Source organism: Solea senegalensis, unplaced genomic scaffold (assembly GCF_019176455.1).
Source record: "Solea senegalensis isolate Sse05_10M unplaced genomic scaffold, IFAPA_SoseM_1 scf7180000014402, whole genome shotgun sequence".
NCBI lineage: Eukaryota > Metazoa > Chordata > Actinopteri > Pleuronectiformes > Soleidae > Solea > Solea senegalensis.
The window spans coordinates 1-53,310 of NW_025321040.1; the positions used below are offsets into that span (position 1 = coordinate 1).

At 41.3% G+C, this 53,310-nt stretch overlaps 4 protein-coding genes across 5 annotated transcripts; 1 reads left to right on the plus strand and 3 right to left on the minus strand.

Annotated features, from left to right (window-relative positions):
* Positions 1–16,786: 16,786 nt before the first annotated feature.
* On the minus strand, positions 16,787–22,764 carry LOC122761176 (oxysterol-binding protein-related protein 5-like). The gene is made up of 11 exons (XM_044016349.1): positions 21,220–22,764; positions 20,923–21,107; positions 20,737–20,818; positions 20,248–20,346; positions 20,039–20,135; positions 19,852–19,950; positions 18,570–18,667; positions 18,380–18,469; positions 18,129–18,265; positions 17,312–17,491; positions 16,787–17,209 (listed from the first exon to the last, which is right to left on the minus strand). Exons 1-11 carry the CDS (start codon positions 21,370–21,372, stop codon positions 17,086–17,088), a joined length of 1,344 nt encoding a protein of 447 aa, XP_043872284.1. The 5' UTR covers positions 21,373–22,764; the 3' UTR covers positions 16,787–17,085.
* A 219-nt stretch (positions 22,765–22,983) lies between these two features.
* On the minus strand, positions 22,984–37,900 carry LOC122761174 (oxysterol-binding protein-related protein 5-like). Of its 2 annotated transcripts, XM_044016347.1 has the most exons (21): positions 37,749–37,900; positions 37,418–37,491; positions 34,740–34,820; positions 34,303–34,404; positions 33,929–34,132; positions 33,458–33,542; positions 33,210–33,372; positions 29,777–29,990; positions 29,393–29,577; positions 29,180–29,261; positions 28,770–28,868; positions 28,386–28,482; positions 28,187–28,285; positions 27,552–27,649; positions 27,353–27,442; positions 27,024–27,160; positions 26,452–26,631; positions 26,225–26,354; positions 25,865–25,979; positions 25,672–25,774; positions 22,984–24,849 (listed from the first exon to the last, which is right to left on the minus strand). In XM_044016347.1, exons 1-21 carry the CDS (start codon positions 37,882–37,884, stop codon positions 24,714–24,716), a joined length of 2,610 nt encoding a protein of 869 aa, XP_043872282.1. In that variant the 5' UTR covers positions 37,885–37,900; the 3' UTR covers positions 22,984–24,713. The 2 variants fall into 2 exon arrangements, with proteins under 2 accessions (XP_043872282.1, XP_043872283.1); XM_044016348.1 differs by lacking the exon at positions 37,418–37,491 and having other exon boundaries at positions 37,749–37,808.
* A 3,430-nt stretch (positions 37,901–41,330) lies between these two features.
* Positions 41,331–44,619, plus strand: LOC122761173 (coiled-coil domain-containing protein 96-like). The gene is made up of 3 exons (XM_044016346.1): positions 41,331–42,342; positions 43,287–43,634; positions 43,726–44,619. The coding sequence occupies exons 1-3, from the start codon at positions 41,383–41,385 to the stop codon at positions 44,050–44,052; spliced, it is 1,635 nt and encodes a 544-aa protein (XP_043872281.1). The 5' UTR covers positions 41,331–41,382; the 3' UTR covers positions 44,053–44,619.
* A 3,831-nt stretch (positions 44,620–48,450) lies between these two features.
* Positions 48,451–49,457, minus strand: LOC122761177 (C-C motif chemokine 4 homolog). The gene is made up of 3 exons (XM_044016350.1): positions 49,282–49,457; positions 49,070–49,181; positions 48,451–48,779 (listed from the first exon to the last, which is right to left on the minus strand). The coding sequence occupies exons 1-3, from the start codon at positions 49,349–49,351 to the stop codon at positions 48,686–48,688; spliced, it is 276 nt and encodes a 91-aa protein (XP_043872285.1). The 5' UTR covers positions 49,352–49,457; the 3' UTR covers positions 48,451–48,685.
* Between the last annotated feature and the right edge of the window lie 3,853 nt (positions 49,458–53,310).

Below are 53,310 nucleotides of genomic sequence, written 5' to 3' on the forward strand. Positions count from 1 at the left end.
TTTCCTGTCAAAGAAACCACTGGCAATTATGTGTTTTTGCTATGGTTCCTAAAAGCATTTGATAGAAATTAGAGCACAAAGCCGCAGATATGAGAGCAAAGGACAATGAGGAGAAACATGGCAAAAAGCTTTCACAACAACCCTAGCCTCAAGTTTCTGCTAATGCACTGATTAAAAGCGTTATTCTCCATGTCTTCCTGTTTTCTAATAAGCTCTCTCTCCCATCATGTAACTCTCTCTCGCTCTCTCTCTCTCTCTGGTATTTTAAGTATGGCAGACTGCTATGCCTCTTGCCTTGGCCCAGAGCACCTTCAAGCTGCTTAAATTTTTCTTATCATTCCACCAAACTGAATTGACTTTAAAGAAAGTCGACTGACCCACATATGTGACACACTTAGTTGCTCAAGTGGAAATGGAACAGCAAGAGGAAGAGGGGAGTTTGAGTGAGATCCAGTGACGGACAACAGGGTGACTGCTTGGCAGAAAACTTGAAAACTGAATTCACTTCAACACTATATTTATCAGTGAAAAACATTGAGGTCACATCTGCCAGATACTCAAAACACTGTGATATTGGATTAAAAGCCTGGGTAAAGCATTTACTGAGCCTAATCAAGTCTGTCAGAGGGTTGTGGTTTGAAAAGCTCTCTGCTAAGAGAAATGTTCCTTCTTGCACTTAATCTTTGGCTAAGATTTCTTAGATTTTTTTTTCCTCAACAACTTTCACTCACTCTGTGTATGTAGAGATGTTAATAACCTGCAATAAAGACCAAAATGAGTCCCTCTGCGCGTCGTTAATACGCTTTCTGACACGAACACTTGGAAATGGAGAGACAGCAGCAAGATAATTGCTGCAGAGTACAAAGGAATTCAGCTTAAAATGAGAAGCAGCAGGGTGGCATGAAAACCCAGAAACCCCCGGCTGGTGGGAATTACAGCCCTCTTAAATATCAGAAGCACATTTAATGTAATTATTTCGATTAGTCTGCATCAAAGCGATCAATAATGCAAAGTCTAAACGTGAAACAAGTATAATTGAGTGTTTCTGAGAGTGAAGAGACGATATATATAGCCTGCTGTTACAAGCTTGTAGCTGTAAATGATTAACATGACACTCAAACAGAAAAAAAATGTACTCTTTGCCCTCTGTGATCGTCCAAACTAACTATCTACATCTGTCTCTCTGGAATGGAGTTAAAACCTCTTGTCTCCAGTCACTTTCTTGACAATTGGTCATTCTGTTTATGTGTCTGAAGCACAGGAAATTGTTTGAAAGCAAAAAGGACTATAATTGCCTTATCAGCAAATGGGAGTTGAGTGCAAGCCATCCACCGTCCTAATTCCTCCAGCAAAAATAAATGACATAAAAGTTAACATGGCCTTTTTAGTGAATATGGAAAAACCCAGTTTGAAGCATTAGTTCTCATGAAGAGAGAGAGAGAGGCAGGAGACATAAATGACATCTCTTTATATATTAACAGGGTTAAAAAATTAATGCTGTGTGTGCTATGAGGACGAATAAGCATGATACTGAGGAAATGTTCCTGGAGAGGCTGTGCATTTTCATCTTGACTCAAAGCCTGAGATGTTACGTCTCACGTGATTTTCTGTTATTTAAAGTGGACAAGAAACTGATCACCTTGTTAATTATGTAGATCTAAATGCACATTTAAACCTATTTTATCATTATACTTAGAATTCAGACCCTTTGAATATGAATACGAGTATTATAAACATTATTATTGCGTGACGTCATGACCAAAAAGATGTTTCACAAAGTGACATTGACCTCTCAGTGGATAAACAGACTGCTGCTGGTGTCGGTGTGACTGTTGCAGGTGCGGAGGTTTTGTGCCATCAAAGTTAACAATGCTTTTGTCAATTTTACACCGTTCTTTACAAGAGAGAGTCATAATTGAAAACATTCTGTTCAGATTTTCAATCGTCTTTTAACACTTTGTCTGTGGTCACTGACTGAGATGATAAAAGAGAAAGGAGAGGGAATGAGAAAACTTTATTACTAAGTGACCTCCTGACCTGCGCTTCACGGTCAGAGACCGACAATTTAAGAGAAATCTAATTGCTTTACAAAAGTATATCTTTCTGTGTGCAGCCTCTGAATCAATACCCGGTGTGAAACAGGACGTTTCATACATACTTCATCTTGGTTTCTTTGCTACTATGTAAGGATTATTATGTTTGGATCCAAAGGAAGAGGAATTGAATTATTGTTTCAATTTAAGCAATACCAAGACAAGTACTGTAAGGTTATTGAACAGGAATATCTGCTACTCCACACTACTCTGACATGTGACTGTGAACATGAACCTGTATTAAACTTGTGAGTGAGTACAACCTCTTTCAGTAACACTATCGGCTCACATGTCCAGCTCACCAACCCTTCACTTCTTCTCATCTCACTCAAATGTGGTCTCTGGTTTCAAACAAACCAAACTGCAAAACCTCAAACTATATTTATTTGGAGAAGAAATTAATTGGACTCAGGATTGTTAAGCAACAGCCTGATGAACAACATGGGGCTGCAGTCAAAGCCTGGGATGAATGAGGAAGGAAGCATTTCCTCTTATTAAGAGCTTGTCTACAGTGGGACTTCAAAGTCTTTTGGATGAATGCCCTTTTTTTTTTTAAATGGCTCTGTGAGGAAAGCTGCCACCTGGCTTGGAACAGCGATGGCAGTCAAATGACAGCAGCGGGAGGGTTTTGAGGTCTTTGCAGCATCAAAAAACAAGCTGCATGGGTTGGATTGTCATGGCAACTGGGCTGGGTTGGCGTTTGAAGTAAAAGGAAGGGAGTAGAAGAAGAAAAAGAAGAAGAGAGAGGAGAGAGTGAGTCTCATGGTGTACCTGGTGACTCATAACACTAACCAAATCTGAAATCCTCAAAGTATCTGTAATTTTTAAGTAGGATCTTAAACAACACAGCATAATTACAACAAACTAAGAAAATCAGTGACTGAGAAGTTTAATTCTTCACCTCTGACCACTCTACATACTTTTATGAAAGGCTGATGGTTTCTGACCCACAGAGCAAACACCAGGTCATCACAGTAATCCCATCCCATACTAACACAGCTCACAGATCGACGCATTGTATTGACCGGTGACCATACGTCGATCTCAAACCATCATTTAATTAAGAAATGCTCCAGTGAGCTGAGCAAAAAATCATTCATAGTGGTTTTGAAAGAAAAGATTGACTGAAAAAAATTGTCTGACCAGATGTCGAATTACAAAGAAAGAAAAATATGGATTGTAACATTTAGAATATCAGGATTCAACAATAAGCCAAACCTTCTGAATTGACATGTCCAGCAATTTTTTATACAATAATACCCACCTCATAGAGCCTGATTCAATTATTGTTCTATTTTTTCATTCTTCACACACTGACCTTTGCCACGTCATGGGTTTTACTGAGTACATCATGAGCAGCTTTGAGGAAAACTTGTCTAAAAGTATATGTGTGACATCTCCATATGATAGAATACCCTTCACACTAGACGCCAGGGGGCAAAGATGAATTTGATGGTAACGTTTTATTAATCTTAATCTGTCATGGCTACTGTGCACTGCATGTAACTGTTCAGCTTGCTGGCACTGTCAGACCAAAGAACAAGCTCACTCTGATGGATTGTTGTAGATTTCAACCAACAGTTCTATCTTGGCCATGCAAATATCCAACTCTGACAGCTACAACAGCAGCCTGGACTTTGCTTCACATTTAAATCTATTCAAATCATAGATGTCAGAACAGCAGCTCCAAACGCTGGAAAAAAACGGTGGCGGCCGCCACTGCTGCTGCTGCTGCTGCTGCTGCCTGAGGGTGTATAATGTACATACATAGCCTTCTGACATTTCACAGTAAAGGTTCAAATGGTCAAGGTTCACCTTAAGCTCATCTTATTTACTGAGCTGTGATAAAGTGAGGTATCAGAACACATAATCTGCTAGAGGGAGGACTCAACATGAGATTGTTATCATCTTTCACAACACTTGTTAATACTTAAGTGCAGCAAATGTGTTTTCATCAAGAAAATAATTACTGGTGTAAAATGAGGTGGGAAAACCTCTGCACACTGCAGGGTTATTATTGCAGGGAAAACCAATATATGAGTCTGAGCGGGGAGTGTTGAAGAGGTAATCAGCATGTCCAAAGACAGTAATGACAGACAGTGACAGGGACAGAATTGAATCAAACAGAGGGTGAGAATAAGGCACACCTTTCAGCTGACTGCATGCTATTGCATTACACTAAATCAAAATCAATTTACCGGCAATACTGTTAAGTATACATCTCAGAGCTCAATTTTTAAAGTTCATGTAACTCTTTGTTCATATGTTTTACGATTTAAATAAGAGGTGTTTTTGACAATGTCTGAGTGAGTAAAACACTAAAGAGTAAAGAGAGAAGCAGTGCAAAATCCCTCTTCCTTTCTTCATCTGCTTTCCTACTCATGTGTCAGCGTGCACCATCACAATATCCACTCAATATCAGATTGCATTCTGTGTGAATGGAGTCAGACCAAAGCAATCAACACCGCATAGATCAATTCTGAATAAGTGGCCCAGAAATAGGCCAGAATAAACGTTATAAATACCTGGATCCAGGACACAATGAGACGCTTAATCAACCTCTTCACTTGCTTTCAGAGAGAGAGCGAGAGAGCACCTTTGAGTGAGTCAATACAAGCGATTTGTTGGGAGTAACCTATACTGTACATGAGAATGTAATCTAACAACAACTACACAGTGTAGTTGTACAATCCACTATACATGTATTGTCTTCTGTTGTCTTATTTGTCTGCAGGGTGATGTTCCATTTGTGCTGCTACCTAAAATACTTAAAAATGAATGTCCATGTCTAATTTATTTAAGAGAAAAAATGACTAATGAGAGGAAATGGATGGTAGAGGTTAAGATATACTGTATATTTGGCTGGGAAGTCCAAACGTGTGTGGGTAAAGAAAAACTGAGGGGAGATTATCGATTGGGAGGAGGGGGATCTTGTGGTCAAGTACACAGACTGTAGTAGTTTTAGTATCAGTTTTGCTGCTTGTAGTATATAATACATATATGGCATTCATGGTTTTATATCTCAACAACTACAAGTAACAAAAACAGAAAGACCTTTACAATGCCATTTCATTTTCAAATGAAAATCAACCCATAAGGTAAAATCAGATTAGCATTCAGCTGCAAAGGTGAACCTGTGTTATAATTTTCTGGGAAATGGAAAACGTCAGTAACAGGCAGTTACATGAGTCCCGGAAGATCAGTGTTCTTTGAGGTTTGTCACCTTTAGCTCAGCTTTATTACTGAGCGGTGATAAAATTATAAAAGCAGTCCTTGAGCTTTTGAACGTGTTAACCAGGTTAACCAGGTTAACCAATGATTAGGGATGAATCCATACCGACTTTTTTGTCCAATACCAAACACAACCTTGAGTATCTACAATACCAAATGTCAGTACGATACGGTCTTTGACGTCTTTCAAACTATTTAGCTGAGGATAAGACTGCTGATGCATTTATCACCAACCTATAGCAACACAATGTTCATCATTTACTATTTATATACATACATACATTATATACATCAATATACTATTTATGCTGTAAATATCAAGTCCATACTGTGTATATTCTTGCTGTCTACAATGTTCTACATTCTATTTTTTACATTTTAATTGTTTATAGTCTAAGTGTTAATATATTCTTATATTGGAATTTTCTTTTTTGCTAATGCATGTTTATTATTTATTCTTGCTTGTCTTGCTGCTGTAACAATGTAAATTTCCCCACTGTGGGACAAATAAAGCACTATCTTCTCTTATCATTTACATCACTTCTAAATCAATCAATTAATCACATTTAATTTATATTTTTCATGCAAAGCGATGCAACTCAAAGTGCTTCAAGTGGACACAACATGTGGTACTGTGTACCACACAGATTGTATGGATTATTATTATTTATTTATTTATATTATACAATGGCCAGTATCAGACCAATATCATACTCATCCAAAAGCTGTAGTTTCTGACTGTGTCAAGAAGAAGACATGTTTACTCTACATGGAAACTAATAAGGGTGCCAGGAGAATACTATGTTATGACAATGGTGTTATCCTTTAAACACCAGGCTGAGCAAAGTCAATAGTTTGTTTAGAGGCGATGACAGCTACACTAAAGGACTAACGACATGGGAGATCTATAAAAGAGTCATTTTGAATCATATAATGAAGCACAGGTTGAGTCAAAGCTCTTTCACTGCCCCACAAAATTGGTTATTCAGTCAAATGATTTATTTACAGTACATTAAGGAAGTCTGCAAAGGTCCTTGAAGTCTTTCACATTTTTATATCACAGCCTCATGCTAAAATGTGTTAAATTGAGTCGAACATATCTGTCTTCACTTGGCGCCCGATGACTCACGTCGAACTGCGCAACAGAGAAACCTGTGTGAAGATGAGTGAAACTCGGCCTCGTCTTAGTGAAAGGACTAGATAAATAGAGAGAGATTTTCAAGTTCAAAGAGAAAATACTGAAATGTTTTGGCCCAAAATCAAGCAAATGAACTATGATGGTGGCAACATCAGAGGTAAGGACAGGGAGACTTTTCAATCTAAACACAACAAACAGCCCTAACATAGAAATATTCTTAGAGAAAGGAATGGACCTCAGGAGCTCAGGCCCACAGTCCTTTCCAGGATTATGGCTCTATGCACACAGTAACAACACAATGGCTTGGCGCCCACAGATGTCCTTGAGTGGCTCAAACCAATTTAAACCAAATAAAAAAGAGACTTGAACATGACAGTCCAACGATTGTCCTCACCAGACCTGACAGATCAAGAGTCTCTGCAGAGAAGAATGTAATCAAGAGACCTACGTATGCAAATTTTGACACATCATACTCACGAACATGCGAGGCTGTAAGGTTGATGAGGAAAAAAAGGATTCAAAGGATTTCAGCATAAGCTTGCAAAATAAACAAATGTGAAAAAGTTTCTTATTTAAAAAATGACTTGCATTACATCGTGTTCCTTTTATTTACTCTAACTCCTGTACATCACAGATAGTGACTGTGAGCTTATATTAACTGTTACTCTTCAGTTGATTCTGCAGCTCCATCAACATCATTTACAAGCCGTATAATTGGTTAAGCTTATCGCTTGAATCCAGGATGTGTTAGCTCCACATCTGAGCTGCCCAGACAAAGCTGCTGCCGTCACTAAGTCACTTCCATTACCTTGGCAGACTCGTCTTAAGCGCCAAGATTCACCTTGAACATTGTTGGCAGCAGCAGAGCCTCTAAGCAGCCAAAACGCTCAAAATGGACACAAAAGCCCTTTTTCCGGAACTGCCGGTTTGTGAATGGACTCCAGTTGCTCAGAGGAGGAAATGAACAGAGCCATGTCCTGCACTTCATCCTCAGTGTTCTGTTGTGCATGTGTGCCTGAAAGAAGTTCTAATCAGAATTCAAAGAGAAGAGCAAACTCAAGTGCAAACAAAGCCCTCTGAAAGTCCACCAGGAACTGCTAATCCAAAAGAGCTTGGGAACTTTTCATCTTTTAACGCCTTACTTTTTTGTTTTTGACTCACCGCTCCAACAAATGACCGTGTGTGTGTGTGTGTGTACTTTTTTTATTTTAAAGTTACTTTAAAGGTCCAGTGTGTAAAATGTAGGTGAAATTATGTCCCTTAGAAATTTAAGGTACATCAGTACATGTACCCGATTGTATGAATTGTTGTTTTCCATTGCCCCAGAAGAAGCTAGGCCAGCTCTACGTAGGTAGCCATTTTGTTCCAGGTTTATGATAGCCCACAATGGACAAGCTAAACATCTTTGGTGTTTTGATGCTCACCAAAGGCTACAACGATTCTTCAGCACACTAGGAAGGGAAGGCTGAGGTGAGGGATCGTCAGCTGCAATGTGTCACTTCCAACATAAAATGTTGCTAAATTGTACACACTGTACCTTTAATTGTAGAGAGTTTACATATTCTTGTTTTAGGATGAGTGCTGGTGTGCATGCCACCTAATAAAAACTGCCTGCAGGGAAAAGCTTTCCTTTTCTAGAAACATTTGCAGTCTCCAAACACTGCATAGAGTGTCCTGCTTCGATGTCATAATATTTAAATTCTTCAATAACAAGAGTGACTACAGTTTTTCTCCCAACCCTCCCTGGACACCAATAAATAACATCTACAAAGGAACTGCACAGCCATATCTAAGGCTGATATCAAAAAAGCCTGCTCTGACCTTCAGCTGTGAGTGTTAGCCATTGCAGTGTTCATTGTAAGAACTGACCCTCACCTGATATCCACCGCAGGTAACAAAACTGTCTGAACATATTTTCTGTGCAATTTAACACTGCGTGAAAAGACCTTCCTCGACAATCAGGAGAAAAAAAAGATTTTTTTTCAAAGCAAGACCCTAAGAGAGCAACTAGATAAGAGTCTTTTAGGAAGCAATACTATATTGTAGGTTAAAGTACAAATGTGCAGGACAGGAAGACAACCAACCTTGTTGTTTTTATGTCTGTGACAATTCAACACGTGTATGTAAAGCTCAAGCGTGTCTTGAATAGACCTGCTGCAAAAGACAGTTTTCACAGCAGATATCTGCGACATGAAAGCATGGGTTTTACCTGTAACATTAATCCACTCCAGGTTTACGAGAGCTAGGGTCATGCTATTGTTCATGTGTAAGGGGAGGTCACTCTTAATACTTAATACTTTAATCTGGAGGAGCAGTTATTTTTGTGAAAATTATTTTAAAACTGCATACACGCTTTATTTTCTGGATGTCTTCTAATAAAGGGACTTTTGCACACACAGTACTGTATATTTAACATGACACAAGACTTTTCAATACAAGTGGACTTGTAGGTTTCTTGAAAACTACAAATTCAGTCGTCCTTGCAGTCATTGCTCATTCAATGACTTTTGGATAGCCTCTAGGCTAGAGACTAGGCCTCTAGTCTCTAGGCATACCAGAGACTATCTTGTTCTTCATTTGCGTGTTAAGCTTGTACTTCAAAAACCCCAACACATGCTTTGTCTGTCCTGGCTGCTGTACACAAACAGGGTAAAGCAAGGTCCTTGCCATGAGTAAATATGAACGGCTTATTCTGTGGCTATGAAAACCAAACAACTTATAAATACTTAAAGAGGCCATAGCCCAGAAGTGCCAATAAACACCGTTTGGGTGTGTATCTGCGTCATTAGCTCGTCTATGAAACCCTAAAAGTCCTTAACAATCAGTTCAGCCACTGCTGAGAGCGCAGGGTTTTATTGTTTTCCTGAGCTCTACAAAGCAGCAAGGCACTTCCGTTGACTAATTACGTCACTGGCAAATCTCACCACTCCTAAACAGCAGCACCTCCTAGTCCTCGCACTAGAGTCCAGGCACTAGAGTCCGGGCACATCCGGTGATATACTTTCAACCGTAGAAGAAGAAGAACAACTCCCGTTGTAGCTGCTGAGCGTATCGGTTCAGAACATGTTGTAAAAGGAGTGTTTGCTCTGTTCTGGGTTGTGACAGACAATACCAGACGCTCCACAAGCTCCCCGCCAATGAGCAAAGAAAAGCTTAGTGGATATCTTTCATATTGGATAGGAATATCCCTGCTACAATTCCCAAATACCTTCATGTATGCGGCAACCACGTCACGGAGGATTGTTACACAAACTTCGGGCAATATAAAGCAGGACACAGCACCAAACTTCACCTAAAGGAAAGAGCAGTGCCAATACGTATATTACAATATTTACAAACCGTAAAACTGTCTTTGTGTGCTTGTTCTGTCGTTTAGCATTATCCGGCTACAGGCTAAGCTACACACGTTTGCTCGTGTTTCATTTGCATGTGTGTGTGTTTATCATCTCGGTAACCACAACGTTATCCAAGCTACAGGCATCCTGCAGCAGTCTTTGCGATGGATGTGGTTGACTTGTCACAGTGTCTTCTGACTCTGGGTCAGACTCCGGATCAAATGTGTAAGGGATTCCAGTGAGGGATCGTGACGACGGCATTACTCAATGTTTTGATAATTGCTAGCGGTGCATCCGCCTTTCCAGGGGGAGCTGCGGGTCTGAGTTACATAATATGATATGGTATTTACATCTGATATCTTTAACAGTTACCTTTGTTTGGGGATGTTATGAAACATATAATGATCAAATATTGCGTAAACCTCTGGTGCGGACAGCTGTAAATGTGCAATTGTCTTTATAAGCGAGCTGGAGCGACCGAGACAAGGCAGAGGAAGCTGGAAAGTCCCTTTATAAGAGTACAGGTTCCCACACAATGCATTCCTGCAGTCCCAGCTCCTACGTGCTGTTTCTCTGCTTGGCTCCAGTTCCCCGATCATCTCAGCAGTGTGGTATTGACCCGGCAACAACTGTCTCCATCAATCATAGCAGAGCACAGCAGAGGTGTATTGTTCAAAGACACTGCAGAGGGAGTGAATCACCGATGATCAGGGTGTGGACTTGTGTTTCCCAGTCAACATACCTGCACTGTGGGGCTGGGAGGAGATGGACACCTGTGTGCGCCGAGGGATGGATGGATGGATGTACAGATGTAAGTGTGGATGGATGGATGGATGTATAGATGTAAAGGTGGATGGATGAATAGATGTATGTGTGAATGGATGGATGTATAGATGGATGGGTAGATGTATGGATGAATGGATGGAAGGGTAGATGAATGTATGTACAGATGTATGGATGCTTGATAACCCATCACTCTGTGCAGCATGAAAATGTCAAACATAAACAGAAAACACAGGACAGCTAACACAAAAACAGATTTGTGTGGAGCTGATTTGCCAATGATTTGAATGTAATTTATATTAAAATGCAGGCACTAAAGCTTTCACTTTGTGAATAAAAGACTTGAACGTCCTAATGAAAGACCAGTGTGATGAATCACACATTGTGTTAGTAATCATTAACCTGCTATTTACTGAAGCTGACTTAATGTGACATAATATAACTGGCTGCTTGTATAAATCCCCTATAGAATAAGGTTACGGGGGATGGTGAAGCATTAAAAAGAAAAAAAGAGGAAATCCTGTTTTTCATGGCTCAAGGGTCTTTCCCAAGTATCAGGGGAATTCGACAATAGTCCCCTCTGTCCACATGAGGCCCAGAGGCTGAGCACAGTGGCAACCTTTTGCCAAATAGACCACAGTTGTATTGGAGGTCAGCATTAATCACATTAGACAGCACACTTAAAATGCAGCGCAAGCACACTTCACTAATGTAAACACGGATATAACACACATGTGCACTCACCTGACAAATGACATTGTTAATTCTGAAAAAGTTTTAGTGAATTTGCAAAAACACATTTCTTGTAATTTCCTCGTAAATGTGTTTTCAAAATGTGTGTCAACCAACTATGTGATTGATTGATTGATTGATTGATTGATTGATTGATTGATTGATTGATTGATTGATTTAAAAACAGCTCCTCTCTCTGTGCTAGCAGCCACACTGACGCAACTGACACATACTGGGAGTTTGAAGTTGTCATGTGATCTCAAAATATATTACATTTGAGTTTCTGGGAAACATTTTCCCATGAAGGCAGAGACAAATTCTATAAATGCATAAATGTTTTGTGAATCAGCATGTATATGAAAATGTAATTTAGGCTCCACAGAGGAAGTCTGAGTGATGTCATCTCCCGTGGCTGTCACCTCGAATGAACAGCACTCCTGAAAACAATTGTTAAAACATGGGCACAGAGTTGTGTTCACACCAGTCAAACAGGTGGGTGTATGACCTGTGTGAGCTGTGGGAACAGGAGTTAGTGGTGTAGGTTTACACAACCCCCGCGGAAACATGACGCGGCGACTCCAGCAGGAGAGATGGGAGTCCGAGGTTAAGATTTCAGGTTTTCACATGAAATGCAGGAACACTAAAAAAGTGAAAGACGAGACCCTTGTGCCGTTAAATCTGAGGAAATATTAAACGGTCGACATAAAGTGCCGTGACTGTGCATGTGTGAATGTCAACACGCACGCCGACATGCACCGTGGCATCTACGCACACACAGAGGAAGCTTTCATAGCAGTTTGCTCCACATGATCCCTGTGTCACTGAAACAGAATCTCTTTTCTTCAAGTTAACGCTGAGTGTGTGTGTGCATGTGTGTGTGTGTGTGCAGCTATCCGAGCCAGAGGACAAGGGGCAGGGACAAGGATGGAGATGTTTGGGGGGTGTAGAGGACATGAGGGTGGGTGGATTGTTGGGTAATGAGTCACTGGAGCCTCCTTCAAAAAGCCTGCTCTCCAACCCCCGACAGCCCCACCAACACCCAAGCAGGGAGGTCCAGTGGAATCTGGGCCGCTGTGTGGAAGAGCTGAGTGGGCAGGCGGCATACAGCGTGCACACACACACACACACCACACACACTTCTTGCCGATCTAACTCGGGTCAGAATCTCAGCACGGAGGCTGCAGATCCTCTGTAACAAAGGCTCCTACTGTGGGAAATGTAAAGACAGGATATACAGTGTGTGGCTGTCTGTACTTTGTGCGACTGCAATGCAATTTATTATCTTTCCAGAGAATTTGTCACATCACATTTGTCTGACGCCGCCAATGTCGACCGTATTTTCATGGCATTTGGCATTTACGGCAAATGACACAGGGATGTTAACGTGAAAAGAAAAACAACAATGTGATGATGACGACGATCCTGGTAGCAAGTATAGGATTACACACACACACACACACACACACCAGCTGTGACTTCATGTCACAGCTTTCACTACCGTTTACTAAATCACAAGCAACTATTTGACTGACAGACGGAGGAAATTAAAAGAGAGAAGAGAAGAGAAGAGAAGAGAAGAGAAGAGAAGACTTTATTACCCAAGTTATTTTTATCACATCAGTCTAGAAGAAGAAATATTTTTTTTATTGCCCTTTATACTATAAGACTTTTAACGTCACATTAAAGCAGATATTGATTTTGTGAATATGGATGACAGACATATAGATGGAGGTTTGATCATGTTTTGATGGTGGGAGGAAACCCACTCATCCACCGTGCTACCAGTGATGTAATGAAGTACATATACTGTACTTAAATAAGGAGTTGATCCCCCTCAAGATTTTGAAGTGTTTCTATGTGAATTTGTGTCCCTTCGTTCTGTAGAACAATTATGAGGTCAGGCACTGAAGTTGGACGAGAGGATCTGTTCTCCATGGGGTTAAAGGTCAGGACTCAAGTTCTTCCACACCAAACGTTGTCTTTATAGCCCTTGCTTTGTGCACAGGGGCAATAGAAAAGGGCCTTCCTCAAACTGTTGCCCCCAAGTTGGAATCATAGCATTGTCCACAATGTCTTGGTATGTTGAAGTGTTAAGATTGTCCTGATTCAATAATTAACAGGTAAATATTTAAGATTTTTAACTTTTTTGTAAAAGTATTATAATCCCATGTGGGAGGGGCCAGAGGGCTAACCACGTGATCATTTATCATTTACAGCTTTTTTGTTATGAACAAGCAGAAGTGGTGACATCCTTCTCCCATGGAGGATTGAGGTTATAGTGAGTTGCTGACTACAGTTTACATGTTTGTCTCGTTCAACTGTGGGAGGAGCTAAGCCATCAGAGACAAGACTCAACAAGAGTGGAGCCTGCAGGTCGACAGTGACGCTGCCATGGTAACAGCAGGGTGACACTGTACAGTCATCTACCTACATTATAACTTAGCGATACTGATCATCTCCACTGTGGAGGAAATGGTTTGTTTGATAAAAGCAAATATAAATGTCAGGTTCTGTCTGCCTGTCTGCACAGGAAAACCACCCTGCATCCTTTGTCTTGAAATGACATCATGTGGTGTGGGTGTTGGCATGGCGACAGACAGGTGGGGTATTGCTACCCCAACAGCGAATCAGTACTTGCCTGAGAGCGCTTTGATTTTCTAGTGATTCATACGTTCAATCATCAAAGTGTCAAACACACGAGGCTGTTCTCCTCCTCTTTTCAAACTCACCACAGCCCACTAAATCGTGTACCCGTTGAAATCCGGTTGACCTGTCACCATCTTATCTAGTGCAGCAAAGAAGCACACACCACACACACATTGCTGGGGAGCCTGAGACAGCCACACTCCCGCCCTCTGCATCCTCTCTCGTGTCATGTGGAAGGCAAGTTGAGACAAGTCCTCTGTCTCTGCCCTGGCTCAGCCTACGTGGGACAGGCCCGAGCTGCACCAGAGCAAACACCCAACCTCATCCAGCCAAAACAAGCTGCCGGACACACCCAGGTGCAGGTGGCCTCTCTCTCTCTCTCACTCTTTCACTTTATTTAGAGAGGGTGTGTTTGGGCAAAAAAATAAGAGTAGAATACATCTTTGTTCTCAACATTAAATGTACAATACATACAAACTTCCCGCTGTCAATGACTGACACAATCTGCCCCAAAACCAGCTGCTGTTGCACATCTGAATACTGTGGTTGTAATGAGTGCTTATATGAGTTCACGTTGCCCTTCTATCATTTCAAACCAGTCCGACTGCTCTCCTCCTGCACCTCTGGCACCTCTGGCACCTCTGGCACCTCTCCTCCAAACATGCTCTATATGACGTAGATGAGGTAGAAAATGCCATGTTCAATGTAATGTTCCATGTAATGATGCTGATGAGATATGTGTGTGTTAACGAGCAGTTGAATGTGTGTACAGGTGTAGTAGAGTTGTTGAAGGGTGCACCAAGGTTATAATAGTTTCATTAGTTTTAGTTTTTATTCCATTTTGACTTTTTGTTTTTAAAATGAGTTAGTTTCAATTGTTTAGGTTTTTTTTGTCAAATGCTTAGTTGTAGTGTTAGTTTTATTTACCAGGGGCAAGATTAAAAAAGGTGATAATAAGTATTGTGTCTCAAATAGAACCTTTTCAAAAATAAATCAATTTGATATGAACCCAAAAGGGTTATATATGACATGAATTTACGATGATGAAAACTTTTTTAAATTTTGATTATACCCATGGTTCTCAAACTGTCCTATGTGTACCAGCAGTGGTACACAAGTCTCCTGTGATGGTACAGTTGTTTTGGGGGTTTTTTGGTTTTTTTTTTCAATTAGCAGGTTTTCATTTGTATTTCAGTTAGCGGAAATGTTTTTTCAGTTTTAGTTATCGTTATTTTGTTAGGTAACTATAATAAAAACCTTGGTGTCCACATATACACATCCCTGAGTAAATAATATACATGATAAAAAACAAAACAAATTGTAGACGAGAGCTCAGGAACTGCTCTATCAACAAGACAGAATTAGAAAAAGAAGTCTAATGTGTTCCATATTCATGTTTTTCCAGCTGACATGGTGATGACTGTTGAATACTCCCTGCTCTGTGTCCACTGATGCCACCCGTGAGGGCCCTTGTTGGTCCTGAACCACATGTAAACACACACACACACACATATATGGAGGGACACAGAAAAAAACCCTGTGACCCACGGATGGCAAAGTGTTACAAACTCAATATGTCACTCATAAGCTTTGATAGAGCACTGAGTGCCAGGAAAATAAACACACACACATTCTCCAGCGGCCTAATTTGGAGTGTCACTCCTTCCATCAGACCCACACAGAACTGTTGGACCACACAATGGTCCAGTGTGCACCCACTCACACTTACAGCTGAATCTGGAGAATAGAAACATGCTGTGTTGGAGGAGATCACGCCTTCATCTTTGTATTGAAATGATATATTTATTAAATATGTGCTTTAACAGATAACAAAAACTATCTATCTATCTTTATTTCTCCCCTTGGTCTGACAAATGTTCAAGGTCTAACTACCACATTAATTTTTTGTGACAGAAGTGGAATTCAGATCTCATTTAGCCACAACAGAGGCTCCAAGCCACTCCAGTCACTGAACCACAAAGCACATTCCACCTCAGTCAATTAATCTCTGTTTGGATAGACGCGACGCGTTGATATGTCAGGTATTAACCTCACTCACACTTCAAAGGAAATTGTCTCGAAAGCACAACGATGAGTCTCTGGCGTGCTTTCACCACATCACCACCGTGTCCTGTTTAGGCCTGCACAACTCATTGCAAAATAATCCAAGTCCTAATTTCGACTGAGTGCGAATATCCAAATCGGAAGACAATTTATAATGGAATAAACAAACAAATAAAGTGGGTTTTTTTATTATTTTATTATGAAATAACATAACAGCAGAAATACTGAAATGTGTTCGTTAAAGGCACTTAAATGTCACAGGCCTCCGACACTGTGGGGAGGCTCCTCAAACACAAATCCACTCACTCAGCTTCACTCACGGGGGCTTTAATGTGTGTGTGTGTGTGTGTGTGTGTGGCGGATATGTTGATCCATGTGGCGTCTACCAAGAGATTTACACCTGCTCAGGTTCAGCTCCACACTCTCACTGTGTCGGTCAGCCATTCATCAACAATTCTCATGTCGTTCATAGTCTAGATTGTGAGCTACTGTTTGGATCTAACATTATTTCATTTGTACCTATAATGCTTACAACTAATATAAGATATGAAACTGAATGTGATGATGAACACTTTCAGTCCAAGTCAAGAGAGCTTAAATTACCTGCACCAGTATCTCCCTCTAGTGGAGAATATTAAAAATGTTTATTTTGTTAGTCAACAATTAGTTTGTGTTGAAAACCAGTGAGTACAATTTTGAAAGCCAAAAATGAATAAAAATATACATGTACTTAATTACAATAAAGTGATTTTATATTTTGCGTGTGCGTGTGTTTTCACCAGGTTCTCTCGTTTCAAAAACAGTCCAAAAACATGGGGATTAGATTAAATTTAATTGACAGCAGGTGAGAATGTGGGAGTGAACGGTTGGTTGTCTCGATGTGTCCCTGTGATGGACTGGTGACCTGTCCAGGGTGTACCTCGCCTTTCACCCTATATCAGCTGCCCCTGCGACCTTCATGTGGAGGATAAACAGGTAGAAGATGGACGGATGGATCTTTTGTGTGATAATCATTGGGCTAATCAGCAGCTCAATATCAGGGTTAATGTGGCTTGATGGGAAATTAATCAGCCACAGCAAATTCGCACAAGAGTTTGTTGTGTTTTCTCTGACTTCTCTCTTGCGTCTGAATCACTCCGTCCTTCTCAAACTGACACAGACAGTTCTCAGGGTCCCACGGCCACGAGCTGCCAAACATGAGACAAGATTAATATTCAGATGCAGGATAATTAAGATGAGTAAGCCATTTAAATCCTCCCTTCATGGTGCGTGTGTGTGTGTGTACATACTCTCTGTGCTTGTAGGTCCACTCGGAGGTGACAGAGTCCTGGTGGAAAAGTCGTGGGGTCCAGGGTGTGTCTCCTCTCTCCTTCGCCTCTTTCCGCTGAGCTTCCTCCAACACAAACTTTTCCTGCGTGGCTCGCAGCTGGTCCCGATCCATGATGGCACTGGTCACATGCTGCCACAGTCTGCCAGGACATTCAAAGGAGTGTTGTACGTTTACGTTTCATTATGACATCATCATGGTGCCATTTGTACCGTACAATGACATTTAACAGACTTTGTTACCAGGCCATATGAACATACGATGCACATTGGTCAAACCCATGGTTCTCAAACTGTGGTACATGTACCACCAGTGGTACGCAAGTTTCAAAATCAGAAATACCGTTCTACTGTGCTGTACTGTACAAGAGTGTGTAGAAAATGAAACATGACAATGAAGAAATTAAATAATAATAATTAGAGTCACCTTATCTCTCGCTCCATTTAAAGCTAATGTCACTATACCAGTGTGTGAAATATATGTGAGGAAGAGGAGGATGATGAGAGAGTAAATTATCTTATTGGGAATAAATGTGCCTCCTGTGAAAAGTCTGTGGCTGACTTTGCTCGGGTCTTTTCACGCCACTGTATTTTAACTGTATGGATAATGGAGTTACTTCAAGAGCTCAATATTTTCTCAGGTGTTACTTGGTATAAAAAGTTAGAGGACCACTGGTTTAGACCGTTGGTACCTTCTATTAGAAGCTTAGCTTAAGGTTATTGTGTCTGAATCATGTGGTTGTGATGCAGAGCAACCTTAAACATGTGTGACATGTTTACCTTTCAGACTCAAACTCCCCCTGCTGGTCCATCTGTACCACTCGTCTCTTGAGGCGGCGGCTGCGGATGTCTGCATTCGGATTCCACAGCGTCTCCTGTTGGCCTGAGTGCCTTTCATGAATGAACACCTCACGGTCCTGATGACAGAAACATGTTCAGTCTCATTAAAAACGTCTCAGTGTTCAGTGTCATACTACAGGATTGTTAAATAAAGGCAGGAAAGAACAGAGGAACTTAAAGCCCTTTCTCACCCAGTGTCCCTGAATAGTAGCCATCAGCTTATTTTCTTCAAAGATCTTCCCACTGATCTGATTCACTGAGGAGGAGCCTCCGAGTAAAGGCTGCAATGAAAGCAATCAAACATCTTCACAAGGAAAAAAACAAGAGTCAAATTACAAACTTAATGGCGTAATTGTAACAACAACAAAAAAAAAACGATACCTTTAATTTGAACTCCAGCTTTGTGAAACATCTTGTTTTCACACACTCAATGCTGACTTTCCCACCGAGCTCGAGTGTCATAGTGCCGCACAGGATTCCTACAGGAGACAGTGTTCCATATTCTGGTCAGTCACTCACACTGGGATGTGGTAGCTACCCTATTTTCTAATGTCCACCAGCCTGATGAGGACTACAGGTGGACATAAGTGAGAGCTGAGGACCCACTCGCCTCAGCACACATGCCCTGAGCACAAAGCACAGGATGCAGCCAAACTATGACTCGCAGAGTGTTGTACACCCTGGCTTGATTAGGACACAGCGATAGCTGCTCCGACACCAAACGAGAACTAAAACTAAAAAGGTTTTAGCCCAGGACGTGCAAACAGCACGAACTGGACATAACACATAGGACTGTTACTCGATCCACGTTCTGTTTGGGAGAAAGTTAAGCCAACCATAATAATAATAATGATAATGACCACACTGTCTTGAGAGATAAATGCTTTAAGTCCCACTGTCAAATCTGATAAACCTCTGCCAACCAGTGCCTTCCAGTGTGGGGCTATCAAAATCACTCGAGCAGCTCGTGCACCCAGGTATGAGCTAACCTGTCTATGTCCAACATAGAGCACCCAAATCTGTTCCATGACCTCTGAGTGCAGCAATCCAATCCCCATGTACTGTGTTAGGGTGCCCTTTGCCAGCAGGGTTGCACCCATGACATGCACTGTTGGACTGGAGAAGACACAAAATGTCAAAATGAGACGGGATTGTGAGTCTTTGACAGCCGAGTGAGTCGTGTGGAGGGATAATGTCAGGCCACACTTGAGCTTCCATAGAGGACAGAAGTATCTGTAAGTAAAGAGTCCTGCTTCTAATCTAGTGTGACTGGAGAAGCTGATTCAACAAAGTTAAAGCTCAGGCATGTGGTTGACTCTATTATTATTATTATTATACTATTTCTAACAGGCGTCAGGATTAGGATGATCAGCCCGTCCGAGGTTTGCTTGGGGAAGCAAGACATGACAACACATGCAGAGGTTAATTCGACACTTTAAATTGACTGTAGGTGGGAGAGTGAATGGTTGTTTGTCTCTGTGTGGAGGATAAAGCAGTAGACGATGAATGAATGAATGAATGAATGAGACATTAAAAAGGAGATAATTAATTATCCAGTAAACACATTCCTGGTTTGGATGGCAATTGTTTTAGGCATGAGGACCTGAGGCAGCAGAGAGCAACAATAGGACCAGACTTAGTTATTTACTGTAGACCTGCTTACCTCTGCAGTGAGCATATGGCATAGTGATGACATACTCCTCATTTCTGTTCAAGAACAGCAGCTTGGCTTTGCCGTCCAGAATAGCCGATGCAGAGTTACCTAAATAAAATAAAAAAACAATGTGAAGGAAAAGAACCATCATTTGTGTCATTAGGGTCTTTTAAACAGATGATATATTGTAGTATACCATAAAATTTGGACTTGGACAGGATGCTCCCACTGATAGCAAACCCATCCTTCCTGTTGGAGATGTAAAAGGCAGAGATGGGTGGAGAGTGGGAGATCTGGCAGAAGAAAGTGAGAGACACGTTTGAGCAGAAGAGTTCCTCTGACATGTTGCTGTATTTGATACTACTCATGCAAAATACTTCATTCTAGGTACAAATCTGGTGTAACCTGTTCAGCTATGTAGAAGGTGCAGCTGTCAGTCTGAGGATGACGCCAGCAGCAGCGAAATGTTTCCCCCAGGATTGGGTTGTAGGGCTTCTTCAGACCCTGGAGAAGACAAGAATTGTACAGTACGTCACACGCCGTGTTTCTCTCGCAAGTCTCACGTTATCGTTTTTTCTCAGTTCAGTAAGATGAGAATTTCTTTCACTCAGCCATCCATCCATCCATCCATCCATCTTCTACTGCTTTATCCTCCAGATGAGGGTCATGGGGAGAGCTGTGCCAAGTGTTGGATGTTGGGTGTTTTGCAGCAAGGGTTGATTACACATACTCTGACTGACCAGTTCACCTCATCCTATCACCAGCACACACACCTCAGAAAGACAGATGTGTGCTGTGTTCAGTGCTCATGCTGGGAACTTTTATTTAGTCATTATCTGAAAACAAATGGTGCAGAAAGGAGCTTGTAATCAGGGTTGTCATGAACAATCTTACCCTTGGTTTCTTGTAGAAACCGGACAAGTACCATCTCAACACCTGCTTGATGCGACCATACGCACTCTCCTCCAACGCGGCTCTGTGGTGAAGGAACATCACGAGAGTCAGGCACACATGTGAAGACATTCCCGTGTCTCTGAATGACACACACGCACAGCGTATAAAGACTTGAATGTCACTGACTGTGAGAGCAGATCAGCGTGGTAGTAGAAGTTCGACAGCTTGTCCAGGAAGGAGCGTGGCTCTAAGATGAACGTGGGCAGCACCACCTTGGACAGGTCCATACCTGGCCGCAGCTGTTTCAGCAGAGCCCAGATCAGACCTTCGTTCTCCCTTGATACAGTTTCCATCTGGGACGCTTCGCCAGCCTCAAGTAAAACGAGGAAAAGTGAAATAAGGGCAGCATAAAGGCCATTCAATCATATTAGTAGATATCTGGTCCGAGACCGGACGCGAGCAACTACGAACTTAGAGCCTCACCTTACCCATCTCCTCTGTGATCTGCTCTACATAGACTGTGGCCTGAGGCGCAGGAGACCGCTCATCTGGTTGCTCCATGTTTCTTTCATCTGTCAGGCTTCCACCCATCTCATTGGGTGTAGCTTCCCATTTACTATCCATTCTTATCCTCATCTGATGGTGACAGTATGTTGTTTACTTGTTGTTATTGTTTTATGACAGCTGGCGTCTGAGATGGTGCATTACTGCCTCTTCTCGCGTCTTCCTTTTGTCTTTTCGCTCTAGAGAAAGTGCAAGGTCATAACCATTTTAGGGTTCAAAGGATTCAAAGGTCCTTGTTAACATTCCATGGCACAAGCACAGACACCAAGGAGGCAGTGGAGAAATGGAAGAGGGAGAGAAACAGCCTTATGATGTGGTGAGGAACTGAGAAACTTTTTTCTTGTGGCAGGTGGCATTGCACCTCTTATTGTACAGCCTGTTGGATATTATTAGAAAAAGATAAGAAGAAAACAGCATCTTCTACCATGATAAAGCCATAACATTAGAATTAAAAGTGTGTTTCTAGCAGGGTTAATGCTGAGTATTCTCTGTATCTGGGGTCACTGGTGAACTGTGGAGGGCAGCATTGTAACAGCCTAAGATTCGTACGGAACATGCCATGCACAGACATTCTGAAATAAAAAGAAGAAAAAGCCAGTTATTTTGCTAAATGTAAGGAATTAAAAAAAGAAGAGGCTGTAAACAAGCATTAGTGTCACTGAAGACACCGGTTTTTAACTGTGGGGGTAGTTTCTTAGTCTAAGTGCAGGTGGGCCTCTTACTAAAGCAGGAGGTATTGTGGCTTTGTAGAAGTACACAAGTCCACTGTCATCGCTTCAGTTTTCAGACTCTGATGCTGAGGTTGTTCTCCTCTCACTTCATTATTATTTCCCTATGTGGTTGTGAGCATCAGTCATAGGTACATAGTGCATGCAGGAAGTAGCACAGGATGCATCCCTTGGAGGCGTTGAGAATGACGGTGGTAGATTATGTGGATTCTGATGGACTCGAGCCTGTTTGCCAGTTTCAGAGGACCGTGATTGGGGAAAAAGTAGTGATAAGTTTGTTCTCCAGTATTTGGCAGATAATGATATGGAAGGGAGAGCTGTAGACCAGGAAGAACATGGGAATCCTGTTAGTCAAAGGAAGTGAGTGTCAGATGCAGAACACAGGAGATCACCGGTCACGTGACATCACACGAGAATTTGAACTCCCATTTCAAAGTCTCCAGATTCGTGATTTGGCTGCTGCCATATTAAGGCTTTGCAAACTTGCAACTTATTGCTATAAAATGTACTAAGTTACTGAAAAAATAACATTTCTGTTTACCTTTTTTGCAAAAGCCAGTGAAAATGGCTTCTTAAAATGCAGAGGCAGAACTAAATAAATTAACATGTTTTCATGTCTATTGTTGTTATGCTTTTTTTTTTCTACTGAAACATATACAGAGAATATCAAAGTTGTTAGTTAACCCCCCCGACTGTGGAGGCTCCAAAACACAAATCTGTGTGAATATGTTAATCCAAGCGGCGTCTGACAAAAGATTTACACCTGCTCAGGTTCAACTCTCAGGCCTGGGCACAGTTAGTGTGTCAGTGAACCGCTCACACAACAATCTCATGTAGTTTGTACAAGTTCCCAGTGGTAGTACTGCTTTGTCTAATCTATAATTTTTTTTCATTTCCTACCCAATATTAAAAATTATCTTAAAACTGAGCGCAACGATGAACACTTAGCTAAAAGTAAAGGTTTAGAGAGTTTTAATGAGCAACATCTCCCTCGTCTGTAAAGTGTAAAGCATTTCTTTTCAATTTCAAAGTACAATTTTCAAGACATTATTGACAAGTCAATGACAGGGTTAAATTATTTTACTGTAGTGCTACAGTATGCAACAGGTATGAGTGAAAATGTCGAGCAACGTCATGTGTGTCGTTCAGTCCATGTAACGAAAAATGACTGGCATGTCGAATCCCCGCAGCATGGCAGTAGAGTAGAAAACAGGAAAACAAGACAACACAAAGAAAAGAATATACAAATGCAAGTGTAAATAAAAGCATTCATTGAGTTGACTTCCTTCTTGTGCACTCTGATTCTATCCGGTTGGGTAGATCAGTACTGGCAATTCATAGCATAAAAAAACCAAGCTCACAGAACTGGTCTTCTTTAGCATTAGTCTTATAATGGCTTACTCGCAAACACACGCTCCCTCTTAGTGAGACACACACACACACACACACACACAATAAAAAATCCATGGGAGAACAATCGTCTCCGTCCTCCATGTTGAAATAGATTAGGAAAGTCTCCGTTAATCACCCAATAAATACATTCTGAAATCTCTTGAAACATCGACCGCTAGACAAATATAAACAAATTTGACTAAAAGAAAAAAACAAAATCATTAAAAAGTGTTTACATCATAAAACAGTCACATGGACATGGTGCAGACCAAGATGCACACACACAAACTCCTTATATTAGGCCCAAAAGATCCAATTTCTATTTTTTTTTTCCTCACTCTGTCACTCTTTCTCCCTCCACGTTCCGCCTCTTTTAGTAACTGATTGTACACACTAGTGTCGTGGTCTCAACCAAAGCGTCGCTATAATATGCCTTCAGCTACGGCACTGCAGGCACACAAATTCAAAGACACTGCTTGGCTCTATGCCTCTGTCTCGTTTCAGTGTTTGTTTCCTTCTTGTGTCTTCACACACACACACACACACACACAGTGCACTCTTGTAAACAAGTACTCTTTGTTCTTTCAGATTATAAATACTGTTTTGGTAAAATCATCATCATTAAAAGACGAGACGGAGTATATCTGAGCGTATATCGATACAAAACACAAAGAAATTGCACTGTTGGAAGAGTTTTCCTTCTTCGTCTGAACATGTTGCGCTTTTTTTTTTTTTTTTTTTTTTTTTGGCTTCAGCGTTAAGGCCCAACATTTGGAGTGGAAGAGAAAGAGAAGTCCAAGCGATGATCTACCTGTGCCCATGGGGCCTACTGTAGGTACGAATAACACACATACAAACACACGCACAGATAAACAGTTTTGTGGGGCAATATAAAAAAGACACTAAGGAATGGTGAAACATCCTCTCTGTCATTTCCTTTTGCAAATTCATTCTTCAACTCCATCATACATTTCATCTTTATATTCAAAATCTTTTTTTTTTCTAGCCGCGCTTCATCGCTCATCCTTTCCTGTCCAAAGTGCGTGGGTGCCGGTGCTATTTCAGTCTGGCTACACTGGGGGGTGCTGTTCCTCTCTGCAGATGACTGATAGGCGGTGGCTGTGTTTATTGCTATAATGTCCTCCCCCAATGAAACAAAAGGGACAAAGTTGCCGCCCTGACACTGATCTGAGGTCTCTGTCCCCGGTGCAGATTATAGTCTGTGCTTTTTTTTTTTGGAAGAATCTACAGCCAAATCAGTGCCAGATGGAAACTCTTCCCAGAGGAGTGAGTTCAGGTGAAGACATAGTTGAGGAAGAGCTGAGAGAGGAGCAGAACACAGAGGATTAGGCAGTGACGGCCGGTGAGCGACACGTTGTCCTCCGTGGCTCTCTGGTAAGACAGCTGACGACTTAGGGCCACCAGGTTCCTGCAGGGACAGAGAAGGATGAGGGTGAACTAGAGTTTGTGACTTAACTCAGCAGCAGTTCATGAAAAAGAAACAGTGAGGATGGGAATTTATTTATTTATTTATTTATATTTATTTATTTATTTTCTTTTTACTTTTGTTGGTTTGGAACATCCTTCAACTACCACTGCTCTTTTGAATTGCAATAGCCTTAAATGCAGTCGAGCAGTAGTGGGATGCAGTCATATCTGCAAGTATTCCCCCCTTATTTTTAAGCTTTATGCATTTATAGAACAATAAGATATAGATACACACCTGACTTATAGTCAGAGAGAGAGCGAGAGAGAGACAGAGAGACCTAACTCTTCATGGATCGCCAGCTGATTTGACAATTTCCATCAGCCACTCTGATTAATCTGTGTTCTTTTCCAAGCGCTTCCATGTACTCCAAACATGTATTTAAAGCTGTAGTGTGTAGCTTTAAGATATAAACAAATGCAGATTACATTTCAAACCCATTCTTCACACAGTTGAAACAGGTGAAAGACTGATCAGAAATCATTAAGTGAACAAAATGAATATATTATTTAGTTAATTTTGCTTTTTACTTGATATTAACTACACTTTTTGTATTCCAATTTCCTTTGAATCAACACAAAACATCCCAAAAAGTCAATATCCTTAAATTTGATTGCATTTTTAATTTTATAAATGTATGCATGGATTTTTTTTATGAAAATAAAACTTTATACAGTGTACATTGGAAGAATGGCATGTTCCTCTGAGGGAAGGAGGCATCATCTGTTGCATATACTGTATCTGTTGCATGTGTGTAATTTCCACCTCTGAATATCCTGCTGTGTCTTCTGTATAGATGTAATGGAGGCTTCTATCTGGGTGATGTCCTTTTTCTCTTTACTGCACCGTGCACACTGGCTGGAAAACCCTGTGCCCATGCCGAGAAGAAAATAAGACAAAGGTAAGGCAATTAAAAAAAACAAAAACAATAATGTGTCGAGTTGTGTAATGTGTGTACCTTCATTGTCCGAGGACTCGTGTGTGGGCTCAGGTGTGGTGCTGCTGCTCTCCGTGTTCTGGCTGCAGCTGGACGGTTGACTGCTGGCCTTCCTGTGCTTCCCATTCACCACCGCCTGGAGGAAGAGTCAGAAGAGGATTTCTGTCTAACTGTGTTCACACTGGACGGTATTACATCCATCCATTACACTTGAGCTGCTGGTGCATTCATGTGTGCACCAGAGCAGCAAATAAGTGAAATAAAATGTTTGATTTTACAGCACTGCGATATCAGGGGCTGTGAAGCTCGATGGGAAGTGAAATAACCTTCATTTTGATAAAATGTCAATGACATGGGAGGTGTGTGATTAGTCTGGCTAACCTTCTGCTGACTTGTCCATCTGTGGCTGTAAGAGAGTCGGTGGTGTTGTCTCTGACTTTTCTCGTGCGTCTGAATCACTCCGTCCTTCTCAAACTGAATCAGACAGAACTCTGGGTCCCACGGCTGTGTGCTGCCAAAACATGACATTAGGTTAATTAGCTGAGTAAGTCATTCATTTGTGTACTATCCCCGTGTGTGTGTGTGTGTGTGTGTGTGTGTGTACATACTCTCTGTGCTTGTAGGTCCACTCGGAGGTGACAGGGTCCTGGTGGAAAAGTCGTGGGGCCCAGGGTGTGTCTCCTCTCTCCTTCGCCTCTTTCCGCTGAGCTTCCTCCAACACAAACTTTTCCTGCGTGGCTCGCAGCTGGTCCCGATCCATGATGGCACTGGTCACATGCTGCCACAGTCTGCCAGGACATTCAAATCAGGGGCACATACGGTCAAAGGGGTGTCAGCAGCAGCATTATAATCTTTAACACGCCATGTGCAATTAGAAAAGAGGGGAAAAGGTTTCAGGCACAACTTTAACCTCTGACTCATTTGGTTATAGACCAATGTGAAGATTTTCTTTGTCATACACAAGTTGATTTAATAACATGAAAAACATCTAAGGGCTGACAAATCCCCTACTTACATGCTTTACAACATAATTATCACACTCCTACAATGTGATCATGAATCATTTGTGGACACAAAGACCTTTGTGTCTACAGCTCATGTGAATGCAAACTTAATTAACATTACAAGCTAAACATGTACTTGCCTGACATGTACTGCATATCTAGGCGATAATATTTACCTTTCAGACTCAAACTCCCCCTGCTGGTCCATCTGTACCACTTGTCTCTTGAGGCGGAGGCTGCGGATGTCTGCGCTCGGGTTCCACAGCGTCTCCTGCTGGCCTGTGCGCTTTTCTTGAATGAACACCTCACTGTCCTGATGACATAAATGGCAACAAACAAGTTCAGTCTCAGCATACAAGTTCCTGCCAAAGCCAACTATTTCAGATAATTACAATCTAGAGGCAGGAATGCATTTATTATATATATATATATATATATATATATATATATATATATATATATATATATGTATACTATGTATAATTAGTGTACAGCTCTTTCTCACCCAGTGTCCATCAATAGTAGCCATCATCTCCTCTCCTTCTAAAATCTTCCCACTGATCTGATTCACAGAGGAGGGACCTCCAAGGAAAGGCTGCAATGAAAGTGGTTCAATACCTTAATAAAAACTACCGCTGATAGAAAAAACACCCATACAGCATCACATACATGAATAGTGCAATTATAACTAATAAAAATTATACCTTTAATTTGAACTCCAGCTGTGCAGAACATTTTGTTTTCTCACACTCGATGGTAACTTTCCCCCCGAGCTCTAGTGTCATAGTCCCGTACAAGATTCCTACAGAAGACAGTGTTACAGCATCAGACCAACAGCACATCAACACAGACTGGAAAGTTACTCTGCAGACTGATCACAGCATTCGCAGTAGTACTGCAGATTTAAGAATATAATTTATCATCCTGCCACTTGCAGTAAGATTAGCCATCCAAAACAGCTTTTTTTGTATTTCTTTCTCTCAACTTAACTCAACTTTATTTATAAAGTGCTTTAAAAACAGCCACAGCTGGAACAAAGTGCTGTACATGAATAAGAATAGAATGCAAGGCATATAAACATAAAAACAATATATGCCTGATAAAAGTATTTTCAGTTTGGAACACTCATGTCACAATTAAATCATTTATAGCAATACATGGATTTACAGTTAGACTTCTAAGCTCCGCTCTCCAGATGTTCCTGCATGGGCATAGCAGCTTAATGTGTGAGTGACTGTGACTGACTGCGGTCAGCTCGCTGTCAGCTGATTACAAGTGGGGTGTATGACTACCGTGTCTTGCGTGAACTAACACAAAGCTTTCATTTTTCTGTGTTTACCTTTGCAGTGAGCATATGGCATCGTGATGACATATTCCTCCTCCCTGTTCAGGAACAGCAGTCTTGCTTTGCCATCCAGAATAGCTGACAGAGAGTTACCTACAAGAGCAATCAAAAGAGATGAAGACATAATTAAACCTCTATTGGTCTAATCTTTGATCAATGCTATACAGATTACATATTGTAGTACGCTGCATACCATAGAATTTAGACTTGGCCAGGATGCTTCCACTGATCGCAAACCCATCCTTCCTATTTGAGATGTAAAAGGCAGAGATGGGTGGATGGTGGGAAACCTGGCAGAAGAAAACGAGAGACACCAGATTGAGAAGAGTGTCACACACCTGTCTGCTATGTTTCAAATGTTACTCTTTGTAAGATCATGGCATTCCCTGATTTACTGTGGATTTAGGAACATAATATATTATGCTAACAGTGAGCATATTCTGTCATGTTAGATGACAGATTTAGATTGCAACTGAGGTAGATGAGCTTCAGCTCTGTGCTTGCCCAATTATGCAAAATATGTCACACACAGGAAAATTCACGTGAGGTATATTTATGCATTGTAGTCTGGTGTAACCTGTTCAGCTATATAGAAAGTGCAGCCGTCGGTCTGAGGATGTAGCCAGCAGCAGCGAAATGTTTCCCCCAGGATTGGGTTGTAAGGCTTCTTAAGACCCTGGAGAATATAAACACAACCAACAGTGAATGTCAATGAAAAAATCTTCTGCCACAGTTTTTCTCTCTCAAATCAAATGTGAAAACTAAACTAAATGGCATTTTTTCCTCAGTTGAGTAAGATTAGTTTCTTTAAACCTAAACAATACCAGTTAAAACCAGTTGCACTGCAGATGACTATATACGTTTCACTAATGAATTCAAACCAATTAAGTCAAATAGGCATAATTATTTAAAAGAAATACACTGGACACGCTATAGAAAAAAGAAAAAGAAAAATAATGTTTTCAGCTGGTCATGAACAAATCTTACCTTAGGTTTCTTGTAGAAACCAGACAAGTACCATCTCAACACCTGCTTGATGCGACCATATGCACTCTCCTCCAGTGAAGCTCTGCAGTGAAGAAACATCAGGAGAGTCAGACACGAATATGAAGATTCTTCTGTCTCCAAATAGCTCACACACACACACACACCACACACCACACACCACACACAGAGTATAAAGACTTAAATGTCACTGACTGTGAGAGCAGATCAGCGTGGTAGTAGTAGTCAGACAGCTTGTCCAGGAAGGAGCGTGGCTCTAAGATGAATGTGGGCAGCACCACCTTGGACAGGTCCATACCTGGCCGCAGCTGTTTCAGCAGACCCCAGATCAGGCCTTTGTTCTCCTCTGATACAGTTTCCACTTGGGACGCCTCGCCAGCCTTAATTAAAACATCCAGAAAGAGTAAGGTTAGCATAAAGGCCATTATAGTGTCTGGGTTCTAGATACAAGGGAGTGACACAAGCAAGATAAAATATCTCTATAAAGGCGAGCAATCACATTTAACAATACAGTTAATCTACTGACCTACAACAATGGTAGATCTCTCTCTAAATACATAGCTGAACTTGATGCCTCACCTCACCCATCTCCTCTGTGCTCTGCTCTACATAAGCTGTGGCCTGAGGCCCAGAAGACAGCTCATCCGATTGCTCCATGTCGCTCTCTTCCGTCAGCCTTCCGCCATTCTCAATGGGCGTAGTGTCCCAGTCGTCGTGAGCCTCGCGCTCTGATTTGTCGGAAAACCCATCGTTCTCCATGTGGTGATTGCCGAGCAGCAAAGAGTCATTCATCCTGATAGAAATGGAGGAAAAGTGCAAAGTTATAAGCATATTCAGGGACTGAAAATAATTCAAAGGTTCCTCAGAAGTATAAACACTGGTGGGCCTTCTTAACAAGATAGGATGTCTTGTCACTTCAGGTGAGCTTTTTGGTATACCAAGACCTGATTTCCAAGATCTTTATCTACAGTATATTAAGCTAGGGTTTCTTGTTCTTGTTTGTTTGGGTAAGTAACCCTGATATCAGTGTTGTTTTCATCAACGATGACAAATTTATTTTGTTGACGCCCCTTTTTTTCATGACGATAAAGAGGCGGTGACGAAATGAACATCACATGTTTGACGACGGAAACATGACGAGACATGTGTGAGTTTTCGTTGACGAGACAAGAATGGATGTAAATGTCAGTATGTGTCAGACGTTCAGAGTGCACGACATTTCTGCTTATTATGCGCGAGATTAAAGGTTTCTGCCCAACAGAAATCTCCAATACTTATCGACCTAAATGGATTTGCTAAAAGACTATACTTTTTTTTAAAAAAACAAAAAACTAAAACTGACTAAGACTAAAAACCATCACATATAAAAATTACTAAAACGTGACTAAAACTATCACATATAGAAATGACTAAAACGTGACTAAAACTATCACATATAGAAATGACTAAAATGTGACTAAAACCATCACATATAGAAATGACTAAAACGTGACTAAAACTATCACATATAGAAATGACTAAAATGTGACTAAAACTATCACATATAGAAATGACTAAAACGTGACTAAAACTATCACATATAGAAATGACTAAAACGCGACTAAAGCTATCACATATAGAAATGACTTAAAATCACATAGAAATGACTAAAATGGGACTAAAACTATCACATATAGAAAAGACTAAAACGTGACTAAAACTATCATAGAAATGACTAAATAAAACTATCACATATAGAAATGACTAAAATGTGACTAAAACTATCACATATAGAAATGACTAAAACGTGACTAAAACTATCACATATAGAAATGACTAAAACGTGACTAAAACTAATAAGCGCTTTAGTCCAAAAGACTAAAACTAAGACTAAATCTAGAATGGCTGCCAAAAACCACACTGCCTGATACCAATCTATTTTTCTTGGGAATGCATGTCCAGGCTGTCAGTGACAAAAACTTTTCTAAACAATTTAAAACAAATGAAAACATCAGGACTTAATGAGGTGTTCTCACCACTTTGGTATAGAAGATTTAGAAAATGTGATTTATTCACGATTCCACAGACAGCTTTGCCAAAGCTTTGATAACTGGATTTGCAAGTCAGACAATCAATAAACAGAAAAACAGAAATGACCAGTCATGAACTTTAATATATCTCGATGACCTTTAAATGTGTATTGTATTGGATTGATTTGTGATGGGGTTTTTTTTCTCCTCATAGCTATGATGAGCAAATCTGTTGCATCAGATAACATCTACACAAAAACAGGTTGACCTTCTTGTGGGTGCCTAGTTTCAAATTTCACATTTTGCACACATATTTTTAGATACAGTATGTGTGCCACACATACAAAGCTGAGGACCAAATTATTCTAACTCCATGACACAGTGAGGTATTTAATCACATTTTCCAGATGTGATATGTTCTAGTCTTGAACACATCAGTACTCCGATCTGTCAGCACTTTAACAAACACGAATAAAAGAGGAGAGAAACTGTGGAGAAAATCATGCAGCTTCGAAATGGTCAAATAAAGAAGAAGTGAAAATCAGAGAAGGAGAAAGAGACAGGAAGGTGGAACTAAAAGATGAAAAAAGGAAGATGATGTCTACAATTCTACAGCCATTTTGAAGTCATGAAACTGGACATCTGTGTATTCAAATGGAAGCACTGCAAACATCCAAAAACAACTATCAGACACATGTCTGACGCAGGTCTTAATCATATACACTTTTAAGGTAGATATTTCACAATACTTCACAGTTTAGCTCCAAACTAAAAGATTTAACGTCACGACAGGATAAGGCTCATGTGACTAAAGTAAGGGTTGTAATTATATTGACAATCAAGAGAAAAGCCCAATTGCCCACACAACAATAGCAGAGAGTTCCATTTTCAAAATGCCTGAGGGCTGGACAGACCTGAAAAGTCACATTCTTACTGCCCACCGTGAGTTAATAAGCAAACTGTAATGTTTATAACCCATACACACCCTGGAACAAAGACAGCGATCCTTACCTCAAGGATATAGGAGTATTTAGACAAACTTTTTTTCAGGAAACACCAGCAATGATGTTTGCAGTAAATCCAAACAACCGCAGTGTGTTCTTATCTCCTCTCCAGTGAGGGACTGTTTAAATCTGACTACTTTACTTTGTTTACTCTACTGACTAAAAGGTGCAGCATTGCTTCCTTGACTCCCAGCACGCCTGCTTCCTGCAAGTGCGTATTTCTGTCACTGTGGAAGTGTATAGTTTACATTCTATTCTGTCTTCCTGCTCGTCTGCTAGTCATGTGATCACAAAAGCTGTTGCGATTGGGTGGGAAAGGAGCAATGGAGGAAGGGAGAATGTGTGATGGACGTCAGAGGGGCGGTACAGCCACAGAGAAGGTAATAAAAAGAGGAGAGGGGTGGAGAAGAAAATGGAGGACTTATGTATGACATGCACATTCAGGCGAAAAATTGGAAAAGAACTGACGCATGAAAATACACAAAATGACCAGCAGAGTCACAAGAACAACTCATTATACATTTATGACTAATAATAGAATCACTGTGTAACATCACTGGTTTCATTCTTTCACCTTATTAATGGTTATTTATTTATTATTTTAGTAGTGGTGCAAATTTAGAGGCTTTAAATAATTCAGCGGTTATATTTGCTGAGCTGTCTTGAGAGTGCAATGGTTAAAGAACTGTACTAAAATGCTATACACTGAATAGCAAGACCACCATTTTTTTCATTATTTATCTTAATAAATACTCTTAATATATCTTATTTATCTTTAAGTCCACTCATCTCTTTAGCTGTAATGTTGGGCTGATTTTCAGAAAGCACAGACATGATCTCATAAACCTATTTTATAAATCTGTTTGGTAATAATGCCAGTTCAAAATCAAGTAATATAAACCATTTCATAACAAAGAAGTTATAAATGAAAGATGCATATAAAATGAAGTCTGACAGGCTTTCTGTGTACGCAGCTGCATCTGTGTGTATATTACTCACTGTAGCAACTCTGCATCAGTGAGTGCTGTTGATTGCAGCAGGTGGAGTATATGGGAAGACTCTAACGACATGCTGATATCTCCCTCTCTCCCCGCTTTGGCTGTGAGCTTGGAGAGACTGGAACAACTAAGAGCCAACTCCAGGGCGTCCATCCAGCACCGTCCTGGAGAAGCAGAGACATTTTAGCGATGGTGACGAGTCATTATAAAACATTTTGCTGTGAAAATAATTCCATACTTTAGACTCACCATCAGACTCTGAGGCAGCTCTGAAGATCAGATAGTTGCTGGGTAGTGGCTGCGTGATGGAGCCAACAGTCTCTCCTTTGGGACCCTGAGCATGAAGAAACAAAATGCAATTTTATTCCTAATGCTATTTCAGTTCTATCGTGCCAGCACAGATAAATGGATCTCTCAAGGGCCATGAAGTAACACTTGAAAATATTTTAACCATTAGTCAGGGAAAACTGAAATAATAAATCAAAATATAACAATGCTTAAAAATGCTAACATTAGCAAAATAATTCATTAATTAGTAATTGATTTAGTTGACAAATTATTCGTAGCCAAAAGTGCTCTTGTTTTAATTTTGTAGAGCATGTATACTATGCATTTTCCTAATGTTACACTAATAATTCTGGTGCAAAGCTAAAACGTGCTTCTGTCCCAGTTTGACCAATGAGTTGTTTTTCGACCAGTGAGCCTCAAACCATGTCTGACCTTGACAGCCCAGATAGATTTGTCGAGTGGATGGTAGAGCTTGAAGCAGAAGCCGTCCTTCTTTGAAGGTCTTTCGATCAGCTTGCATGCACTGAGGAGGATGGTGCCCACCCAGTGGTCTGTCTTGGTGGTCTTGTAAATCAGAAGAACACCAGGCTTCAGGGCACACCACAACTTGGTCCAACTCTTCAAAGAGCCACGGATCTAAAGAAAATTAAGAGATAAAAAAAAAATTATAGAATGCTGAATCTAAACGTGAAGAGATTCAAAGAGGCAAAATTGTTCCAACTGCAAAATGTGAAAATGGGAACTGATGAAAAAAGTCTAAACAACTAGTCAGTGAACTACTGTTGAAAGAGACAACATCCCCACACCTTTAGCCAGTTTGACATGATGACAACACTGGGGTCCTTTAGTGCACTGAACAGTTCTTTAGCTGCCCTTTTCTTCTCCTGCCTGTAATTCTGTTTTTGGACCTGTGAAACAGAGACAAACCAAATGAATGAGTCATCAGTAAGAGTCAAAGTACTGGTCCATTTGTGCCACTAGGTGGGACTAGAGGCAAACAGAATATTATTATTCATGGAGGCTCCACGTTAACACTGCCTTTAAATAACATGATTTATTATTGTTTTATTTGAAGCACATTTGAGAAAAAAAATTGGAAGGTTTCCTAAATTGCCTGTGTACATTTCACTTAACAAGTGCAGAGTGACAGATATTTAAGAGCTAAATTGTGCACACTTTTAAATAAATTCAACTGCATGACCATAATGCTGACACGTATGTCAAGCAAGGAAGGGACACGTACCTTCAGAGACTCCTTCCGGGCCAGCCTCTCTGTGGGGGAGGGGCAGTCCTTCTCAACACCATTGAACATTCTGGACTCAGACTGTGGGAAAGAACAGAGAAGATCAGACAGGATAAATAATAATAAATATAAATGCTTTTACTATTGATACAGAGCTCCGGTAGCTGATGTCATGCAACCAATGCAACGCCATTTTGGCAGGAAATGGCACCGTTCGCATCTGTTAACATGTATAACCGGTGGCATACATATCAAGCAATTTGTCACGTCTCTTCACCAGCTGTATTCATAAAAAGTAAAGATGGTGGATCTCCATAGATTTCGAGGATGACAGAGGTGGATTGCTACTATTATGTAATGGAAAGCCACAGCCAACAGATTCTGCTTGTAGAGTGATCACTTCTTATCAGGTACGGTCGTGAATCACGATTCACGGCTTTCCAGTAAGCAGTCAGGGGAAAACCTAAGGGAAATATAACCTCCAACAATATTTATGTTTTTATACTTCTTATGTTAAATTGCAAAGCGAAAAAAAAACATTAATAAAACAAGTTACCTTTAAACTGCTGACTGGGAAGTTGCAAATCTGGATGCCAACTTCAGTGTTGTTACAGAGTCCAAACTAATTAAATTAAATATTCTGTTTATATTATTTTTAATGTGATGTGTAAGCTTTCTCCGGAGTAGAATAAGGGGAAGTTTATCGGAAAGTTGAAGATGTAGTGCGAGCCTGGAATAATGACCTCGCCAGCTGTTTCCATACTAATGAAAAGCACCCAGAATATTGTGAGGATCAGATATATTTAGTCGGTCAGGTTCTACGACATGCTGCTCAGTCCCTGTGGATTTAAAGAGCACAGTGAACTCATACAGCTGGAAACTTTTCCTGCCGACATGGCGCTGTGAGCAGAGTCACTTGAAGTCCAGATCTCTTTAGAGATTTTTGTTTATAAAATGACCAACTGTAAAATATTGGCTTGTAATAGTCAATATTCAAAAGGTCTATAGAAGTCATGAGTTACTTGTTCATACTATTAAAATCATTTAACGTCAATTTCCTTTGCCACATAACACATATATGGCCTGTGTGAAGTAGGTGGAAGGCCTTTACAATCAATAAGGGAACAAGGCAGTCAGTTGTGGTGTTGTGACCTCATATTCCCTAACTTCCTCTGTTAGAAAGCAAAGGCATCGATTGTTTGATGATTTCCACTAATCAGTGGTTAGAAATCAGAAACATAGTTGTAGGTTATCCTGTAATTTCTCTATGCAATACCTAATTATATACCCACTTCTTCTGTATGCTCCTTTTGGGATTATTTTAAGGATACAAATGGTCTTTGGCTAGAGACGTGAAAAATATTCCATTTACATTATAGCCCAAACTGGGATTGAGAGGAATTAATTTTAATTCCCAATTGAATTGACAATATTCTGATAATGACATTGTTTGACAGGATAAACATTGTTTGTGTTATCTGGCTTTTATGGCTTTTATCTGAAGTGGCTTTTATCCGACGTGACAGAAAGGGGAGTGTTCTGCCCTCGTACTATCTTGAGAACTGATAATACTCACTGTCAGTTAAGCCTCACACATAAACAACATAAACCACAGCCAACCAAGCCACCCTTGGTGAGCCTACAAAGGCCCTCAGACTCAGATCAGAACTACAGTCATGTCTATAGGACAACATGCTAGGATAAGACTGTTCAGTCTCCTATTGTCCTATAATGGCTTGTGTGATGAAACAGAGGGCAACAGGTCATAGATGCAGCTGTTCCAATGAGTCCACATCTAAATAAGCACTTTTGTGAGATGAGGCGAGACAAAATGACAAGAGGAGAGGAGACGAGACAAGATGACATTACCATGTTGTCAATGGAAACAATCATTGACTAGTCCTAATTAGTATGAGTAAAGAATGGAGACAGATTTCAGTTCTAAAAATGCATAAGCAAGACAAGCAGCACCGGAACAATAAAACTCTTATAAATGGCTTGTGGTGCTAAAGACACAGTTCCCACCATGGCCCTGACGTATAAAATCCCACAGCGTTTATGTGGATTTACTTCACATGTGCAGTGTATTAAGTTAAAATGTTCTTGTTCTGTTAGTGCCGTTCCTCATCCAAGCTCATCCATTACATAGACCATTTGTAAATCGGGGTTTAACAAGATATTGAAACACTAAAATATATGATATTCCATTGGGGGTATACTGTATCAATTCATTGAAGTGCTGTATTGATTTATCAGAAATATTCTTGGCAGTGTTTTTGAGTTATATTTAAGCCTCTGACTGCTAGTTGGTAGCAGACCTTAAGGCATTTCTCAATCTGCTTCTCAACCTGCTTCACAAGACAAAGAAAACATTTTTTTAATGTATATAACATTGTTACCATTAACTGTTATCAGTATCCCAATATATTGCAATATATTATTTCATCACCCCCGTATCGGGATATGGATCAAATAGTCAGATTTTTGCCAGTACACAGCACTATTTGTAAAATGCCCTGACATTACATGACCTCCTCTACAACAAGGTCTCAACAATAGCAGATTTGTCCATCCATCTTCTCAATCAGAAGAAAAAAAGTCAAGGGCTACGTGCAAACCCTATGAGTCAGTTTCAGAGAACAGTTAAGGAGCTGCCCAACCAGAAATGGTGTTCTTACCTTACTGCCTGGTGATTGGGCAGGACTAAGTTCATTACTCAGCATGGAGAGACCGTTCCTGTCTGTTTCACTGCCTGGTGGGAACCCACAACACATGGTCACATACAAACATACTCAGTGAATAAACTTGCTGACAGACAGTTAAAGCACGGCAGCCCCAAAAGCAGCTAATATGCAGCAGCTGAGGTTCGTTGATTTGTATGGAATAAGTTCAGTACAATACAAATCAACATGTCATTTCACAGAAACTGGAATTGACCATCTGACATTGTATCAGGCTTCGTCACTGTCACATATCCATGCGTCTGTGTTGAACTCTTTGGTCTTTTACCTGGGCTGAGGCTGTAGATGTCATTGTCTCCTCCATAAGACAGATTCCGAGTGAGGGTGCGGGGATCAATCTTGGGTGGGGAGGTGGCATTAGGACATAGAGAAAACCTCCGATGGAACAAATTCTCCTCCTTCATCCTGACAACCTGGTTTTCCTCTGCAGGAGGGAGATGCACAAAAGAAAAAAAGTGGTTGGTGAGATATGGAATCAAGAGCACTAGAGAGAAAATAAAGAAAAGTCACAAAGGTTTCCAAACATCGACGTGACGCATTTATTCAGACTGACTGTAATATTAGATTTTACTAACATTTCAGTGAAGTCATTCCTCATTTTGTGTATCTTCACTTAGATCTGATACTATACGTTTACTTTCTCTGTGTTGGTCTTTGCTCCTCCTATGTACTGTATAATTGTCTGGCCCACCACGCTTTCTCTTCTACAATAACAAAGGCCTACTGTATGAAGACATGTCAGTCCACATAATGGCACTGTGCGTGGCAGTCACAAGCAGTTCAGAGTGCACATTGTTAGAGTAAATGACAGATAGAGGCTCTCACTAAGTCACGGTCTGCAGAGAGTCACTGTCCAAGACAATAACACATTGCTTCACCACTACTCCATCCTCCTCGTCAGCCTGCAACAGCAAGCTTCCACCCACAAACGGCAAAGAAAGATGGTGCTGTTCTTCACTCATTCGCTATCGACTACATGAGACGCACATCTCGGCACACGACAAGAGAAAATGCAGCTACTGCAGCAGCTTCATGGACCTATGCTGTTGATTGATTTGCAGTGGTGCACAGATGAGTCATTTTTTTAGGGTCAACATGCCCACATGCAAGGGACGGAAACTAGTACATGTAACACCATAGACGGTACCTAAAATGTGGATGTTGTCTTCTGGTTTGCTGGATGAGGACAACCCTGAGGTGAAAATATGTTGAATAGCCGGTGGGTGACCACCAGTGGTTGCAAAAAGAGGTAGTCCATTTGAATGGAGGGCTATTAGAAAATGAGCCTACCTCTTTCAACGATACTAAACATTTTCTTGAGGAGTTTATGTTCTCAATTGCTAGTTTCAGGTCTTCTTCAACAGCATATGTTGTCATTTTTGCAAAAATATGTTCCTAATTAGGAAAACAGAGGATAAAGCACGGCACAGTGAGTGTACACTAGTGTGATGACAGCTGGTATCACACAATATGTGCCTGATTGCAGGAGATGTCTGAATTTCCAAAATCCTCTAAATGAACCTGGCCAAATCACAAATACCAGTGAAAACAGGAGTTTCAATTCTTATAGGTCAAAAGTGATTGCCACGTGCAAACATAGTAAGTAAAATTCATCTCACAGTCTGTCTGTCCACGTCTTGTACAGCTGCTTATAGACTTGCCTAATGCATAATGCAGCTTAAACCAAACCTTATCATTAGGTGTTTGAACACAGACTGGGAAATACTTACTTGATTCACTACTTTCAAGTACAATAATAACTGTACTAAAATTTTAATGTATGGATGCATAGTAACATTTTTATCTTCTCTTGAAGTGTTATAGGAGTTAGCCCACCTTTATCAGTTTTCTCACATTTCCATCCAGTCTGTGCACGTTGTTAGCAACTACTAAGGGCCACAGCTGCAGCTACAGATGATTATGTTTGTTCAAACAAGATTTGAGCTGATCACAGAAAATCCAAGCTGACATTAAAACACTGAGGTTAATGGAGTGTAGCTGTTACCACCTGGGACTGTCTGGACAACCACACTGTGATTTGCTCAGATCAATATAATCCTATTCATTTTCTCTAAGTGCACAAACACACGCGGCAGACAAGACACACAGTACACAGAGCAGTCCTCGTTTACACCCGAGAACAGCGTGTTATATAAATTGATTCATAGAATGTTTTCACAGAGTGATTCATCTTTCTCCCACATTGTTCCATGTGATTCCACTGGTACATGCAGGCAAGTGCAGTGTTTATACTGGTAACTGAAGTAAACATGTGGGCTGACAAAGATTTTAAGTGGAAACTGGCCACTGTGTGTGGTGCAGTAGGAGCTTTGATGGTTAACAAACTGCACCTTCCCCTTTAAAAGTAAATATACTGTATGTACATACAAAAGCACACTCACATCCGTGTACTCATCAAACCACTCCCTGCTTCCCTGTGGTTTCTAGATTTTGACAACCATTTTAATCAGTGATGTTTAAGTAATTTCTTGGAAAAATATCAAATACACTCTTGTCCTGGTTCGTCAGACCTAACCTTTTATCTACCCGACTATCGTTTATATCTTTTGATTATCAAATAACCAAATAAAAGGTAGGTGCGATGGTTTCAGGTGATTAAAAATGAACAATCTCAGTTTGTTTTTTTTGGTTCTTTTTCCTGGCACCTCAATTGAAAAGTCTGGTACATTTGATTTTGCCGCTCATCACCAGCTGTTTTCACATGGATTAATTGTAAAACATGCACTTTGACACATACACCAACATCATAACTCATAACTGTGTTATAGAGACACAGACATACTGCAGGATAACTCACTGGTTTGACTTGTGTTGTGCACTTTGAAGTGAAACTACTGTATGTGTTTGGACGCAATGATGATTCTCACACCATAGGAATGTGTTTTCACACGTATTTTGTTCTGTACACAGTCAAATTATCCGGATAAATCTTCTATTATCCATTATTATGTTTTCTAGGAGCATTTTCTCGATACATTTTGGACTTTGTACCTCTAATTCCTCAAGAGCTGTTTTGTCTTGTGGTCATTTTTCTTATTTGAAAACGTCAGGTCTGGTGCATTTTTTCGCTACTCGTCAGCTGCTGTTCGAACATGTTGTCATGTCAATGTTTTGCACTTTAAAACGAGTAATTTAACACCTTTCAGCTACATTCTGAGACAGCTCCTCGGTGTAAACAGTCCACACACAGTCACAGAGTTAAGAAGAGAACACTCGTACAACTTTTTTCATCAGAATGAAGAGAAAATGACGTGTTTTTTCCCCTCCCAGAAGGTCATTAACGTTGTTGCTACGAGACAACTTTTACTCCTGTTTCTACTCGAGTAAAACGTGCGTGAATGTGTGTTTTACAGGTAAAAAAAATAAGTTAAACAGCGATGTACCCAGTTGCCAAATCCATATTGCTCGATAGCATCGAGTAGCGACTGCTCTTCCCTGCTGGTCCATCCTCCCTCTGCCTCGGGACCCCAGAGCGAGAAGCGACCGCCGTCGACCTGCTGGTAGCCGTGCCATCTCCGGTGGTTACCGATTTCTGCCCCCGCCGAGAAGCACTCCGGACACAGCTCGATATCGGGGCAGTCGGTGCACCGAAGCCGGAGGTTGGTGACATCTGCGAGGCAGTTCACGCAGTACTTCTTGCCCAGGTCGGCCATGTTGCCTGGCTCCTGCTTCTTGTTGTTGGAGGCAGAATTGCGCGCATGCGCGGTGCGCTCCTCGCGGCCAGCGCGAGCTCCTCACATCCTGTGTCGGGTCGCCGGTGATTGGTTCCCCGAGTCCAGTTTCCAGGACAACCGAAACAAAACGAACATTTCAATTGACGATAGAAATGCAGCAGCCGCACAGCTGTAGACAAATCAAATAAGTTTGTTGCCTGTTTGAAAATGGAAGGAGAGAAGAAGGACACAGAGAGGGAGACAATATCAGAAGATGCCTCCAATAGAAAGGACACCTCACTGATTCCTGACATTGGAAATGAAAAAGACGAAGAGAACGAGGTGAAGAATGACACAGAGAAGAAAGAGACATCAGAAGATTCATCCATGAAGGACACGTCACTGATTCCTGACATTGGAAATGAAAAAGATGAAGAGAATGAGGTGAAGAAGGAGACATCGGAAGCTCCATCCATGAAGGACACTTCTCTGATTCTTGACAAAGGACGTGCAAAAGATGAGGAAAACGAGGTGAAGATTGACACACAAAGGGAGACAAAAGAAGAGTCCTCCAACATGAAGGACAGTTCTCTGAATCCTGAAGAAGAAGAAGAAGAAATCACTGCTGAAGTAGGTGCATCTCATCATGAAGTCTCTGAAAACTCTGAAAGTGTGAACGTTCCCGGTGTGGCTCCCACGTCTGAGCGAGCAGAGAGCAGCAGAGATGATGTTCCCAGTGTGGACGACATCACCACAGGTCAAGAGTTGGACGAGGAGGACAGAGAACAACCAGTGTCCCATGAGGAGGGCAGTGATCGTGATGGACCTGCCAGGCTGCATCCTGAGAGTCCTGCACAGGTGGAGGCTGAAGAAGACAAGTCATCTGCTACTGCTGAAGACGTCACCTATGAGGAGACCAGGCAGCTCCACCAGGAGCTGTGTAAGGAGAGGGAGAAGTCCAGCCAACTCAACAGCCAGCTGCAGGTGAAGCTGGCAGACTATCTCCACAGGAAGGCCCGGGACGACCCCCCGCCGGAGAGGGAGACGCCTGTGTCGGAGCAGCTGCAGGAGTACGAGCGACACGTGAACGTCCTCGGTGAGGTGAAGCAGCAGCTCGCGGCTGACGCTGAGACCATCCGGCAGAAGACGGAGGAGCTGCGGTTACTGTCCCAGGAGAACCTGGACAAGGTCGGTGACAGTGTCAAAGTGAAGAACTCTGCCTGACCCTCCTGTGGGTCATAGTTTGTGTTGTGAAAAACATGCCATTCACCTTTCACACTGCATATTTACATACATGTATACAGTATAGTATGTACATTAGAGGTACACTGATATCAGGTGTTTGTGTCTGCACTGCAGTAACTCCAACTACTTAATCAGTTTAAAAGGTTTTTTTTTTCATTATTAAAACAAGTTTTCCTTCATTTTCAGCTTCTTAAATGTAAATATTCTCTGGTTTCTTTGCTCCATATAACAAAGAAATCACTAAAACAGTTTTTTTTTGTTTTTGAGGGATTTTTTAAGTGGTTTTTAAATGATCCCTTATCTGTGCAGGAGGGGGGAAAAAAAGAAGCACAAGGCATCTACACATGCTGCGACACAGTGAGCTTGGTGAATGTGACCTGAATACTGACTACAGAGACTACAGAGAAAGAAAAAACATATTAAAATGTTTTTAAAAATTGAAAGAAATACATTTAGCAAGCACTATAATAACAATAATAATAATAGTAGACATGGTGTTGTGTGTTTATTGTAAAAGGCTTGTGCTTTTAATCTTGTATGTCATAATGTCGTAACAAAATGTGTGAAAACATAACTGACATTAGCAAAAAAGTTTCAGTGCTACAAAAAAACTTAAAATTGACTTTGGCTACCAAAATCTGTTAATAATGTCACAAAATGTTAGGATGTCACAAAAAGTAAATATTTTAAGTCATCAGGTACTTAAATAAATGGAAACATGCTGGCTCACCCCTGTGGCACCTCAAAATAAGTCACTAGGACTGTATGTTGGTGAGCTAGTCGACATTTTCAAGTCACAGTCAGCCGTTATATTGTCCCATCCCTTGTGTCACAGTAAGAAGAGGTTGTGTATGTCATTACAGTGTCTTTTTTTTTTCCATCCTCAGGCAGAAAGTGAGTGGCAGGCGTTCATGACACTGAAGCAGCAGGTAACCGTGGCGACGCTGAGCCGACGTCTGGGCAAACAAGAGGCTCAGACCAAAGTGGAGTCGACACTGGCAGCAGAGCGGCTCCGGCAGGACGAGCTCGTCAAGCTGCGCCTGAGGCACATCAAGCTCAAGGCGAAGATCCACAGGCTGGAGGCGGAGCTCCGAGACGTGGAGGAGCACGGCAGGGACCCCCTGCAGCTTCAGTATGAGCAGCTGCAGGCCGCGAGGCTGGAGCAGAAGAAACAGGCCGAGAAGCAAAGCGAGGAATCGATGAAGCTGCAGGCGAAGATCAGCAGCGGCTTAGAGGTGAGCGTCGAAGGACGGACGCAGGCTGCGTCAAAACACGTCCTCCACCAGATAATCACATGTGTTGCATTTTCCCTGCCTTGTGTGTCAGGTCCTGACCAACGTTAAGGAGAAGCTGTTCTGGACGCAGAGGGACGTCCAAGCCAAGCGAGAGCAGCTGGCAGAGGTGGAGGCCATGGTGGCCAGGAAGAGGGACGTCCTGACCAGGATGAAGCAGGCACGCAACAGGCTGCAGAGAGACAACCAGAGGCTGAAGGAGAGGCGAGGACTTCTGGGGAACAAGGTCCTGCTTCGGGACTTTGAGGACACCGTGGACGCCTCTGACGTCCTGAGGGAGCGACTGGAGATGCTGAAGTGCCGCCAAACTGAGATTGTCCTCGGCTGTGCTCGATGGAAGAAGCTGGAGACAAATCCATGAAAGGACCGAGCAAAGGGACATCAATGATTATGAGGGCTAGTTTCATCGTAGAGGACAATGCTCCGTTTAGTAAACTAAGTCACATGATCACCGAACCAGATCCTTTAATCAACGTGCTTTCCGCAATAAAACCAGATCTTATCTTTTGGTAATCTGCAATGATTGAACAAAAACAGCACTTAAAATAAAAATAAGAATAAATCTACACTTGTATTCTGGCATTTCTGTTAAAAAAAATGGATTTTTAAATCTCTTGGGTTGAATTAAAACCCATAAAATTGCAACCAATGGTTCACATGAGGTTGCATGATCTCCTGTTAGACTCCTGGTCAGTCAGTAGATGGTGCTGTTGTTCAGTAATGTGTGTTCAGACATCTGAGTGAAGCATCCGTCCTGATCAGAGATTATTTCTTTCTTACCCTAATGGCTGTGAGTATTTATGTAAAGTAAAGAATTGCAAAGAGGTTTCACTGTAATCACGATATGACAATAAAGAACCTTAAATCTTTGCCGTAATATCGTATACTCTTGCTACCAGTCCTGCGTGAATAAAGCAAAGAGGCAACACGTTGTCTTTCTGTCAGGTTTTAATTTGGCAAAATGAGCAAAGCCTTGAGAGGAGACCATGTGGCTGCCCTGATACGTCAAAGGCCTTCCAAGGCCGCCTTTGTCACGAGTGTAGCTATCCTTTGTGACGATGTTTGTGTACGTACACGATGTGGACATCAAGCAGATGCTACTGTGAAAGTGTCACTATGTAAACTACTAAGACAAGTGTGGGACAACTGAGTGTCCTGGAATGTTCTACCTCTACGCCATCTTCTGGAATTGGAAAAACTCCCAACACTAGCCAGTCAGTCATATTCTTCTGTTCACTCTCATCCCCTCTGTTCTAGATGTTCTCTAGAAGAGGAAGTCAGGAGATATATATATAGGCGGCTGTAATGAAAGACAACTTTCAATTGTGTGGCTCAGTCCAACGACTTGGTAATCCTCGCCTTCCAGGTTAACATCTTCCTCCTCTTCCTCCTCCCCCTCCTCCTCCTCTCCTGTTGAGGAAACCTCGTGGTAGGACTCGGAGTACGCTTTATCCCTCATACACTTCCTGCCCGGCTCCAGCGCGGCGTATTTCCTCTTCCACTCTTTCTCCTTCTGCTGCAGCTCTTTCACGATCACCTGTGGAGACAGAAACCTGGTGTGAAAACCCGGAGAGCAGCACGTGGCGTCTGACACACAAAAATCGGAGCCGACAATCGCGTAGCGCTCCGTATGTTCACTGTGAGCTAAGGCACCGAGGCCATTCCAACTTGTAATGTAATGTACGGTTGGAGCAACACAGCCCAAGGAATTGCACCATCGCCATTTCTGTCCACCCTCTCAGGAAAACAACATCCAAAAAGCCAAAAAGGTAGACCTGGTTGAGGTCTTTGAAGGATTGCGTGACCGATATTACCTGCAGGGGGCTTACAATAGCCTAAAACGCCGTTCCTGGTCAGACTGAACATTTTTTGGATTATTTTTTATGGGTTGTGGCCCCGCCTTCTGCCCTATGTCAACTGGGATTGACACCAATGCCCCCTATGACCCCTCATGTGGCGGATAAAGCGGTAGAAGGTGGATGGACCAATGAGGGATTTTACGGGTAATCTCTGAAAGATGGGCTTTGCATGTTGCAAATTCAGAACGACTAACGGACAAGGTAAGGCAGCTTGTGCACGGCGGTCTCTGTCGAGCAAAAGTCAAATATTTAAAAGAGAATTTGTCTGTAAGGGCAGGGGTACAAATCTCTGCCGAGTCATACAGTAGATGCGGATCATCCGTAAGAAAGGGAGAAGGAGAAAGAAAAGTTAATCCCAGAAAAAATAGTTGAGCTGGGATTAGCTCCAGCTCCCCCAAGACCCTCATGTGGAGGATCAAGCCGTAGAAAGCGATGAAATGAAGTTATGTACAAATTCTGGGCATTGTTTCGTGAGCTTTAGTGCGAGAAGAACATTAGGACTCTTGAAATGCGCACACACACGTTGTCTTTATGGAGCGGAAGTAAAAATGATGGTAGCTACAAGTTCCTGGAGATGCAGCTCATCAACACACTGGAGCGGTCAGATATCCCTTCATGTAAATAGCCTTTGCCGGCCGTTCTTTCTAACATGTCTTTCAATTTAACTCCACAATGGCATTTCACCTTGTGCCTGCGTATCACGGCCTCCACGTCCGTCTTCATTCGGGACATCTCTTTGTCCTTCTGCTGCAGCATCCTCAGCAGGTCCATCACCTTGACTTTGGCGTTGTGCAGTTCGCTCCTGAACTCGGCTTCAAGCTGCAGCAGCGGTTCATGATGCTCACGATGCCCCTCGCAGTGGTTCACCTGGGGGTCGCTGTGAAGCGCGTACTGGTGATGTGGCACCTGCAGCGCATCGAGGACGTTGTTGGTCCTGATCTCGATCTGGAGGCGGTTCTGGAGGTGGTGGATTTCCTCCCTCTGCTGGTGGAGCTGCAACCTCAGGTGGGCATTTTCTTCAAGTAGGCCTCGAGCGCTTCTCGTGTTCATACTGAGTCGCTCAACAGTCAAAATAAGGAACTGCAGTTGGCTGTTGATACACGATTACTGAGAATTCTAGGCCAGTTCAAAGTAAACAGTAGATGATGTCATGATGATGTCCTCATCAACCTTTGATCTGTGCCCAGATTTAATGTTGCATTACTGTCTTCCCTTGGATTCTTTGTTGGCTTCTTCCATCCTTCATTGTCAAGTCAGAGATTAGGGATGTGGGAATTGGACGGAAAAGGTAAGGGTTAGGTTACGAGTTCCATTCCTTCTGTATAAAGCGGTGGCCATGGTGTGCAGATCTTTTGGCTTTTATTTTGAAGGGAAGCCGTGTGACGCATAGACCGCTGAGTTGAAAAACAATGTGTTAATAGCATAGTTTTGCTATTAAAGTCAGTGTTCTGGCACGTTTGCAAGTTGTTTCAGTGTTGTACGATAATATTTTGTCAAAATACGATCATTTTAAAGCGACAGTGTACGATAATTCTGTAGTTTCCATCTGGCAACACTGGGTTAAGGTAAAGGACGGGGGTCAAAGGGGGCAGTGATGCCAAATAAAGGTCCGGATATACAAGGAAAGAGTAGAATGCAGCATATTAATGGTTTGAAATAAATAACTACCATGCCAAATGACATGAGGTGCAAGTGCAGAGAGACACAGATGATGCAGCAGCTCATGATAAAAAAAAACAAAACCAAAGAGGAAGTGCTCGTCCACAGAGCCGTAACTCGGTGAGTTCGTCTGCTGTGCCTCATGTTTACCCCACCTCAACATACTGTCACTCAAATGTCCCAATTTTGAACTCTCACTAATAAATTGTCCCAATTTCTAACCACAGTCAAACCAAAACTGCTCTTTTTCTTTTTTGTGGGTGGACAGTGTCCCCCCCACCCTCCTCCTAATTATACCACCTTCACTTCCGGAACTGGGCGCGTGAAGAAGCAGCGATGGAGAGGCGGGAGATTTTGGGAGAGGACGCCGCGAGCCTGCCGAGACGCCATGCGGGCTGAATGGCTCACGTGGCAAGAGGAGGCCCAAGAGCTGGCACAGGCCCTGGTGGAGGAGCAGAAGTGAGTTTGCACATTCTAGAACTATCAAACTATCAAACTCTGGTGACCGTCTAATCAATAATGGTTTTCCTCTTTGCTACAGAGCGACAGAGCTGCCTTTGAGTCCTCTTTGGGCAGAGCTGCTCGAGCTGGAGCGGCAGATGACGGACGAGCAGGACAAGATTTGTGCTGTAAGAGGAAACGTACTGAAGAATGAAATGAGGGTCCAAAAGATGGTGACAGGAATCAGCTCCTCCCCCAAAACCTGAAGCGAGTAACAAGGTCACAACAGAGGGGAAAGTTATTTTACTTCACAAAGGAAAATATTTACGCTTAAATGCTGCCTCACCTTTACTTACTACGCTACACATGCTGGTTTTAGATCAATTAAAAACTGAATGATTATGTAATAATACTTTTTCTTTTTTACATATGAGGACAGTTGGTATAAAGGGAGAAGAGGAAAGAAGAATGTTATATTTATACTATTAGATTAAGTCACTTGTCCATCGTCTAATTTCAGAGGAATAAAATAACAATTTCTGCTTCTGTTTTCATATTAAAGTTATAAAATGTAGTGTAGACTTGAACTAATTTGCAGGTTAAAGTTTCAGTGAAGGAGAATTTGTCCCGACCAGTTCATAAAGGATGTGAGTGTCAACTCAGCATTACCAAAGAAAATCTGTTCATTTTACACTCACTGCTCAAAAATATATATAAAAAAAAAATTAATTTCTACTATTTAAACATAGCCAATCTATTAATAAGAGAAGAGACACACAAACACTTTGTATGATGTTCATTCTTTTATTATAACTGTAAAATAATGCAAAGCATCTGAAAGACAAAGGAGCAGACTCTCAGTGAGCGCAGCGTGGTGATTATTTATATTTGCGGGTTTGCACATTCAAAGGGAAATTGTACATTTTAACAAACAACCGTCAAAACGTTTCACAGCATATGATTTCATAAAGCGACCGACACCTCGGTACATTTTTATTTTTATTTGATTTCTTATCTTCCAGACAGGAAACCACTTTAAAAGGATTTTTCATCCAAAACCTTCATGATGCCCTGAACCCACTGCAGGTTTTGATCCACACAGATGCTCCTCTTTTTTTCTGTCACAAGACTGGATTAAAAAAAGGGATAGGAAAAAAAAAAGATCATTTGCATTTATATCTATATTATATTATTAACTATATGTTTAAAATGATTTTTAAACTAAGTGAACTTGAATGTTGCACATAACCACTGCAAAACTGTAAGTATAATTTATGATTCTAACTGAATAAAAAAGTGCAAGAAATGTGCTATTAAATATATCAACAGTATTTTTTTTATTACTTTATTATATACTTATTTAAGATATGTATTGCATATCATTAAATATTGATAATGAGGTGAACGTGCAGAACTTACATGACTCCAGTCTTTGGACACCGGAAATCAGTCATGTAATATGAAGAAACTGCGCTCCTCTTCACCCTTCTCGGGTATAAAGTGAAGCAGCAGTCGTTGGGGCCCAGTCCATCTGAAGAGAACCATATAAAAACATGAATGCATCACCAGCTCCCCCATAGACACTAAAACATGATATTTCAAGAGAAGAAGTAAGTGGGAGGCCAGCTTACTGTTGCAGAGCACAGAGGAGAGCAGAGCAGCTCCCAGGACGCACAGCAGAAGGATGTGGAGGCTCCTCATGACGACCTGATGTCGATCTGTGGAAGACGATTGACGATGAACGCGACTCGCTCGCTCTTTAACAGCAGTAAAGGGCTTGTGAGCAAAATATGGTGCGGGGTCACATTTATTATTAAAAAAAGAAAGAAAAAAAAAAAGGTGTCACTGGTGGGGAAGGAGGAGGGAGGGAGAGGGAGGATGTGGTTTGTATAGATTTCTGTGACACAAACTTTCCACTCTGTGCAGACACAGTGCTGATTGCAGATGTGTGGTGGAAGAGTCCAGAGATGATGGAAGATCATATATATGTATATATATATATATATATATATATATATATATATATATATATAAATATATATATATATATATATATATATATATACATATATATATATATATATATATATATATATACATATATATACATATATACATATACATACAATATATATATGTGTGTATATGTATATATATATATATGTATGTATATGTATATATATACATATATATACATATACACACATATATATTATGTGTGTTTATATACATATAATATATATATGTGTGTATATGTATATATGTATATGTATATATATATGTATATGTATATATATACATATATATACACACATACATATACATATATATATACATATACACACATATATATTATATGTACGTATGTATGTATGTACATATATTTTATGTATATATATATACACATATACACACACACACATATATACACACATAATATATATACATACATACATACATACATACATAGGTAACCTAAAAGGTAGAGAGGGAGCATGTTAAGATAATAGGGTAGGTAGCAAGGTGCCTAGGTAAGATAAGGGTAGGTAGGGAAGTAGGCAGGTAGCTCAGTAAGGAAAATGCAGACAACATGTGAAGGCAGGCAGATGCTACGACACAAAATGGCCACCGTAGATAAGTTAAATGTTTCTTCTCATGGAACACAATCTTAAGCAGATGCTGGTTGAATATGTACAGGTCTTTATTTTAATAAAACCATTGTTTATATACATTTCAAGTGAGATACAGTAGCATGGTTGTCTCCGTGTGTGTGTGTGTGTGCATGTGTTACTCCTCTACAGCACACACGTCTAATGGGGAGAAAGAAAACAAAGACAAATCAACACATTCAAGACTTTAAAGGGAATCAAACAAAAACGTACACATCAGTATGGTTCAGTGGGATGAGCGCGTCGTGTACTTGGATTGGATTTGGTCTCTGACCACTGTGGATCACGTACAGTGTGTGTGTGTGTGTTCTGTGGTTTAGGGGAAAGTGGAAAACAGACAAAGTGATGAGTTGATGACACAACTCAAAGGCTTAACATGTATGTGCAAAAAGCTTTATTGCAGTCCTGCAGTGTGGTTTGGTGAGTCACAACCACACTGGGGGTGCATCAAGGAGTCTGCTGCACTGTACAAAGGTGAAGAACACACTCAGATACACAGGCGAGCCGACAGACAACAGGCCGAGATGGTGATTTACGAATGCAAGGGGCTTCCCGTTTTATCTTTTAACCCCACCCCCAAACTGTGATCACGGGATCGAAGTACACTCCTGAGACACAGAGGCCTGATGGAGAACGAACGCGCAGAGAGGACGTGAACTCCATCGCACACAAAATCACGAGCACAACACACGACACAGAGCAGCCTCACGACGCCCGAGAAACCTTGTCTCGCGGCGTCAACAACCGACCGGGCCTTGGACACTTCACTTCAACGAAACCTGTGCAAACTGGGCTTTAAAAGAAATACACACGACGCGGTAGCATCTCATTATCCAATAACGCTACGCTCCCTCTTACCGACAACTTATAAACATGTCGCTTTGACTAGTGACCACGCCCCCTAGCGGTCAGGGTGCAGCAGCAACCGCTAACAGCCACAAAAGCTACACAGCCACGGCCAAACACGTTACACACAACAGGAAGTGAGGTATGTGACTGCATTAAGGTGCTAAAACACATGTTGTTGCTTTGTTAGCACCGATGGACCACAGACTGTATTTAAGAATTGGACGTTGACCAGGAAGAAAAAATGTTAGCCACCAGGGGGCGACTCTGCTGGTTGAAAACAGAACAGGAGCGTCTACTTCTCACTTGATTTAAACCGCCAGTAAAGTTACGTTCCGCCGTTAATGATAGAGACGATAAAGAAGGATAAGGCACGGCACATAAGTGCCCAATAAGGTGCCCGGTCTGCAGAGGACGTCAATTCAAAAACGGGTGTTTGATTTGCGAGCGGAGGACGACGTCTAATTTTTAAACACAGTCTTTGTGTGGAACAGACGCTTTTCACACTCTCTGGAATGTTTCGCTACCGATATTAAATCCGATACGGTCTTTTTAGTAACTTCAATTTCTTCAGGAAGCTACTCTTAAGCCATTTGAGCTTAGCATGTAGCCATAACTGCGATCTTAAAAACAGTATGCCCCAGTGAAACAGTTCAAATATCGTTACTGCGTTTGATTTTCTTTGTTTTTACAGTGTGTGTTTAGCTTCGTTCGTCAGATTTTACGTTTGTCCGATAATCGATCGGTATCAGATTGAAACTGCAACGTTTCACCGGGTGATTTAACCGTAATTTATCAAACACTCTGTCTTTAAAAATCACTTTTTCTCATCTCACTCATAGCAGAACAAACCGACACAGCACACCATCGTTTTTGGAAGAAACTTGACCTGCACTCTCGGACGATATCTTTGATTTTTATAGCAAGCAGACAAGATTTCATCAAAGTGATCCAGTGATGAATGACTGAAATCAGCTGCTTTGGTGTGTGAGCAACGGGCAATTTCATACGCCATGACTGTATGTGACGACACGATATGAATGCGACATGCAATTAAGCACACGGACAATAGGGGGCAGCGTAGCACGTAGCATGGCGTCAAACAAAAACAAAACAAAAAAAAGTTTTAAAGAGTAACTTGAGTTTCTCAAGTCGTCGCAATAAGTTAAATTTAAAGAGATTTTCTCTTTTTCCTGACTCGGCATTACTCTGCCCCCTAGTGGACATTTTCATCCTCCTCGTACACTTTTAGGCGAGGGAGAGGAAAGTTCCGTTGACGTCGCTCGGATAACGTTAAATAAATGCACACAAGACATCGACACGCACGTCAAGACATACAAAAATCGAAAAAACAAAAAGCTGAAATGTACCTCAAATGAAGGACGGATAACAGTAAGACGTTACCGCATGATTCATAAATAGAAGGCGGGTTATCGACCTCTTTCAGAGGCTTCGATCGTTCCAATCGCATCATCACAGACACCGACCTCGGTGACTTAGTGGAAACTGGTTTACGGGAAACGGGGGAACGGCACGGCGAGATTACAGGTGGTGGGTGGAAAAAAAACTTCACTTGAGCGACATCCACACTACTACGTTTTACCTTGGAAAACGTTGCTTTCCAAACTAAAACGCACAAAACTAACGAGAAAGAAAAAAATGGCGAAGAGTGACAACTCGAAAATGATACCGAAAGAATGTTTTGTGAAGACTCAACGCAAGAAGCCGCATCTTCCTTTTTCCACGGTCTCCTTTTCTGCTCGTCCACACTAAAGTTTTCAAACGACAACAGACTCTGCAGCTTGTTTTCCAACGTTCAACACTCTAAAACGCAGGAGTCGGCGTGGTATGAAATTCTGGCCTTTACGAAGGAGGAGGAGTTGAGTGTTATTCAAGGCAGCACACGACCTGAGTGACTCCAAGGAATCGTGTAAAACAGTTCATAGATTAGGCAGACCTTTTAGCAGTTGCTTGACTTTTATAGACGGCAGATTATCATCCAGAGTAGAATCGACGTGTTTTTGAACTAAAAACGGAGTAGTGTGGATGTAGCCACTCACAGATTGGACTCTGGTCATGTTGGTCGAGTACTTTTCCCTACCCAATACTGGTTTTTAAAGACATTAGGAATTAGTTTTTTTTTTT

Coding starts and splice junctions, on each gene's coding strand:
- LOC122761176 (XM_044016349.1), bottom strand. CDS start 21,372: ATGAGGATAAGAATGGATAGTAAATGGGAAGCTACACCCAATGAGATG. Junction 20,347..20,736: donor GTTTCTACAAGAAACCAAGG/GTAAGATTGTTC, acceptor TGTCTTCTCCAG/GGTCTGAAGAAGCCCTACAA. Junction 19,951..20,038: donor GTCCAAGTCCAAATTTTATG/GTATACTACAAT, acceptor TATTTTATTTAG/GTAACTCTGCATCGGCTATT.
- LOC122761174 (XM_044016347.1), bottom strand. CDS start 37,884: ATGAAGGAGGAGAATTTGTTCCATCGGAGGTTTTCTCTATGTCCTAAT. Junction 27,650..28,186: donor GCCATATGCTCACTGCAAAG/GTAAACACAGAA, acceptor TGTCTTCTGTAG/GAATCTTGTACGGGACTATG. Junction 26,355..26,451: donor TGGACCTACAAGCACAGAGA/GTATGTACACAC, acceptor ATGTTTTGGCAG/CACACAGCCGTGGGACCCAG.
- LOC122761173 (XM_044016346.1), top strand. CDS start 41,383: ATGGAAGGAGAGAAGAAGGACACAGAGAGGGAGACAATATCAGAAGAT. Junction 42,343..43,286: donor CCCAGGAGAACCTGGACAAG/GTCGGTGACAGT, acceptor TTCCATCCTCAG/GCAGAAAGTGAGTGGCAGGC. Junction 43,635..43,725: donor AGATCAGCAGCGGCTTAGAG/GTGAGCGTCGAA, acceptor CTTGTGTGTCAG/GTCCTGACCAACGTTAAGGA.
- LOC122761177 (XM_044016350.1), bottom strand. CDS start 49,351: ATGAGGAGCCTCCACATCCTTCTGCTGTGCGTCCTGGGAGCTGCTCTG. Junction 49,182..49,281: donor CTCCTCTGTGCTCTGCAACA/GTAAGCTGGCCT, acceptor GGTTCTCTTCAG/ATGGACTGGGCCCCAACGAC. Junction 48,780..49,069: donor TGTCCAAAGACTGGAGTCAT/GTAAGTTCTGCA, acceptor TTTTTAATCCAG/TCTTGTGACAGAAAAAAAGA.